The sequence below is a fragment of the Engystomops pustulosus genome, chromosome 4 (genome assembly GCF_040894005.1).
Source record: "Engystomops pustulosus chromosome 4, aEngPut4.maternal, whole genome shotgun sequence".
NCBI classification, from domain to species: Eukaryota; Metazoa; Chordata; class Amphibia; order Anura; family Leptodactylidae; genus Engystomops; species Engystomops pustulosus.
In genome coordinates this window covers 221,462,059-221,534,147 of record NC_092414.1, presented here as the reverse complement: position 1 = coordinate 221,534,147, position 72,089 = coordinate 221,462,059, and the positions used below count along the sequence as shown (strand labels likewise).

The 72,089-nt window shown below is 46.0% G+C and overlaps 2 protein-coding genes and 1 pseudogene across 2 annotated transcripts; 1 reads left to right on the top strand and 2 right to left on the bottom strand.

Moving 5' to 3' along the window:
- Positions 1–3,247: 3,247 nt before the first annotated feature.
- On the bottom strand, positions 3,248–4,186 carry LOC140128707 (olfactory receptor 10A7-like). Its single transcript, XM_072150404.1, has one exon. The coding sequence runs from the start codon at positions 4,184–4,186 to the stop codon at positions 3,248–3,250; it is 939 nt and encodes a 312-aa protein (XP_072006505.1).
- A 34,264-nt stretch (positions 4,187–38,450) lies between these two features.
- On the bottom strand, positions 38,451–49,429 carry LOC140128706 (olfactory receptor 6C74-like; annotated as a pseudogene).
- A 13,411-nt stretch (positions 49,430–62,840) lies between these two features.
- On the top strand, positions 62,841–63,779 carry LOC140128704 (olfactory receptor 10A7-like). The gene has a single exon (XM_072150403.1). It carries the CDS (start codon positions 62,841–62,843, stop codon positions 63,777–63,779), a length of 939 nt encoding a protein of 312 aa, XP_072006504.1.
- The last annotated feature ends 8,310 nt before the right edge of the window (positions 63,780–72,089 follow it).

The window sequence follows — 72,089 nt, the reverse complement described above, 5'->3', positions numbered from 1 at the left end:
AGATACGAGACTCTGTGATGTTTTTAGTGGCTTAATATCTTTGATCAATAGTTTGTCGCACATCCTCTGTCAGGTTATGTCACAGGGCAGACTACACTGGGGAGCTTTACAATTTATCACCTAAAACCTTGCCCAACTATCCATCTTTGGGGCATATTTGGGGCACGAGAGCCAGTGTATGATTACCCCGCCACTGCTTTTTCGCAGCAGCATACATCGGGGCAGGTGTCTGCACAGCATTTATTCTACACCAGGCCATATGAAGAGTCGCCGACAGCAGCAAGTGTGCCGACACAGGGACAGTAACACCCATGCCGGCCCCCTCTCACGCCCCCTTCACGTCCCACAGGAATGAATGTGGCGGAGAGGGCAAAATAATTGCAAGTGCTAGCAATAAGCCGTGGCCTTGATAAATATGTCCCTTTATGTTAAATGTTTCTTTTGTTGCACCAGAACCAATTCGATCCTTCCCAAAAATAGCGCTGCCACTACCTATACCTTACTTGTTAACCTATTTAATTAAGAATGCAATAGAGGCCCATCTACATATATTCCTCAAAATTGTATTACCGTATTTTTCGGACTATAAGGCGCACAAAAAATCCTTTGATTTTCTCAAAAACCAAACCAAAGGTGTGCCTTATAGTCCCGTGCACCTTATATATGAACTGTACTTACAGACAACAGGTTCCTTGAGCTGGGCACAGGTCTGCCACCGGCTGGTCATTCATCCTTATAATCAGGTGCACCTTATAGTCCGGTGCGCCTTATATATGAACCTAGACATTTTAGTAGGAATTTATTGATGGTGCGCCTTATACTCCGGTGCGCCTTATACTCCGGTGCGCCTTATAGTCCGAAAAATACTGTAACCCAAAATACAGATAAACCAATTAGCTGTACAATTCCTTGAACATAATACCAGTAGCAGTATCCATTTATTATTATCCCAAGTTCTTTATGACTACAAGTAGAGACTTTTTAAGTTTTAAAGATTTACAACACAGATCTGCAGTGCAGACATAAAAAATCCAGTCGTTAGACAAGCAGATAAATAAAATAATATGAATAATAGACGTGTGATACAGATACAGAAACAGCTATAAAATAAAAGGGTAAAACAAATAACCTTACTAATAGAACCTACCCGCAGAGGATTATCAAGTAGCCTTTCCAGGTGGCAAGGAATCCCCAAGAACGGACACAATGGTTTCTATGCCTTTACAATTTTAGCCCAGTGGGTTTTGGTCCTGCCCCCTGGCTTCTGATGTCATTAAAAAGGGGGCAGTTTGCACGCTAATGTGGCTGATCCCTCCTCTCAGTGAAGAAAATTTTTGCAATTGTTTTTTTTTAATAAAGCTTCAAAACTATTAATATCAAAATGTTATAATTACCACCAAACAACCGGAGATGTTTTATGTTGATGTTATATGACCTCAGGACATGTTCCCAGACGTTGGGGTTGGTCTTCTTTATAATATTGTTTAACAGGTGAAAAGTTTTTTTGCTGAGTAAAAAAAAATCTACGGCAGGAATCTCCTTAACTACCGACTGGGTTATGTAATGGCAGAGGGCAGAATGCTTTGGCTCACACGCCTGAATGATGCCTGCACCACTGGTTTTGGCAAAGCCATGGGGAAATGGCAGCAGCCATGCTTATACTTATCTGTGGAGGGCAAAAGACCACACACTGCTGGGAAGCTGTGGACTGGCATCCAGGAGCAGATAGAAGAGCGGTTGCTCCCACTGAACCTCAAATTAGACAGGGTCATGTGCTACAACCACCGAAACCTTACTGCAGCTTTTGGCTGAGCAAAGTTGATGCACATCCCATGCATTGCACACTTGCCGATCGTTGTGGTGCAAACAATCCAGGCAAACTACACAGACCCACTAGAGCTGCGGCATAAAGAGTGTGTCACGTGTGCATATTTTCAGTATTCACATCCTGTTACTTGCCCTTGGCCTGAAGCCCACTGCCTCATAGGTCATGTACCAACTCAGTGGTATTCAATTTTGCATATGATGGAAAGGGTCAGCAGTCGAAGTAGTGGCCAACAGCACTTCACCACCAACTGGGCCACAATGAGGGACATTCGTTCGGTGGTGCACTGCTTCCATTATGCCACCAATATAGTCAACACTAATAACACCAACATCAGGGCCACCGTCCTCATCTTCTGCCTGCTCTGCAAACCTCTTGGCCATGACAGAGAATATAATGGTGGTACCGGAGGAAAACGTGTCAGTCTAATCATACATGGCTCAAAGGGTGGATTGCTGGACCAAAAATGGTCAAATACTGCACCGTCCAGTCAGGGAATACTTTAGTAGCAGAAGGATAAGGAGTAGGAGGAGGAGGAGTTTTCCTCCTTACCTAGAGAAACTCACAGGCATCACTAGAGCTTGGTTGGCGGATGTAGATAAGAAGACACTAATCAGTGTCTCCTTGCCTCTGGGCAGCCTGACCCACATGAGCCACTATATGCTCCAGCGCCTGCACACTAACATCCAAGTTGTCCACATACATAACAGTGATGAATACTGGGTGGCCACCCTGCTGGATCCATGATCCAAGGATAGCATTGCAGCTTTTATTCCACCACTTAGGTCTAAGAGAGTAAGTGTAAGAAAAATGAATGAGTACGAGTGCACTTTGTTGCAGGCTCTACTGCTCCTCAACTTCCACCATCGGAAGTGACACATACTCACAGGAGGAGTACGCTCAACAAGCTCTCACTGCTCAGAGTCATAGCTGCAAAAAGATAGAGCCTGCTTTATCTTTGGCCGTATCGATGGCCGTGCGGCTTCTATTTTCTATAGAGAGGGGCGGGGCGAGCAGATTGAGCAAATCTACCAAATTTGATGCCAATCAAATGTTAAAAAAATCTTCATTTCACTGACTCACTGAATTTATATATAATAAACATAACAAATGCAATTGATTATAAACTTCACAGAGAAATAGGACACACCCATTTTTCTTAGCAAAATTTGAAAATGATCAGACCAGTGAATTTGCTACCAAAAATTGTTCTTAAGCCACAAAAAATTGCGCCAAAACAGATCAAACTTTTGTTCAATTCTTTAAGAAATGTGACCCCTTGATCATAGCAGAGACGCCCCTCTGTGCATTGACGTGGTGTCACCATTATTGGGGTTGTCCAGTTTTGGTTAATACATGTTTTAGTTTAGAAAAGTTATACAAGTCTTATGGAGGAGGAAAAAGGCAAAACTTGTGCCCCCATCACCTGACATTCCTATGCACACGGTCATGTAAAGCCTTCTTTATATCATTATTCTTGAGGCTGTAGATGATGGGGTTGATCAGAGGAGTGAACACAGTATAGAGCAGGGACAGGATCTTACTGATACTTAAGGTTTTCTCTGTTGTTGGCAAAACATAAACACCAAATATTGTCCCGTAGAATATGGAGACCACAATGAGGTGGGAGCTACAGGTGGAGAACGCTTTCTGTCTCCCGGTGCTCGATGGGATCCTTAAGATGGTGGCTATAATTTTGGTATATGAAAATATAATTAATATTAAAGGAATTACAATTATAATTATACCAAAAAGAGAGGCCTCCATTCGAACAATGTATGGATCTGAACAGGAAAGTTCTAGTATAGGAATGAAGTCACAGAAGAAGTGGTCAATAATGTTTGGTCCACAAAAGTTTAACATCAATGTTGATAAGGTGATGATAAAAAAAGTGCAAAAACCACCCAACCAGGCGCCGACAATCAATATCACACAACATCTACGAGTCATGATTGATGTGTATCGGAGAGGATTACAGATGGCCACATATCTGTCAAGAGACATCACTGCCAGGAGAAGACATTCAAATGATTCTAGAGAAGCAAAGAAATACAATTGAGTCATACAGTCGCTAAACGCTATGGTTCCTCTCTGATGGAGTAGAAAATGAAGCATCTTGGGGACAATAACTGAGGTCAATAAGATGTCAGTGGTGGACAGTTGTGAGATGAAGAAGTACATGGGAGTGTGGAGGTTCCTGCTGGTGGACACCAGGATAATAATCAAGAAATTCATCAAAATTGTAAAGCAGTAAATCAAAAGAAGGAGAATAAACATTACAATTCTTACATTGTGATTGGCTTCAAATCCTAATATGATGAATTCTGTGACAACCGTCGTATTGGTCTTCTCTAAGGTCATGTTCACTATCAAAGAACATACACGTTGTTATAGGTCCCTGAAGAGATAGAGTCATGTTCACATATGGGTTTTTGTCTCCATCTTAACTGCAGAGAAGAACATTCAAAAATGTAATAATGCAACTTGAGTATTGAAAATCCTAGGAGGACATCAGAATCTTCTTTGCTAGATACTTAGTGTAACACCACTCCATGCCTGTGGGTACAGGAGTAGGAGTCTGCTTTACCCTCCCGTCGATTTTCTGGCTTCTGCTTGCCATCTGGCCCATCTAACCTTCTGGTGGACACCTACTCCTGGATCAATAAGAGGGAAACGTGCTAAGTTTTTAGGCCAGTAGAACCTGTGTAACATTTTAAATCATTGTAAACCCAGTGTTCAAAGGCACCCAGCCCCACCAGGACATGTCCAAGCATTGGGTTTCTACTTTGCGGTTCCATGTTTCAGCTATATTCAAAGGCTCGGTATGTTTGTCCAAAGTCCAAACAAACGCTCTGACCAGCTTTAGTTTTGCATCCAGCACATTTTTGCCGATTTCTTGGAGATAGAGTGAAAGTTTTTGTGAAAGGGATTGTCTGTTTTTGGTCATTTTTCTAAATGGACTCAAGTAGTGTAAAAATAATATAGAAGTAAAACTTATCTCTGTCCTCACCTCTGATCGAGAAGGGTAGTCGCTGGAAGTCTCTGCTGAATACTCCCCACCCACTACCGCCTCATACCGGCCACATCCGCAGGCTACAGTGGGTATGCTCTGCGGGCCGCTGCATGAGAAAAGAGGTCGGTATTGAGAGGAGCCGCAGAACTGAACTAAAGGTTATGACAAAGTCTTATTTCTATGTAGTTTTTACAGGATATACTAAAAATGGAAAATGGGCACAGAAAATTAGTGACATGTAACTTACATGATCTTTACAATCTCTGCAGTGTAATGGTGGCCTTATAGGAACCATAAATGGTCTGATTGCTGGTTTCAGATGCTTGTGATTGGCTACGGGATCATTGCTGGGGTAAATCCTACAGACAATCTGTAACATGAGCAGTGACCCCAAGTGTATGTTTAGTTTCCTGGAGAGGATTTTGAGGTGGTATTCAGCTTAAAAAAAATCTATTTTTCAAAAATTTTACAAAAAAATAATTATCTGAAAGCCAAGGATGAGCCAGATTTTCCATAAAGATTAGACTAAATACAATGGCGCACATTAGTGTGGATCCACCTGTCAGAGTTTCAGTGGTGATTTAATTGGGGGGGGGGACTGCTTATGTATAAATTGATTGGGGGGGATTGTATATATGTAAGTGACTGTATGGATGGGGGGGGCTTTTATAATCTTCATACGGCTGGGAGTATTACCTACAAGCTTCTCTGATGCTTACATTCTGTACATATCATTCATACAGCAGCATGTATACATTGGATACGGAAAGTATTCAGAGCCTTTTAAAATTTTTACTCTTCATTTCATCGCAGCCAAGTGGCAAGATCAAAAAATGTCTTTATTTTCTCATTAATGTGCACTCTGCACCCCATCCACAGAAATGTAGATATTTTTGCTAATTTATTATTTAACAAGAAAAATTGAAATATCACATGGTAATAACTATTAAGACCATTTCCTTTGACATTGATATTTAACTCACATGCAGTCCATTTCTGTCTGATCGTCCTTCATATGGTTCTACTCATATATTAGATTAAATTGATTGGGCTTATTTAGTTAAGGCACAAACCTCCCAATATAAAACCTCACAGCTCACAGTGCATATTAGAGCACATGAGAATCATGAGGTCTAAGGAACTACCCAAGGAGCTCAGAGACAGAATTGTGGCAAGGCACAGATCCCGTGTCCCTGTTTGTTTACACAAGGAGGCTCCGCTCTGACAGCCGGAGGCTGTCGGGGCGGAGCTTCCATGCCCTGTAAACAAACAGGGACACAGTGTGGCACGGAGCACTGGGAGCCCTGGGAGCCCTGGAGCAGGTGAGTACATTGATATTTTTTCCCCAGCCTTGCATGTACATTTTTATCACAGTCAGACAACCCTTCAAACCTTCAAACAGCTTATAAAATTCAATTTATGTTTGAAATACATGTAAAAAATAGTGGTCACAGCAGCAGAAGGGTAATTATGAGGTTCTGCTGCAACTAAGGTGTGTATTAGGAGGTTCTGCAGCAGCTGAGATGTGAATTAGGAGGTTTTGCAACAGCTGTGGTATGCATTTGGAGGTTCTGCAGCAGGTGAGGTGTGTATTAGAAGCTTGTGCAGCAGTTGAGGTGTGTATTAGGAGGTTCTGCAGTAGGTGATGTGTGTATTAGGAGGTTCTGCAGCAGCTGAGGTGTGTATTAGAAGGTTCTGCAGCAGCTGAAGTGTGTATTAGGAGGTTCTGCAGCAGGTGAGGTGTGTATTAGGAGGATCTGCAGCAGGTGAGGTGTGTATTAGGAGGATCTGCAGCAGGTGACTTGTAATATGAATACACATGAAAGCACTTATCTCTCACACTGTATTGCGTGTATCTATATTGTAGTGCTATTATACCTCAGCCTGGCCATTACATAAAATAATAAAAATGTGAAAAATATGCACCAAAAGGGGCTGTTACTGCCGAGCCGGAGCTGATATCACATTCATTACTGACGTGCTCCGCGATTCTGCAGCAAGAACACAATGCTCCAAAAAATGGTGCCACTTCCCGAGCAGCAGGGGGCGCCGGATTAATGAAGAGTGAGCAGCAGTATTATTCTGCCGCCCTCTGGACTCCACAGACAAAATGCACATAGTATGGAATGCACTAGTTATGATAAATGTGGCAGATTATATTTGCTGGCAAACTGGACACGAAGGGAGAGATTTATCAGAACAGTCTGAGAACAAAGCTATTCTAGTTGCTCATAGCAGCCAATCAGAGCTCAGCTTTCATTATCCCACAGCAGTTTATACAATCAAAGCCGAGCTATGATTGGTTGTTATGAGCAACTCAAACTGTTTTGTTCTTAGACACTTCTGATAAATCTCCACTAAAGTGTGTAAAGTAGTCAGTGAAAGATGGTTTGGGAAGTGTCATGGTTTGGGGAATGTTTGACTTCTCATACGGCTACATAGCAGAGTGATTACAATATCAGAGGCTTCTTCTTCAATACTTGGTTCCTTCAATACATTAATCACTTAATCAACCTAGAAATCTCAATGTAGGACAATGCCCCTGTTACACAGCATAAGGGGTAAATCAGCTACTTGAATCAGAAAACACTGGAACAATGAAATGGCCACAGCCCAAAGTCACGATGTCTGGAAAATCCTTGTGACACGGTTCTGACCAAGAAACCCATAACAGATACAGAACTGTGGAAGAGACTAGAGGAGGAGCGGAGCAGATCCCAGCAGAGACGTGTGAGGGGCTAGTGAGGTCCTGTGACCGTGCTGAGGTCCTGTGCCCTCCCTACTGATTAGTGACTGGTGGGACCTTCAGAAATTGTCCCTATAATCTTTCTCTACATTCATTGCTGGTCTATATAATATATATAATGTAATATGATCGTGATATTTTTTTTTTTCAAAATAAAGGGTTTACTCTGGTAATTGTGTAAAACCCTGTTCTAGTGACCTGGCAACCCCTACTTCTAGTGACCTGGAGACCCCTAAATCTAGTGACCTGGGGACACCTACAGCTAGTGACCTGGAGACCCCTACATCTAGTGACCTGGAGACCCCTACTTCTAGTGACCTGCAGACCCCTAAATCTAGTGACCTGGGGACACCTACAGCTAGTGACCTGGAGACCCCTACATCTAGTGACCTGGAGACCCCTACTTCTAGTGACCTGGAGACCCCTAAATCTAGTGACCTGGGGACCCCTACATCTAGTGTCCTGGAGACGCCTGCATCTAGTGACCTGGAGACCCCTACTTCTAGTGACCTGGAGACCCCTAAATCTAGTGACCTGGGGACCCCTACATCTAGTGACCTGGAGACCCCTACATCTAGTGACCTAAAGACCCCTACATCTAGTGACCTGGAGACCCCTACATCTAGTGACCTGGAGACCCCAACTTCTAGTGACCTGGAGACCCCTACATCTAGTGACCTGGAGACCCCTACATCTAGTGACCTGGAGACCCCTACATCTTGTGACCTGGAGACCCCTACATCTAGTGACCTGGAGACCCCTACATCTAGTGACCTGGAGACCCCTACATCTAGTGACCTGGAGACCCCTAAATCTAGTAACCTGGAGACCCCTACATCTAGTGACCTGGAGACCCCTACATCTAGTGACCTGGAGACCCCTACATCTAGTGACCTGGAGACCCCTAAATCTAGTAACCTGGAGACCCCTACATCTAGTGACCTGGAGACCCCTACATCTAGTGACCTGAAGACCCCTACATCTAGTGACCTGGAGACCCCTACATCTAGTGACCTGGAGACCCCTACATCTAGTGACCTGGAGACCCCTACATCTAGAGACCTGGTGACCCCTATAAAAATCCTTCACTGTTGATTAGTGGTTATTACATTATTACTTAAAAAATCAAGTGATCATGAATTGTTCTCTACATTTGCTCTCCAGTGTTTATATATATATCACTTAATGATACAATAGTTATTGTATGACATTTATACGGCACATAATACATTAACTACTTAAGTTAAAATTGATATCAGCATAAACTTACAAATATCAGTCACATACTATACATTTACTATATATCACATTTCTATAGCACCTGCAATGTGTGTAACATATTAGACTGACAGCACAGGACTTACTGTACCGCACTTACTATACATGACACCTATATGATGCTGCTATCTAGTCCTCCCATACAGGACACATATAGTGACACCTACTACACCTGGAGGCTTCATGTCCTCATTCCCGGGGCCTCTCTCCTGTCCTGAGGAGTCAGGAATCTCCTCCCGGAGCAGAAAGTGTCAGTATTAGGATATTCCATGTAAGAAGGTCCATGGTGTCAGACACATGATACTGATCCAGAGCCCCGGCGCTGCCCATATATATACACACAGACTGATAGGTCTCATCACATCTCAGCAGCTTCTCTCATCTACATCTATTTCCAGACTTTTCTTCCCCAGACTCAGTGATGTCACTTCTGAAAACTTCCACAGGAAAAGTAACACTTTCTGTCTGATAAGTTTCATCCACATTCTGTAAGTTCTGACAACTTCTTCTGTATATGTATAATATATGTGTATAATATATGTGTATAATGTATGTGTATAATATATGTGTATAATATATGTGTATAATATATGTGTATAATATATGTGTATAATATATGTGTATAATGTATGTGTATACTGTATGTGTATAATGTATGTGTATAATATATGTGTATAATATATGTGTATAATGTATGTGTATAATATATGTATATACTGTATATGTATACTGTATATGTATAATATATGTGTATAATATATGTATATACTGTATATGTATACTGTATATGTATAATATATGTGTATAATATATGTGTATAATGTATGTGTATAATATATGTGTATAATATATGTGTATAATATATGTGTATACTGTATATGTATAATGTATGTGTATAATGTATGTGTATAATATATGTGTATAATGTATGTGTATAATGTATGTGTATAATATATGTGTATAATATATGTGTATAATATATGTGTATAATATATGTGTATAATGTATGTGTATAATGTATGTGTATAATATATGTGTATAATGTATGTGTATAATGTATGTGTATAATATGTGTATAATATATGTGTATAATATATGTGTATAATGTATGTGTATAATATGTGTATAATATGTGTATAATGTATGTGTATAATATGTGTATAATATGTGTATAATATATGTGTATACTGTATGTGTATAATATATGTGTATAATATATGTGTATAATATATGTGTATAATGTATGTGTATAATATGTGTATAATATATGTGTATAATATATGTGTATAATATGTGTATAATGTATGTGTATACTGTATGTGTATAATATATGTGTATAATATATGTGTATAATGTATGTGTATAATATATGTGTATAATATATGTGTATAATATATGTGTATAATGTATGTGTATAATATGTGTATAATATATGTGTATAATATATGTGTATAATATATGTGTATAATGTATGTGTATAATATGTGTATAATATATGTGTATAATATATGTGTATAATATATGTGTATAATATATGTGTATAATATATGTGTATAATTAGAGATGAGCGAACACTAAAATGCTCGGGTACTCGTTATTCGAGACGAACTTTTCCCGATGCTCGAGTGCTCGTCTCGAATAACGAGCCCCATTGAAGTCAATGGGAGACTCGAGCATTTTTCAAGGGGACCAAGGCTCTGCACAGGGAAGCTTGGCCAAACACCTGGGAACCTCAGAAAAGGATGGAAACACCACGGAAATGGACAGGAAACAGCAGGGGCAGCATGCATGGATGCCTCTGAGGCTGCCTAATCGCACCATTATGCCAAAATTATGGGCAACAGCATGGCCATGACAGCGTGACAGAATGAAGCTAGATAGCATCTAAAACATCCAATAATTGACCCTGACACTATAGGGGACGGCATGCAGAGGCAGCGGCAGCAGGCTAGAGAGTGGCATGGCGACATACCCTAATTGGACTCAGGCTTCAAACCAATGGGTGTCAGAGAGGAACCAAAGGAGGTGAGCAAGAAGCGCTCAAATAATATCGGTACATGATAAAAGTTTCCCAGTATATTTTGTGGATTACACAGCAGGGTGGCGACAAAGTTAACATGGAAGCCATGAAAACAACCCAAAATTCTGCCTGACACAGCTCGTTTGATAAGGGGACCATGTATGCTTACAGTTCATGCCAGTCGCTGCACTGGCTGCCAGTCTCCTTTCGAATACAGTTTAAAATAATAATAACCCTCATCCATAAAGCTCTGTATAATGCTGCACCCCCCTACCTCTCCTCTCTTATCTCAGTCTATCGCCCAACCCGTGCTCTTAGATCCGCCAGTGATCTTAGATTAACCTCTACCCTAGTGCGGACCTCCCACTCGCGTCTCCAAGACTTCTCTAGAGCTGCACCAATTCTATGGAATGCTCTGCCCCGGACTATCAGACTAATACCTAACCTCCAAAGTTTCAAACGTGCTCTTAAAACCCATTTCTTTAGGCAAGCCTATAACACTCATTAACTGCATGAAGTTTTAACTCTTCTACTAACCCGTCCTGTGTCGTCCTCCCATCTGTTATCCAGCAACCAACAGGCACCAGACTTCTCTGCAGTCCCATTCACCCTGGACCTGGTATATAAGATGACGGCTGAGTGGTTCAAGCGACAGCAATTCCATTTATTATATTTTTTTCTATTCCCTAAGAAGAATGGCTTGACCATTAAATATTCTTTTACCTCGTGTTACCCCATCATCTTCATAAACCGTAAGCTCTGGCGAGCAGGGACCTCACTCCTGTTGTTCCATACAAATGTTGTGCTCTGTTACATTACATTTGTATTTGTTTCCTATGATTTGTAAAGCGCTACAGAATATGATGACGCTATATAAATAAAGATTATTATTATTATTATTATTATGGAGGCAGTGAACTAGTAGTAGATTAAAGGTGCTGCAACTATGTTAGTTGGATCTTGGGATGGAGCTGGCGCTCTGCAGCCAGGCGAGCTTTCGCCAATCCAAGCCCCTGTCTCTAGGCTACTCCCCAAACAGCACTTCTAAGAACCTTTTGTATAAGATCAAGTGTAGTAGCGTTCTTATAAGTTTAGGATATGGCGGGTGAGGGGAATGTAAACAGATGCGCAAGAAGCGCTGAAATAATATCCCTAAATGGTAAAAGTTTGCAAGTATATTTTGTGGATTACACAGCAGGGTGGCGACAAAGTTAACAACTTTGATGTGGAATGCCCTGTAATAGCTCTTGGGCGGTGTGCCTTTTATCGCCTAGGCTCAGCAGTTTCAGCACCGCCTGCTGTCGCTTAGCGACGGCACTGCTGCTGTGCCTAGAGCTACCGACTGATGGCGCCATGCCCACGGATGGTAATTCGGAGGAGGAGGAGGTGGAGGAGGGGTGGGAGGAGGTATAGTAGGCCTTTGAGACCTGGACCGAGGTAGGCCCCGCAATTCTCTGCGTCGGCAGTATATGACCAGCCCCAGGGTCAGACTCGGTCCCAGCCTGCACCAAGTTAAGTGTAGTAGCGTTCTTATAAGTTTGGGATATGGCGGGTGAGGGGAATGTAAACAGATGCGCAAGAAGCGCATGATGCGCATGGAGCTGGCGCTCCGCTGCCAGGCGAGCTTTCGCCAATCCAAGCCCCTGTCTCTAGGCTACTCCCCAAACAGCACTTCTACGAACCTTTTGTATAAGATCAAGTGTAGTAGCGTTCTTATAAGTTTAGGATATGCCGGGTGAGGGGAATGTAAACAGATGCGCAAGAAGCGCTGAAATAATATCCCTAAATGGTAAAAGTTTGCCAGTATATTTTGTGGATAACACAGCAGGGTGGCGACAAAGTTAACAACTTTGATGTGGAATCCATGAAAACAACCCAAATTTCTGCCTGACACACCTCGTTTGATAAAGGGACGATGTATGGAGGCAGCTATATGGACGACTTTTGGAGGTAGCAATGGAGACAACGTGTGGAGGCTGCTATGGAGACAATTTAATTTGGATAGTGCCTGTATGTGGCAGTCCCAAACATTTTTCAAACCAGAGGAGCAGGTAGGTGGCCCTCCAGTAAAATGGAATAGATTGAGTGCCTGTATGTGGCAGTCCCAAAAATGTTTCAAACCAGAGGAGCAGGTAGGTGGCCCTGCAGTAAAATGAAATAGATTGAGTGCCTGTATGTGGCAGTCCCAAAAATTTTTCAAACCAGAGGAGCAGGTAGGTGGCCCTCCAGTAAAATGGAATAGATTGAGTGCCTGTATGTGGCAGTCCCAAACATTTTTCAAACCAGAGGAGAAGGTAGGTGGCCCTCCAGTAAAATGGAATAGATTGAGTGCCTGTATGTGGCAGTCCCAAAAATGTTTCAAACCAGAGGAGCAGGTAGGTGGCCCTGCAGTAAAATGGAATAGATTGAGTGCCTGTATGTGGCAGTCCCAAACATTTTTCAAACCAGAGGAGCAGGTAGGTGGCCCTCCAGTAAAATGGAATAGATTGAGTGCCTGTATGTGGCAGTCCCAAAAATGTTTCAAACCAGAGGAGCAGGTAGGTGGCCCTGCAGTAAAATGGAATAGATTGAGTGCCTGTATGTGGCAGTCCCAAACATTTTTCAAACCAGTGGAGCAGGTAGGTGGCCCTCCAGTAAAATGGAATAGATTGAGTGCCTGTATGTGGCAGTCCCAAACATTTTTCAAACCAGAGGAGCAGGTAGGTGGCCCTCCAGTAAAATGGAATAGATTGAGTGCCTGTATGTGGCAGTCCCAAAAATTTTTTAAAACAGAGGACCGGGTAGGTGGCCCTCCAGAAAAATGGAATAGATTGAGTGCCTGTATGTGGCACTCACAAAAATTGTTTCAAACAGAGGACCGGGTAGGTGGCCCTCCAGAAAAATTAAATGCATGAAGTACTATAGCAAGAGCCAGTTGGCCCTGTCAAAAAATAGCCATTTTCCTCTGCTTTACTGTACAAAGAGGAGGAGAAGGAGGAAAATGAGGAGGAGGAGGAGTGGATCAATTATTCAGGTTGAGCTTCCTTCACCTGGTGGAGATTGGAAATTCAGAGAAATCCAGCCTTTATTCATTTTAATAAGCGTCAGCCTGTCAGCGCTGTCAGTCGACAGGCGAGTACGCTTATCGGTGATGATGCCACCAGCTGCACTGAAAACCCGCTCGGACAAGACGCTAGCGGCAGGGCAGGCAAGAACCTCCAAGGCGTACAGCGCCAGTTCGTGCCACATGTCCAGCTTTGAAACTCAGTAGTTGTAGGGAGCTGTGTGATCATTTAGGACGATGGTATGGTCAGCTACGTACTCTCTCACCATCTTTCTGTAAAGATCAGCCCTACTCTGCCGAGACTGGGGACAGGTGACAGTGTCTTGCTGGGGTGACATAAAGCTGGCAAAAGCCTTGTAAAGCGTACCCCTGCCAGTGCTGGACAAGCTGCCTGCTCGCCTACTCTCCCTCGCTACTTGTCCCGCAGAACTACGCACTCTGCCGCTAGCGCTGTCAGAAGGGAAATACTGTTTCAGCTTGTGCACCAGGGCCTGCTGGTATTCATGCATTCTCACACTCCTTTCCTCTGCAGGGATGAGAGTGGGAAGATTTTGCTTGTACCGTGGGTCCAGGAGAGTGAACACCCAGTAATCGGTGCTGGAATAAATTCTTTGAACGCGAGGGTCACGGGATAGGCAGCCTAGCATGAAATCTGCCATATGCGCCAGAGTACCAACGCGTAAGAATTCACTCCCCTCACTGGCCTGACTGTCCATTTCCTCCTCCTCCAACTCCTCCAACTCCTCTTCTTCTGCCCATACACGCTGAACAGTGAAGGACTCAACAATGGTCCCCTCTTGTGTCTCGCCAACATTCTCCTCCTCTTCCTCCTCATCCTCCTCCACCTCCACCTCCTCCGATATGCGCTGAGAAACAGACCTGAGGGTGCTTTGGCTATCAACAAGGGAATATTCTTCCCCTGTCTCTTGTGACGAGCGCAAAGCTTCCGACTTCATGCTGATCAGAGAGTTTTTCAACAGGCCAAGCAGCGGGATGGTGAGGCTGATGATGGCGGCATCGCCACTGACCATCTGTGTTGACTCCTCAAAGTTACTCAGCACCTGACAGATATCAGACATCCACGTCCACTCCTCATTGTAGACTTGAGGAAGCTGACTGACCTGACTACCAGTTCTGGTGGAAGTTGACATCTGGCAGTCTACAATCGCTCTGCGCTGCTGGTAAACTCTGGATAACATGGTCAGTGTTGAATTCCACCTCGTGGGCACGTCGCACAACAGTCGGTGAGCGGGCAGTTGGAGGCGGCGCTGCGCTGCCCTGAGAGTGGCAGCATCTGGGCTGGACTTCCTGAAATGCGCACAGATGCGGCGCACCTTCGTGAGCAAATCAGACAGATTGGGGTATGTCTTGAGGAAACGCTGAACTATCAGATTTAACACATGGGCCAGGCATGGCACATGTGTCAGTCTGCCGAGTTGCAGAGCCGCCACCAGGTTACGGCCGTTGTCACACACAACCATTCCCGGCTTGAGGTTCAGCGGTGCCAGCCACAGATCAGTCTGCGCCGTGATGCCCTGTAATAGCTCTTGGGCGGTGTGCCTTTTGTCGCCTAGGCTCAGCAGTTTGAGCACCGCCTGCTGTCGCTTAGCGACGGCACTGCTGCTGTGCCTAGAGCTACCGACTGATGGCGCCGTGCCCACGGATGGTAGTTCGGAGGAGGAGGTGGAGGAGGGGTGGGAGGAGGAGGAGGCATAGTAGGCCTGAAACACCTGGACCGAGGTAGGCCCCGCAATCCTCGGCGTCGGCAGTATATGAGCAGCCCCAGGGTCAGACTCGGTCCCAGCCTCCACCAAGTTAACCCAATGTGCCGTCAGCGATATATAGTGGCCCTGCCCGGCAGCACTCGTCCACGTGTCCGTGGTCAGGTGGACCTTGTCAGAAACGGCGTTGGTCAGGGCACGGATGATGTTGTCTGACACGTGCTGGTGCAGGGCTGGGACGGCACATCGGAAAAAGTAGTGGCGGCTGGGGACCGAATACCGAGGGGCGGCCGCCGCCATGAGGTTGCGAAAGGCCTCGGTCTCTACTAGCCTATAGGGCAGCATCTCCAGGCTAAGCAATCTGGAGATGTGCACATTAAGGGCTTGGGCGTGCGGGTGGGTTGCACTATATTTGCGTTTCCGCTCCAGCGTCTGGGGTATGGAGAGCTGAACGCTGGTGGATGCTGTGGAGGATCGTGGAGGCGACGATGGGGTTTTTGTGGCAGGGTCCTGGGCAGGGGGCTGACTAGCAGCTGACACAGGGTAAGGAGCAGTGGTGTGCACGGCCGGAGGTGAACGGGCTTGTTGCCACTGAGTGGGGTGTTTAGCATTCATATGCCTGCGCATACTGGTGGTAGTTAAGCTAGTAGTGGTGGAACCCCTGCTGAGCCTGGTTTGGCAAATGTTGCACACCACAGTCCGTCGGTCATCCGGTGTTTCCTTAAAGAACCTCCAGACTTCTGAAGATCTAGCCCTCGCCGCAAGAGCCCTCGCCACGGGAGCTTCACTAGTTGACACATTTGGCGCTGATGCACCAGCTCTGGCCCTGCCTCTCCGTCTGGCCCCACCACTGCCTCTTCCAACCTGTTCTGGTCGAGGACTCTCCTCCGTCTCAGAAGCACTGTGTTCACCCGGCCTCTCAACCCAGCTTGGGTCTGTCACCTCATCATCCTCCGAGCCCTCAGTCTGCTCCCCCCTCGGACTTCCTGCCCTGACAACAACTTCCCCACTGTCTGACAACCGTGTCTCCTCATCGTCGGACACCTCTTTACACACTTCCACTACGTCAAGAAGGTCATCATCACCCAAAGACTGTGACTGGTGGAAAACCTGGGCATCGGAAAATTGCTCAGCAGCAACCGGACAAGTGGTTTGTGACTGTGGGAAGGGTCCAGAAAACAGTTCCTCAGAGTATGCCGGTTCAAATGGCAAATTTTCCTGGGAGGGGGCAGACTGGGGGGGAGGAGGCTGAGGTGCAGGAGCTGGAGGAGTGGCGATTTCGGTGACATGGGTGGACTGCGTGGAAGACTGACTGGTGGTGGACAAATTGCTCGAAGCATTGTCAGCAATCCACGACATCACCTGTTCGCACTGTTCTGGCCTCAACAGTGCTCTACCACGAGTCCCAGTAACTTCAGACATGAACGTAGGGAGTGTAGCTCTGCGGCGTTCCCCTGCTCCCTCATCAGCAGGTGGTGTCTCACCCCGCCCAGGACCACGGCCTCTGACCCCTGCAGTAGTTGGACGCCCACGTCCCCGCCCTCGTCCTCTACCCCTAGCCCTCGGGTTAAACATTTTTAAAATGAGAGTTATAACTTTTTTTTTTTTTTAACTTTTTTTGGTTTTTTTTTGTGTTTTTTGTTTTTTTTTGTGTTTTTTGTTTTTTTTTTGTGTTTTTTGTTTTTTTTTGAGTTTTTAAAACCAAACAATGCTATCCTATTGCTATGGCTATTTTCTAGCCAAGTATCAAAGCACACTACTATGCCAGATGAGATGACACTGAGTTAGTGCCTAATTGAAATCCAACCCCTACTAAATTTTCCCACTTCGGTCTTTGCTATGGATATGTGCGTCACTAAGCGCAGAACACAGCGGTCGCAAGTCTCACTACAAATTGCTCAGAATTGGCTAGTACATGCACTGCAGAAAGTACAGCCACCAGCAGATCAACCAGAAATCAAATATATAGAACGCTACTGTAGGCGTAAGTAAGCTCTTTGTATTCTCCTATGGCTATTTTCTAGCCAAGTATCAAAGCACACTACTATGCCAGATGAGATGACACTGAGTTAGTGCCTAATTGAAATCCAACCCCTACTAAATTTTCCCACTTCGGTCTTTGCTATGGATATGTGCGTCACTAAGCGCAGAACAAAGCGGTCGCAAGTCTCACTACAAATTGCTCAGAATTGGCTAGTACATGCACTGCAGAAAGTACAGCCACCAGCAGATCAACCAGAAATCAAATATATAGAACGCTACTGTAGGCGTAAGTAAGCTCTTTGTATTCTCCTATGGCTATTTTCTAGCCAAGTATCAAAGCACACTACTATGCCAGATGAGATGACACTGAGTTAGTGCCTAATTGAAATCCAACCCCTACTAAATTTTCCCACTTCGGTCTTTGCTATGGATATGTGCGTCACTAAGCGCAGAACACAGCGGTCGCAAGTCTCACTACAAATTGCTCAGAATTGGCTAGTACATGCACTGCAGAAAGTACAGCCACCAGCAGATCAACCAGAAATCAAATATATAGAACGCTACTGTAGGCGTAAGTAAGCTCTTTGTATTCTCCTATGGCTATTTTCTAGCCAAGTATCAAAGCACACTACTATGCCAGATGAGATGACACTGAGTTAGTGCCTAATTGAAATCCAACCCCTACTAAATTTTCCCACTTCGGTCTTTGCTATGGATATGTGCGTCACTAAGCGCAGAACACAGCGGTCGCAAGTCTCACTACAAATTGCTAAGAATTGGCTAGTACATGCACTGCAGAAAGTACAGCCACCAGCAGATCAACCAGAAATCAAATATATAGAACGCTACTGTAGGCGTAAGTAAGCTCTTTGTATTCTCCTATGGCTATTTTCTAGCCAAGTATCAAAGCACACTACTATGCCAGATGAGATGACACTGAGTTAGTGCCTAATTAAAATCCAACCCCTACTAAATTTTCCCACTTCGGTCTTTGCTATGGATATGTGCGTCACTAAGCGCAGAACACAGCGGTCGCAAGTCTCACTACAAATTGCTCAGAATTGGCTAGTACATGCACTGCAGAAAGTACAGCCACCAGCAGATCAACCAGAAATCAAATATATAGAACGCTACTGTATGCGTAAGTAAGCTCTTTGTATTCTCCTATGGCTATTTTCTAGCCAAGTATCAAAGCACACTACTATGCCAGATGAGATGACACTGAGTTAGTGCCTAATTGAAATCCAACCCCTACTAAATTTTCCCACTTCGGTCTTTGCTATGGATATGTGCGTCACTAAGCGCAGAACACAGCGGTCGCAAGTCTCACTACAAATTGCTCAGAATTGGCTAGTACATGCACTGCAGAAAGTACAGCCACCAGCAGATCAACCAGAAATCAAATATATAGAACGCTACTGTAGGCGTAAGTAAGCTCTTTGTATTCTCCTATGGCTATTTTCTAGCCAAGTATCAAAGCACACTACTATGCCAGATGAGATGACACTGAGTTAGTGCCTAATTGAAATCCAACCCCTACTAAATTTTCCCACTTCGGTCTTTGCTATGGATATGTGTGCCACTAAGAGCTAAACACAACGGTAGCAAGTCCCCCTGCTAATTCCTCACAAAATGGTACTAGATGCAAATTAAAATAAAAAAAGTAGAACGTTATTGTAGCCCTAAGAAGGGCTGTTGGGTTCTTTGAGAATCACTCCTGCCTAACAGTAAGCTAATAGAACACCCTAACGCTTTCCCTGACCAGCAGCAGCTCTCTCCCTAGCGGCATCCAGACACAGAATGATCCGAGCAGCGCGGGCAGCGGCTAGTCTATCCCAGGGTCACCTGATCTGGCCAGCCAACCACTGCTATCGACGTGTAAGGGTACCACGTCATGCTGGGTGGAGTGCAGAGTCTCCTGGCTTGTGATTGGCTCTGTTTCTGGCCGCCAAAAAGCAAAACGGCGGGAGCTGCCATTTTCTCGAGCGGGCGAAGTATTCGTCCGAGCAACGAGCAGTTTCGAGTACCCTAATGCTCGACCGAGCATCAAGCTCGGACGAGCATGTTCGCTCATCTCTATGTATAATATATGTGTATAATGTATGTGTATACTGTATGTGTATAATGTATGTGTATAATATATGTGTATAATATATGTGTATAATATATGTGTATAATATATGTGTATAATGTATGTGTATAATATATGTGTATAATGTAGGTGTATAATGTATGTGTATAATATATGTGTATAATGTATGTGTATAATGTATGTGTATAATATATGTGTATAATATATGTGTATAATGTATGTGTATAATATATGTGTATACTGTATGTGTATAATATGTGTATAATGTATGTGTATAATATATGTGTATAATATATGTAGAGATGGGCGAACTGTTAAAATTTGGTTCTTCCCGATTCGCCTAAGTTTTCGAAAAAATTTTATTCGACCCGAATCGAATCATGACAAATCACATTAAAAAACAGGTATTTCCTGGCTGCAGAGAGCCTGTAATGCATAGGGAGTGTGGTTTGGTCTTCAAACAATGCTGTGTTCTAGTATGACACGCACATGACAGCCGCGGCTCTTAGAATCGCTTCACTCTTCACTTCCATGTGCACTTACAGAGGCCAACTTCCCCAAATAAGTGAAGCGGGACCGCAGTCTGACAAGGTAACGTCTGTGCCAGCTCGAAAGGACCGAGCTGAGGGCCAAGATCCCACTATAACATCACAGAGTCACTCTTTTTACACTGACATCAGATGATTCCATAGATTATGACAGAACCTGTTCTGTTACACGTAGATACATACAGAAACCCGCAAAAGAGTGCAGAGGGTGTTGGCAGTAATTCTGCATTGACGTCACTCATCATTTTGCCCTTCTTTTCATCCGTCAGTGTCCGCTTTCAATCGATCAATAATCCATCAGTATTGCTAAAGCTAAAAACAAACAGGAGTTGATCCAGAATAGAGATGAGCAGTAAATGGGATACTTGCATGTCCTCTGTGTTCTGTATCCACTCCTGCTTTTGGCTATCAATCCTGAGGCTTTTCATTCCTTCTGACAGATGAAATGAAGGGGAAACTAAACATAGTGGCAACATCATAGAGTGGTGGAGGGTGAAGACAGCATTATTGAAATCACAAGGTGTTCCGGGGAGACAGCGGTCAGTAGGCTGCAGAGTGGCACAATGACAAATTATGGAGGTGGTGGAAACATGGTAGGCCACAGAGTGGTTCAATGATAAGAGTGTGGAGGTGGCGGCAGCAGCATCAGCAGCAGCAGGAGGCCACAGGTTGCAGCAACATGGTGGCAGCAACAGGGAAAGGTTCTTTGTCAGCAAGACTGAATAATCCACAGGAATGGCGCAACTTCACTTTAGAAGTGTCTTTATTATTGAGATAAATGAACAACGCGTTTCAGCGCTGGACCAGCGCCTCCACTAAGGGATTCGCCGACCCCAGCAACAGGCAGCTACGGCGAGTCAGAGGGACAAACCTCCTGCAGAGTTTAGCAGAGGTGTGGATGGAGGCACTGGTCCAGCGCCGAAACGCGTTGTTCATTTATCTCAATAATAAAGACACTTCTAAAGTGAAGTTGCGCCATTCCTGTTGATTATTCAGTCTTGCTGACAAAGAACCCTTCCAGACCGCGGGATTATTCTCTTGGACGCCTAATCCTCGTGGATCCTCTTCTCCACTGGCAGCACTCCACATTTATTGGACTATACGCTAGGCTACAAGATAGCCGCAAGGTGAGCAGTTTAAAATTGATCTCACATCATCCTACCTACTAACTCTACACTTGAGTCACAGCGCCCTGGTTCTTCCCTTCTATCTTTGATTCATAGAATCGGTCCATACCCTCTCCTCAGCAACAGGGAAAGCCACAGAGTGGCACAATGATATAGTGTGGAGGTGTCGTCAGCAGCAGCAGGAGCCCACAAAACCCACAGCAGAAGAGGCCACATTGTGGCACAATGATGAAGTTTGAAATGAATTTGAATTTGAAATATTCAATGTAAATTTCAATTTGTAGATTCGAGATGCCACATGCATAATACATTACAGTTTTCCTGAAAATATCAGTTCTTTGACAAAAAAAGAACTGCAAAGGTGGCACCAGCAGCAGCAGCAGCATGAGGTCAGGGGTATGGAGGTGACGGCAACATTGTAGGCCACAGAGTGGCACAATTATATAGTGTGGAGGTGGCATCAGCAGCAGCAACAGGAGGCCTCAAAGTGGCACAATGATAAGAGTGTGGAGGTGGCGGCAGCAGCAGGAGCCCACAGGTGGCAGCAACATGGTGGCAGAAACATGGAAAGCCACAGAGTGGCACAATGATATAGTGTGGAGGTGGCAACAGCAGCAGCAATAGGAGGCCACAAAGTGGCACAATGATAAGAGTGCAGAGATGGCGGCAGCAGCATCAGCCGCAGCAACAGGAGGCCACAAAGTGGCACAATGAAAAGAGTGTGGAGGTGGCAGCAGCAGAAGCAGCAGCAGGAGCCCACAGATGGCAGCAACAGGGAATGCCACAGAGTGGCACAATGATATAGTGTGAAGGTGGCATCAGCAGCAGCAGGAGCCTGCAGGGTGGCACAATGATTTACTGTGGAGGTGGCATCAGCAGCAGCATGAGCCCACAAAACCCACAGCAGAGGAGGCCACATTGTGGCACAATGATAAAGTTTGAAATGAATTTGAATTCGAAATATTCAATGTAAATTTTAATTTGTGTAATCGAGACGCCACATGCATAATACATTACAGTTTTCCTGAAAATATCAGGTCTTTGACAAAAAAGAACTGCAAAGGTGGCAGCAGCAGCAGCATGAGGTCAGAGGTGTGGAGGTGGCGGCAACATGGTAGGCCACAGAGTGGCACAATGATATAGTGTGGAGGTGTCATCAGCAGCAGCAACAGGAGACCTCTAAGTGGCACAATGATAAGAGTGTGGAGGTGGCGGCAGCAGAAGCAGGAGCCCTCAGGTGGCAGCAATATGGTGGCAGCAACAGGGAAAGCCACAGAGCGGCACAATGATATAGTGTGGAGGTGGCATCAGTAGTAGCAGGAGCCCGCAGAGTGGCACAATGATATATTGTGGAGGTGGCAGCAGCAGGAGCCTGCATGATGGCACAATGATATAGTGTGGAGGTGGCAGCAGCAGGAGCCTGCAGGTTGGCACAATGATATAGTGTGGAGGTGGCGGACAATTCCAGTCCCTGGTAATGATGGTAGGAGACAGATGGAGCAACTGGCAGCAGATGTGTGGCATCAGCATCAGTATAGTGGCAGAGGCAGGTAGTCAGAACCCCAACTCATTTCTCAATGTTTGGAGGAGGCGTCAAGGCTGATCTAATCTGATGCATTAGGCATTGGTGAGTTGAAATCCTGGCCGATCCAAGCCTGATTCATTTTGACAAAGGTCAGTCTCTCCATATTACTGTGGACAAACGGGTTCTCCTTGGGGTAACGATGGCATCCCCCGCACTGAACACCCGCTCTGATGCCGGGCAGGACAGTTTTTCTACTGCAATCTCCGCAGGTTGCAGCCACGCATCAAGTTTGGCTGCCCAGTAGTCCATGGGATCCTCTACCTGAGATGGTAAAGTGCTGTCCAAGTAGGCCACCACCCCCCAGCTCCCCAGAGCAGCCGTGGCAGTAGTACGTGATGACTGTCAGGAATCCCCAAGTCAGACCTGACAGTGGATGGAGAATGGCACACGTAGGCAGCGGCCAACTGTGTGCTCATTATTTCTCTATAGTATGCCAGTTGTTCCTCCCTCTCAGCAGCTGGCAAAAAGTCAACCATATTTCACCGGTAGCGAGGGTGCAAGAGGGTTGAGAGCCAAAAGTCATCCCTATGGCGGATGTTGACTATTCGGCTGTCACTAGTTAGGCAAAGCAGCATGCTGCGGGCCATCTGCGCAAGTGACTCTGAGGGACTCCAAGGCTCCATCTCCACTGTATACTGCCACGGTGCTTCTGGGTCATCTGCCTTGTCTTCTACCTTCTCTGGATGCTCCTGCTCTTCCTCTCCTGTCACCTGAGTAGAAAAACCACAAATTGCACCAGCCTCTGCTTGTGCTCCAATGTCCTCCTCCTCCGGTTCAGCCCTCACCGGACTCATGTGGCCATGAAATGTAGTCTCCACTTCTCCAGTGCCCTGACCAGACAGATTTTGCAGCATGAGTTCCAGGACATGAAGCAGTGGAATGACGTTATTCATCCCACAGTCCTGGCGACTGACAAATAACGTGGCCTCTTCAAAGGGCCTGAGAGAGTCTACAGCTTTCCAAAAGTAACTGGCAAGAAAGGTGTGGCTTCTGCCTAGCAACAGAGGAGACACTCAAAGAGAACAAGTATGGTTGTCAATGGGTGCTCCCGCAATCCATGTCACGGATCATGGGTACACCTGTGCTTCGCTGGCTGCCTGTCCCCGTCCCCCGGCACGCACTTACCTCTCCTGGCTCCTGTCTGTGCTCTGGGCGGGCCACATGCCTCCTGCCTCAAGGTCGCGCGCTCCCGCTGCTAGGATGCACGCTCTCTTCTCTGAACTTAAAGGGCCTGTGTTCTTCCCATTGGTGGTGGTCACTTCCGGGTTTCCTATATAACCCGGTGGCTCCCTTCACTCCCGGACGGATCTTCAAGTCTTCCCACAGAAGTGAAAGCCTCCTGTGTGTATCCCGAGGTCCCTTTCCTGTGTGTTTCCCGAGGTCCTGTTTCCTGTGCGTTTCCAGATGCCTCGTGTTACTGTGCATTTCCAGATGCCTCCTGTGGTCCATGTCCGGTGGTCCGTAGCCTGTGGTCTGTGTCCGGTGGTCCATATCCTGTGGTCCATGTCCTGTGGTCCATATCCTGTGGTCCATGACCGGTGGTCCTTAGCCTGTGGTCCGTGTCCTGTGGTCCGTATCCTGTGGTCCATTTCCTGTGGTCCGTGTCCGGTGGTCCGTAGACTGTGGTCCATGTCCGGTGGTCCATATCCTGTGGTCCTTATCCTGTGGTCCGTATCCTGTGGTCCATTCCAGTACTACTGTGCTCCTGCTGTGCCTTCCAGGGTTCCAGCCCAGCGGTGTCTTCACTCCGTGCCAGCGTTACCAGTGCTTCTATGCATTTCTGCTGTCATCTAAGGTTGTGACTTTTTCCTGCACCTCTTGCCTTGGCTACCAACCGCGGGTCTCATACCCTGTGGTGGTTCAGAGGGTCCACAGACTCTTCCCTCAGAGACTCTTCCCGCACCCCTGTGCATGACAATGGTCCAACCTTACAGGTTCTATAGGAGGGCTGCAACAGGGAGGAGGAGCTGTTTTGGGGAAAAAAATTGGCTAAAAGGTCGGTGGAGTGTTTAACATCATAGTGCTCCGGCCGTAAAAGTATGGCATGGAGCTGCTAATGCTGGTGAACCCTTTGATTTATGAAGGTAGTTCCTCCGCCGTCCACCAGGTGGCGCTGCTACGCTGAAAAGCATCTGAACGCGCCGGAATACACCAGCTCGGACCAAGTGACGGTAAGTGCTTCCCAAGCGACACATTTTCGGTTTTTAAATGCGGCGGTTTTTCCGAATAAGTCGGGTTTTCGTTCCATTTTTATAGGATAAAAATATGAAGGAGAAAGATGATGTTTGCACACTTGTTCCTTTTTGTCAACTAAAACAGTTCCATTGCTAAATTGGGATAATGAACCTCTCAATAACATCCGTACCAAGTCCTCCTCTTTTACGTATGGCCTTAGGTGGCCTTCATTTTTCTTCATGTTTTATGTGTCTGAACTGTGGCTTAGGTTGCTTCAGTGATGAGTTTGATTAAGATACACCCAGCTCTCTGGAGGCCAGCCCTATCCAGAATAAGTTACTGGAGTGACGGATGGCTGATTGAGTCAGCTCCTGGAGGTGTCTCCAGGAACTCCTTTATGTATCTGCCCATGCCCATCACACCATGATTATTACTAATTAGAGATGAGCGAACATACTCGTCCGAGCTTGATGCTCGTTCGAGCATTAGCGTACTCGAAACTGCTCGTTGCTCGGACGAGTATTTCGCCAGCTCGAGAAAATGGCATCTCCCGCCGTTTTGCTTTTTGGCGGCCAGAAACAGAGCCAATCACAAGCCAGGAGACTCTGCACTCCACCCAGCATGACGTGGTACCTTTACACGTCGATAGCAGTGGTTGGCTGGCCTGATCAGGTGACCCTGGAATAGAATAGCCCCTGCCCGCGCTGCTCGCGTCATTCTCGGTCTGGATGCTGCTAGGGAGAGAGCTGCTGCTGGTGAGGGAAAGCGTTAGGGTGTTATATTAGAATAGTGTTAGGCAGGAGTGATTCTACAAGAACCCAACAGCCCTTCTTAGGGCTAGAAAAACGTTTTATTTTCCTTTTTTTTGGTTTGCTTGTGGCTGGGCTTGCTGCCATTAGTAGTGCAGCTAGTACCATATTGTGAGGAATTTGCAGGGAGACTTGTGTTTAGCTCTTAGTGACACACATATCCACCTCAAACACCGAAGTGGGACAATTTATTAGGGGTTTGATTTGAATTAGGCACAGTCTGCTGATTTATTTTTTTTTTTACGTTTATTTCTTTTTAGAACTCAAAGTCATCAGGCACAGCACAAAATCCAGTTGTGTGCTGTCAGTGTAGGTTAGAAACTAGCCATAGCAATAGAATAGCATCGTTTTGTTTAAAAAAAAAAAAAAATTAAAGTTTACACTTTAATTTGGAAAATGTTTAACCCCAGGGCTAGGGGTAGAGGACGAGGGCGTGGACGTGGGCGTCCAACTACTGCAGGGGTCAGAGGCCGTGGTCCTGGGTGGGGTGAGACACCACCTGCTGATGAGGGAGCAGGGGAACGCCGCAGAGCTACACTCCCTAGGTTCATCATGTCTCAAGTTACTGGGACTCGTGGTAGAGCACTGTTGAGGCCAGAACAGTGCGAAGAGGTGATGTCGTGGATTGCGGATAATGCTTCTAGCCATTTGTCCACCAGTCAGTCTTCCACGCAGTCCACCCATGTCACCGAAATCAGCACTCCTCCAGCTCCTCCACCTCAGCCTCCTTCCCCCCAGTCTGCCCCCTCCCAGCAAAATTTGGCATTTGAACCGGCATACTCTGAGGAACTGTTTTCTGGACCCTTCCCACAGTCACAAACCACTTGTCCTATGCCCAGGTTTTCCACCGGTCGCAGTCTGTGGGTGATGATGACATTGTTGACGCAGTGGAAGAAGTTTGTAAAGAGGTGTCGGACGATGAGCAGACACGGTTGTTAGACAGTGGTGAAGTTGTTGTCAGGGCAGGAAGTCCGAGGGGGGAGCAGACAGAGGGATCGGAGGATGATGAGGTGACAGACCCAAGCTGGGTTGATAGGCCGGGTGAACACAGTGCTTCTGAGACGGAGGCGAGTCCTATAGCAGAAAAGGTTGGAAGAGGCAGTGGTGGGGCCAGACGGAGAGGCAGGGCCAGAGCTGGTGCTTCAGCGCCAAATGTTTCCCGTAGTCAAGCTCCAGTGGCGAGGGCTACATTTTCAGAAGTCTGGAGGTTCTTTAAAGAAACACCGGATGACCGACGGACTGTGGTGTGCAACCTTTGCCAAACCAGGATCAGCAGGGGTTTCACCACTACTAGCTTAACTACCACCAGTATGCGCAGGCATCTGAATGCTAAACACCCCACTCAATGGCACCAAGCCCGTTCACCTCCGGCCGGGCACACCACTGCTCCTTCCCCTGTGTCATCTGCTAGTCAGCCCCCTGCCCAGGACCCCGGCCCAAACACCTCCCGTGCGAAAACCCCATCTTTGCCTCCACAATCCTCCACAGCATCCACCAGCATTCAGCTCTCCATACCCCAGACGCTGGAGCGCAAAAGGAAATATAGTGCAACCCACCCACATGCCCAAGCCCTCAACGTCCACATCTCCAAACTGCTTAGCCTGGAGATGCTGCCCTATAGGCTGGTAGAGACCGAGGCCTTTCGAAACCTCATGACGGCGGCCGCCCCTCGGTATTCGGTCCCCAGCCGCCACTACTTTTCCCGATGTGCCGTCCCAGCCCTGCACAAGCACGTGACAGACAACATCATCCATGCCCTGACCAACGCCGTTTCTGACAAGGTCCACCTGACCACGGACACGTGGACGAGTGCTGCCGGGCAGGGCCACTATATATCGCTGACAGCACATTGGGTTAACTTGGTGGAGGCTGGGACTGAGTCTGACCCTGGGGCTGGTCATATACTGCCGACGCCGAGGATTACGGGGCCTACCTCGATCCAGGTCTCAAAGGCCTACTATGCCTCCTCCTCCTCCCACCCCTCCTCCACCTCCTCCTCCGAATTACCATCCATGGGCATGGCGCCATCAGTCGTAGCTCTAGGCACAGCAGCAGTGCCGTCGCTAAGCGACAGCAGGCGGTGCTCAAACTGCTGAGCCTAGGTGATAAAAGGCACACCGCCCAAGAGCTATTACAGGGCATCACGGCGCAGACTGATCTGTGGCTGGCACCGCTGAACCTGAAGCCAGGCATGGTTGTGTGTGACAACGGCCGTAACCTGGTGGCAGCTCTGCAACTCGGCAGACTGACACATGTGCCATGCCTGGCCCATGTGTTAAATCTGATAGTTCAGCGTTTCCTCAAGACATACCCCAATCTGTCTGATTTGCTCACGAAGGTGCGCCGCATCTGTGCGCATTTCAGGAAGTCAAGCACAGATGCTGCCACTCTCAGGGCAGCACAGCGCCGCCTCCAACTGCCCGCTCACCGACTGTTGTGCGACGTGCCCACGAGGTGGAATTAAACATTAACCATGTTATCCAGAGTTTACCAGCAGCGCAATGCGATTGTAGACTGCCAGATGTCAACTTCCACCAGAACTGGTAGTCAGGTCAGTCAGCTTCCTCAAGTCTACAATGAGGAGTGGACGTGGATGTTTGATATCTGTCAGGTGCTGAGTAACTTTGAGGAGTCAACACAGATGGTCAGTGGCGATGCCGCCATCATCAGCCTCACTACCCCGCTGCTTGGCCTGTTGAAAAACTCTCTGGTCAGCATGAAGTCGGAAGCTTTGCGCTCGTCACAAGAGACGGGGGAAGAAGATTCCCTTGTTGATAGCCAAAGCACCCTTAGGTCTGTTTCTCAGCGCATATCGGAGGAGGTGGAGGAGGATGAGGAGGAGGAGAATGTTGGCGAGACAGAAGAGGGGACCATTGTTCAGTCCTTCACTGTTCAGCGTCTATGGGCAGAAGAAGAGGAGTTGGAGGAGGAGGAAATGGACAGTCAGGCCAGTGAGGGGAGTGAATTCTTGCGCGTTGGGACTCTGGCGCATATGGCAGATTTCATGCTAGGCTGCCTATCCCGTGACCCTTGCGTTCAAAGAATTTATTCCAGCACCGATTACTGGGTATTCACTCTCCTGGACCCACGGTACAAGCTAAATCTTTCCACTCTCATCCCTGGAGAGGAAAGGAGTGTGAGAATGCATGAATACCAGCAGGCCCTGGTGCACAAGCTGAAACAGTATTTCCCTTCTGACAGCGCTAGCTGCAGAGGGCGTACTTCTGCGGGACAAGTAGCGAGGGAGAGTAGGCGAGCAGGCAGCTTGTCCAGCACTGGCAGGGGTACGCTTTACAAGGCCTTTGCCAGTTTTATGTCACCCCAGCAAGACACTGTCACCTGTCCCCAGTCTCGGCAGAGTAGGGCTGATCTTTACAGAAAGATGGTGAGGGAGTACGTAGCTGACCATACCATCGTCCTAAATGATCGCACAGCTCCCTACAACTACTGGGTTTCAAAGCTGGACATGTGGCACGAACTGACGCTGTACGCATTGGAGGTTCTTGCCTGCCCTGCCGCTAGCGTGTTGTTCGAGCGGGTTTACACGCCTGTCGACCGAACGCACTGACAGGCTGACGCTTATCAAGTTGAATAAAGCATGGATTTCTCAGAATTTCCATTCTCCACCAGGTGAAAGAAGCTCAACCTGAATAATGTATGCACTCCTCCTCCTCATTGTCCTCCTTCTCCTCCTCTTTGTACACTAAAGCAGAATTTTGAAAACTTTTTTGGACTGCCACATACAGGCACTATCCAAATTAAATTGTCTCCATAGCAGCCTCCACACGTCGTCTTTATAGCTGCCTCCACACGTTGTCTCCATTGCTACCTCCACACGTCATCTCCATAGCTGCCTCCAAAAGTCGTCCATATAGCTGCCTCCATACATGATCCCCTTATCAAACGAGCTGTGTCAGGCAGAATTTTGGGTTGTTTTCATGGCTTCCACATCAAACTTGTTAACTTTGTCGCCACCCTGCTGTGTAATCCACAAAATATACTGGCAAACTTTTATCATTTACCGATATTATTTCAGCGCTTCTTGCGCATCTGTTTACATTCCCCTCACCCGCCATAACCCAAACTTATAAGAACGCTACTACACTTGATCTTATACAAAAGGTTCTTAGAAGTGCTGTTTGGGGAGTAGCCTAGAGACAGGGGCTTGGATTGGCGAAAGCTCGCCTGGCAGCGGAGCGCCAGCTCCATCCCAAGATCCAACTAACATAGTTTTAACTGCAGCACCTTTAATCTACTACTAGTTCACTGCCTCCATACATCGTCCCCTTATCAAACAAGCTGTGTCAGGCAGAATTTTCAGGTGTTTCACCAGATACATAGTGGAACTCGGCCCATCTGTCGCCGCTATGCTGGAGACCTGAAGTTGCAATCATAGCAGCGCAATATGGATGCCTCATACTGTCGCTCTTAATCATGGAACCATTTCCGAAAAAACAATAAAAATAGAACCACTATGCTATTCCATTATTCCTAGGTGAAATATTCAAACGACCCGGCCTGCTTTGAAAATTATAATTTTTTCAAAGTAAACGCTTCTGGCCCCCAGGCCCATTTTGGGTGGGGAGGAGCCGAGAGACAGGGGCTTGGACAGGCGAAAGCTCGCCTGGCAGCGGACCTCCAGCTCCATCCCAAGATTAGGCAGCCTCAGAGGCATCCATGCATGCTGCCCCTGCTGTTTCCTGTCCATTTTGACTCCACAATCCTCCACAGCGTCCACCAATGTCTCCATGCGCAACTTTCAACTCTCTATACCCCAGACGCTGGAGCACGAGAGGATATGCAGCACATCATCCCCTTATCAAACGAGCTGTGTCAGGCAGAATTTTCAGGTGTTTCACCAGATACATAGTGGAACTCGGCCCATCTGTCGCCATGCTGGAGACCTGAAGTTTCAATCATAGAAGCAATATGGATGCCCCAGTAGTCACTCTTAATCATGGAAGTCATCTCCATGGCTGCCTTTACATGTCGTCCCTTTATCAAACGAGCTGTGTCAGGCTCATTTTTCGGGTGTTTCACCAGATACGTTATGGAACTTGGTCACTATGTCGCCACCATGCTGTGTTATCGACTAAATATACCGTCAACCTTTTGTTCACATAGGAAATCATTTCAGCGCTTCTTGGTCACCTCCTTTGGTGAAACCTGAGTCCATTTAGGGTATGTTGCCATGACATTCTCTAGCCTGCCACTGCTGCCGCTGCCTCTGCATGCCATCCCCTATAGTATCAGGGTCAATTATTGTATGTTTTAGATGCTATCTAGCCTCATTCGGTCACTCTGTCATGGCCATGCTGTTGCCCATAATTTTGGCATAATGGTGCGATTAAGCAGCCTCAGAGGCATCCATGCATGCTGCCCCTGCTGTTTCCTGTCCATTTCCGTGGTGTTTCCATCCTTTTCTGAGGTTCCCAGGTGTTTGGCCAAGCTTCCCTGTGCAGAGCCTTGGTCCCCTTGAAAAATGCTCGAGTCTCCCATTGACTTCAATGGGTCTCGTTATTCGAGACTAGCACTCGAGCATCGGGAAAAGTTTGTCTCGAATAACGAGTACCCGAGCATTTTAGTGCTCGCTCATCTCTATTACTAATCCTTTTCTATTCTATGTATCCGACCTCTGCTACATTACTTGACCTCTCTAGCCGCCATCTTGGTTTTGACCAGGTTCTCTCTGAATGTCTGTATCTGTCATTTTTCTCTCAGTGTCATGTATCTTCAAGTGTGTCCCTGATTTCCCTGTCTCTGCTTAGTTTTATTGCCTTGATGCATTAATGTGTGCTAGTGTGACCACTTGTCTATCTCAGATTTCCTGTTTGCTGTCCTCTCCACCATCCATCAGCTGCCAAATGGTGCAAGTTGTTCTTGACACCTTGTAGGATCTCTCAGGGTCTGTTATTTAGGTTCTTGATAGCAGGATTACCCCTAGCAGAGTGGTTTATCTGCTTTAGGCAGTTGGTAGCCTGTAGGGTGAGGTTTCCACAACTTAAGCACAATTCACAAGGCACAAGAGACCAGTGTTAGACACAGAGATTGGGGGTAGGTGGGAAGAGAAATGTAGCCTTGAATACCCTGTTTGACATAATGAGAATAATCAAAGATGTTTTAAGTTTCATATCATAGTATTATAGTTTATATGGTTGAGAAAAGACACTTGTCCATCAAGTTCAACCAAAGAAAGGAAGGAATTGGATGAGGAAGGAATTTAAGGAAAACTATTTTATATAACATAACCATCAATGTTATTTAGGTGTAAAAATTCATCTAGACCCTTCTTGAAGCTCTTTGCTGTCCCTGCTGTGACCAGCGCCTGAGCTCGGCTATTCCACAGATTGACAGCTCTCATAGTAAAAAAGCCTCTGGTGATCAAACCGTGTTTTCTCCAAACAGAGACAGTGGAATAAACAACTTCTGGACATGTTCCCAGAGGTTTGGATTGCTCTTCTTTATAATTATGTTGAAATTCAAGCTGTGCTAAATTTTTTTGTTGTCCTGAATTAAAATAAAAATGGGGCAGGAATGTAACATCTCGTTAACTGCCCACAGGGTTAATGTAGTGGCAGCTGTGCCTGAGGCTGGAGACACTTTTGCTCACATTCGTCCCAAACCTAGGATTTCAGTCCGTGCAGTGCCAGAACCTGGTTGTGTGTCATTGTTTAAGAACTTCTCCGAGAAATAAATTAAAAATGATCAGACCAGTGAAACTGCTGCCAAAATTTAGAAAAAGTGATCTTAAGCCAAAAGAATTGTGCAAATGCCTACCCCATGATCATATTGGACACAACCCTCTCACCCTCTCTCTACTTTATGATGTGGTGTCATTGTTATTTGGACTGTCCAATTACAGTAAATAAATGTTCTTGTTTAAATGAAAAATATACAATTTTCTGAAATATGTTCTAAATACAGAAGAGCAGAAAAAATGCAGAACTGGTGTCCACATCACCTGACATTCCTATGCACACGGTCATGTAAAGCCTTCTTTATATCATTGTTCTTGAGGCTGTAGATGATGGGGTTGATCATAGGAGTGAACACAGTATAGAGCAGGGACAGGATCTTACTGATACTTAAGTTTTTGTCTTTTGTTGGCAAAACATAAACACCGAATATGGTCCAGTAGAATATGGAGACCACAATGAGGTGGGAGCTACAGGTGGAGAAGGCTTTCTGTCTCCCGGTGCTCGATGGGATCCTTAAGATGGTGGCTATAATTTTGGTATATGAAAATATAATTAATACTAAAGGGATAAAAATGATAATTATGCTAAAAAGAGAAATTTCCATTTGAACAATGTGTGGATCTGAACAGGAAAGTTCTAGTATAGGAATGAAGTCACAGAAGAAGTGGTCAATAATGTTTGGTCCACAAAAGTTTAACATCGATGTTGATAAGATGATGGTAAAAATAATGCAAAAACCACCCAACCAGGAGGTGATGGCCAATATCACACAACATATAAAGGTCATGATAGAGGAGTAGCGGAGGGGGTTACAGATGGCCACATATCTGTCATAGGACATCACTCCCAGGAGAAGACATTCAGATGCTTCCAGAGAAGCAAAGAAATACAATTGAGTCATACAGTCACTAAACGCTATGGTTCCTCTCTGATGGAGTAGTACATGAAACATCTTGGGGACAATAACTGAGGTCAATAAGATGTCACTGATGGACAGTTGTGAGATGAAGAAGTACATGGGCCTGTGGAGGCTCCTGCTGGTGGACACCAGGGCGATGATCAAGAAATTCATCAAAATTGTAAAACAGTAAATCAAAAGAAGGAGAATAAACCTTAAAATTCTCATATTATTACCAGCTTGAAATCCCAACATGATAAATTCTGTGACAACCGTCTTATTGATATCATCTAAGGGCATGTTCACAATGGAAGAACATACATGAAGCTTAAGGTCCCTGTAGAGATAGAGTCCAGTTCACATTTTTTCTACATTGTATTTGCACAGTAGGACATTCAAAATTATAATAGTGAAAATTCAACTTGAGTAATGAAAATACTACAAGAACACCAGAATCTTCTTTTCTAGATAGTTTGTGTGATGCCGCTCCATACCTGCAGACACGGCCTTAGGAGTCTGCTCTCCCTCACCCTTTCAGGGTCTTGCTTCTAGTTGGTATCTGGCCCCATTAGCCTTCTGGCTACAACCTTCTTCTGGATCATTAGTTGTACATTTGCTAAGTTTTCCGGACATTCATCGCGGACATTCGACATTTCCAATAATTTTACACCCGTTTTTTTAAGGCACCCACACCCATTGGGGCTTGCCCAAGCATTGGGTTTCTAATTTGTCTCTGCTTTCGCTATAATCTAATTTTCAGAATTTTTGACCTTGACTTTGTTTTGACGCTTAGATTGTGCTCTCCAGTTTCAGTTTGTTTGTGTATCCTATTTCTGCTGCTGAATTGACCTGACTGGATCAGCCGGCGCCGTTCTTTGGCCTGTTCCATTGATTCTCTCTGAATTTTGCCTTCCATGACCTACAGGTTAAACCTTACATTCTGCCAGAACACTTCCTTCTGTCTATGTCGATTCCTTACCTGACCTCTGTAGCCTTTACTAGGATCTTCTGATCCACGGGTCGGCTGCTATCCATATTCTACTTTTAGCCCAGTTCCACCTGTAGTAAGAAGCCTTGTTGGGGGAATGACTGGTCATCTCCTTCCCTAAAGCTTTAGTCTTGTGTCAAGCACATTTTTGGGAGGTTTTGTCAGATTTTGGTCATTGGTACTACATATGCATACAATCTCAAAGCCCATGAGATCCATGTTTTTGTAGCATTTGAAAAGGGATTAGAAATCTAAATTAGTTTAAAATATATGTTATTGACTAGAGGAGGAGGGGCTTTTATTCACTGACTCTGGCCGAAAATACAGTATTTACTAGAAACTTCTCTGGTAATTAAGTTCTGTTGAATGCATTTATAAGATGTGTCAATTATACAATAACATGTATATACCAATGATAATTGACAGAGATTAGACATAACAAGTTCACTGGAGATCAAAATTAGGGAACAGCACTTATTCACTCTCGACTCAACTCCTGTAACTTCCTACTAATCGGTCTTCCATGCAGTAAACTCTCTCCTCTACAATCTATTCTTAATGCAGCAGCCAGGCTGGTCTTTCAGACGAACACTACACGGATGCCTCCAGTTTGTGCCAATCACTGCACTGGCTGCCTGTATAATAATCTTTATTTATATAGCTCCATCAAAATCTCCTTCCGTATTCACTTTAAAATAATAACCCTCATCCACAAAGCTCTGCACAATGCTGCACCTCCATATCTCTCTTATCTCATCTCAGTCTATCGCCCTTCCCGTGCTTTTCCATCTGCCAGCGATATTAGATTCATCTCTACCTTAATGCGAGCCTCTCATGCATGTCTCCAGGACTTCTCCCGAGTTGCTCCAATTCTCAGACTAATACCCACCCTCCAAAGCTTCAAACATGCTCTCAAAACCCATCTGTTTAGGCAAATCTATCACATCACTAACTGCATGAAACGTCGCCTCTCCCTTTACTAATCCATCCTATGTCCTATCTCCCGTCTGTCATCCGGCAAACAGCAGATATATACCAAGCTCCAGGCTTCTCTGTAGTCACTTTCAACTTGGACCCTGTATAAAAGATGCGGCTGATGACTGGTTCAAATAGCAGAATTTTAAATTATTTATTAAATTATTTTAAATTGTTACCTTATAAAGAATGGCTGGACCATTATACAAGCTCTACAAGCTCATCCTCATAGACTGTAAGCTCTTGTGTCACCCCCTCATCCTCATAGACTGTAAGCTCTTGTGTCACCCCTCATCCTCATAGACTGTAAGCTCTTGTGTCACCCCCTCATCTTCATAGACTGTAAGCTCTTGTGTCCTCTCCTCATCCTCATAGACTGTAAGCTCTTGTGTCCTCCCCTTATCCCCATAGACTGTAAGCTCTTGTGTCCTCCCCTCATCCTCATAGACTGTAAGCTCTTGTGTCGCCCCTCATCCTCATAGACTGTAAGCTCTTGTGTCACCCCCTCATCCTCACAGACTGTAAGCTCTTGTGTCCCCCCCTCATCCTCATAGACTGTAAGCTCTTGTGTCACCCCTCATCCTCACAGACTGTAAGCTCTTGTGTCCCCCCCTCATCCTCATAGACTGTAAGCTCTTGTGTCACCCCCTCATCCTCAAAGACTGTAAGCTCTTGTGTCATCCCTCATCCTCATAGACTGCAAGCTCTTGTGTCTCCCCCTCATCCTCATAGACTGTAAGCTCTAGTGTCACCCCCTCATCCTCATAGGCTGTAAGCTCTTGTGTCCCCCCTCATCCTCATAGACTGTAAGCTCCTGTGTCACCCCCTCATCCTCATAGACTGTAAGCTCTTGTGTCACCCTCTCATCCTCATAGACTGTAAGCTCCTTTGTCACCCCTCATCCTCATAGACTGTAAGCTCTTTTGTCACCCCCTCATCCTCATAGACTGTAAGCTCTTGTGTCCCCCCTCATCCTCATAGACTGTAAGCTCTTGTGTCACCTCCTCATCCTCATAGACTGTAAGCTCTTGTGTCACCTCCTCATCCTCATAGACTGTAAGCTCTTGTGTCACCCCCTCATCCTCATAGACTGTAAGCTCTTGTGTCCCCTTCATCATCATAGAATGTAAGCTCTTGTGTCACCCCTCATCCTCATAGACTGTAAGCTCTTGTGTCCCCCCTCATCCTCATAGACTGTAAGCTCTTGTGTCACCTCCTCATCCTCATAGACTGTAAGCTCTTGTGTCACCTCCTCATCCTCATAGACTGTAAGCTCTTGTGTCACCCTCTCATCCTCATAGACTGTAAGCTCTTGTGTCCCCTTCATCATCATAGACTGTAAGCTCTTGTGTCACCTCCTCATCCTCATAGACTGTAAGCTCTTGTGTCACCTCCTCATCCTCATAGACTGCAAGCTCTTGTGTCTCCCCCTCATCCTCATAGACTGTAAGCTCTTGTGTCACCCTCTCATCCTCATAGACTGTAAGCTCTTGTGTCCCCTTCATCATCATAGAATGTAAGCTCTTGTGTCACCCCTCATCCTCATAGACTGTAAGCTCTTGTGTCCTCCCCTCATCCTCACAGACTGTAAGCTCTTGTGTCACCCCCTCATCCTCATAGACTGTAAGCTCTTGTGTCACCCCCTCATCCTCATAGACTGTAAGCTCTTGTGTCACCCCTCATCCTCATAGACTGTAAGCTCCTGTGTCACCTCCTCATCCCCATAGACTGTAAGCTCTTGTGTCACCCCTTCATCCTCATAGACTGTAAGCTCTTGTGTCTCCCCCTCATCCTCATAGACTGTAAGCTCTTGTGTCCCCCCTCATCCTCGTAGACTGTAAGCTCTTGTGTCACCCCCTCATCCTCATAGACTGTAAGCTCTTGTGTCACCCCTCATCCTCATAGACTGTAAGCTCTTGTATCCCCCCTCATCCTCATAGACTGTAAGCTCTTGTGTCACCCCCTCATCCTCATAGTTTGTAAGCTCTTGTGTCACCCCCTCATCCTCATAGTTTGTAAGCTCTTGTGATCAGGGTCCTCCCTCCTATTGTTCCACATGACTGTTTGTACTCTGTAATGTAATACAGTTGTATATGTCCCCTATTATTTGCAAAGCTACGGAATTTGATGGCGCTAAATAAATAAAGATTATTATTATTACTTTGTAAATTATCAGTAATTTAAACTCAATTCACCAACTGTATATATTCTAATGCACAGAATAAATTGTAAATGAGACTAATTAAAAATAGAAAACACTTTCCCATCCCTGCAAGGTATTGGTGCTAATTTAAGACCTGGTGCTAATTTCTTTAATTTTCTGTCAAACCCTGTGTAACTGAAACAAAACTTTTCAGTTTTCACTGACTTTGCAAATATGTTGTCCGGTTCCAGAGTGACTGAAACCCTTCGGCACCAGGTTGTCCAGATGAAGGTCAAAACCGGTGACCCGGTCAGCCATGGCAAGGGAAGTTGTACGTTCTATGTCTGTGACTTCTAAGAACATTGGGGCAGATTTACTTACCCGGTCCATTCGCGATCCAGCGACGCCTTCTCTGCGGTGGATTCGGGACCGGCCGGGATTCACGAAGGTAGTTCCACTGACGTCCACCAGGTGGCGCTGCTGCGCTGAAGTCCGCCGAGGCCCGCCAGAATGCACTGAAGTTCACCGGCCTATACCTGGTGAAGGTAAGCACGAGTCCCGCAACACTTTTTTATTTTTAAATGCGGTGGTTTTTCCGAATCCGTTGGGTTTTTGTTCGGCCACGCCCCCCCCATTTCCGTCGCGTGCATGCCAGCGCCGATGCCCCACAATCCGATCGCGTGCGCCAAAATCCCGGGGCAATTCAGGGAAAATCGGAAATATTCGGGTAACACGTTGGGAAAATGCGAATCGGGCCCTTAGTAAATGACCCCCATTGTATCTTTACAACAACATTAACTCTTTTAAGTCCCCCAAGAAGTCTGGTTGAATTTGCAAGGAAAGTGCAAGAGAGAACAGGATAATGCGGAGAATCTGAAAAGTCAGTGAAAGGAGGTGGAGGAAGTGCTATGGTTTGGGGAATGTTTTCCTGCAGCAAGAGTGGCTCCTCTCACACAGCTAAAAGGCAGAGCGCATGCAAGTGTACAGAAAACAGTGAAACAATGAAATTGCCGCAGCCCAGAGTCCAAGAACAGACCTAGAACTGTGGAAGAGACTAGAAGAAGAGCGGAACAGATACCAGCAGAGGCGTGTGAGAGACTAGTGATGTCCTGTGGCCGGTGCTGAGGTCTTGTGCTCTCCATACCGATAGGTGACTGGTGGAACCTTCAGAAAATGTCATCATAATCTTTTTTTGTGCTACAGTCATTGATTTTTTTTAATGATGATCTATAAGCTTTTTATAAAATAAAGGTTTTATGCTGATACTTTGGTAATTATGCAAAACCCTGTTCTAGTGACCTGGTGACCCCTTACAAAAAAATCCATCAAACACTCAACAATGGATATTATATTATTTCTGAGAAAATCAAGTGATCAGTCATTGTTCTCTGATTTTTTTATCTTCAGTGTTTATGTCACTTGTGAATGATACAATACTTATTTTTGGACATTTATATGTTCTTAATACATTAAATACTTAAAAATACATAGTACATTAATGCATTAAATACGGCTAAAAACTAAGTTAAAATGACACCAGTATAAACTAACACCCTGCATAACACATCTACTGTATAACACATTCCTATAGTACTTACAGCACAGGACTTACAGTATTTTTCGGACTATAAGGCGCACCATCAATAAATGCCTGCTAAAATGTCTAGATTCATATATAAGGCGCACTGGACTATAAGGCGCACCTGATTATAAGGATGTGTGACCAGCAGGTGGCAGACCTGTGCACAATTCAAGGCAGCTGTTGTCTGTAAGTACGGTTCATATATAAGGCGCACTGGATTATAAGGCACAACTTTGATTTCTGAGAAAATCAAAGGATTATTTGTGTGCCTTATAGTTTTAAAAATACGGTACTGTACCGCACTTACTATACATGACACCTATATGATGCTGCTATCCAGTCCCCCCATACAGGACACATATAGTGACACCTACTACACCTGGAGGCTTCATGTCCTCATTCCCGGGGCCTCTCTCCTGTCCTGAGGAGTCAGGAATATCATCACAGAGCAGAAAGTGTCAGTATTAGGATATTCCATGTAAGAAGGTCCATGGTGTCAGACACATGATACTGATCCAGAGCCCCGGCGCTGCCCATATATATACACACAGACTGATAGGTCTCATCACATCTCAGCAGCTTCTCTCATCTACATCTATTTCCAGACTTTTCTTCCCCAGACTCAGTGATGTCACTTCTGAAAAGTTCCACAGGAAAAGTAACACTTTCTGTCTGATAAGTTTCATCCACATTCTGTAAGTTCTGACCTCATTCCCTATATATGTATAATATATGTTTATAATGTATGTGTATAATGTATGTGTATAATATATGTAGAGATGGGCGAATTTGTTAAAATTCGGTTAGTCCCGATTCGCCAAATTTTTGGAAAAAATGTGATTCGGTCCAAATCGAATCATGACGAATCCTGTTAAAAAACAGGTATTTGCTGGCTGCAGAGGGCCTGTAGGGTGTTGTAGAACGTTGTGCCATGCTTAAATATGCATAGGGTTTGGCCTTGAAACAATGCTGTGTTTTAGTATGACACGCACATGACAGCCGCAGCTCTTAGAATCGCTTCACTCTTCACTTCCATGTGCACTTACAGAGGCCAACTTCCCCAAATAAGTGAAGCGGGAACGCAGCCTGACAAGGTAACGTCTGTGCCAGCTCGAAAGGACCGAGCTGAGGGCCAAGATCCCACTATAACACCACAGAGTGCACTCTTCTTACACTGACATCAGATGATTCCATAGATTATGACAGAACCTGTTCTGTTAAACGCGGATACATGTAGAAACCCCCCAAAAGAGTGCAGAGGGTGTCGGCAGTAATTTTGGATTGACGTCACTGATCATTTTGCCCTTCTTTTCACGTGTCAGTGTCCGCTGTCAATCGGTCAATAATCTATCAGGATTGCTAAAGCCAAAAACAAACAGTAGTTAATCCAAAATATGATCCAGAGATGAGCAACAAATGGGATACTTGCATGCCCCCTGTGTTCTGTATCCACTCGTGCTTTTGGCTATCAATCCTGAAGCTTTTCATCCTTCTGGCAAATGAAATGAAGGGGAAAACCAAACACTGGCAACGCCATAGAAAGATGGAGTGTGAAAACAGCATTATGGAAATCACAGGGTGTTCCAGGGAGACAGCGGTCAGTTGGCAGCAGCATGAGTAGCCTGCAGAGTGGCACAATGACAAATTATGGAGATGGCGGAAACATGGTATGGTACAAAGTGGCACAATGATAAGAGTGTGGAGGTGGCGGCAGCAGCATCAGCAGCAGCAACAGGAGGCCACAGGTGGCAGCCACATGGAAAGCCACAGAGTGGTCCAATGACAGAGTGTGGAGGTGGCGGCAGCAGCAGCATCAGCAGCGGCAACCGGAGGCCACAAAAAGGCACAATGATAAGAGTGTGGAGGTGGTGGCAGAAGCAGGAGCCCACAGGTGGCAGCACCATGATGGCAGCTACATGGAAAGCCACATAGTGGTCCAATGAGTGTGGAGGTGGCAGCATCAGGAGAAGCAACAGGAGGCCACAAAGTGGCACAAGGATAAGAGTGTGGAGGTGGCGGAAGCAGAAGGAGCCCACAGGTGTCAGCAACATGCTGACAGCAACAGGGAAAGCCACAGGGTGGCACAATGATATAGTGTGGAGGTGGCATCAGTAGCAGCAGATTGGAGACGCCACATCTTTTATACATTACAGTTTTCCTGAAAAAATCAGGCCTTTGACAAAAAATAAGTCCAAAGATGGCACCAGCAGCATGAGGTCAGAGGTGTGGAGGTGGCAGCAACATGGTAGGCCACAGAGTTGCACAATGATATAGTGTAGAGGTGGCATCAGTAGCAGCAGATTGGAGATAATACATCCATTATTCATTACAGTTTTTCTAAAAAAATCAGGCCTTTGACTAAAAAGAACTCCAAAGGTGGCACCAGCAGCATGAGGTCAGAGGTGTGGAGTTGGAGGCAACATGTTAGGCAACAGAGTGGCACAATGATAGAGTCTGGGGGTGGCATCAGTAGCAGCAGCAGTAGGGGGTGGCATCAGTAGCAGCAGCAGTAGGAGCCCGCAGAGTGGCACAATGATAGAGTCTGGAGGTGGCATCAGTAGCAGCAGCAGGAGCCCGCAGAGTGTAACAATCATATAGTGTGAAGGTGGCATCAGAAGCAGCAGGATCCCGCAGGGTGGCACAATGATATAGTGTGGAGGCGGCGTCAGCAGCAGCAGGAGCCTGCAAGGTGGCACAATTATATAGTGTGGAGGTGGCATCAGCAGCAGCAGCAGGAGCACGCAGGGTGGCACAATGATATAGTGTGGAGGTGGTATCATCATCAGCAGCAGCAGGAGCACGCAGGGTGGCACAATGATATAGTGTGGAGGTGGCATTTGCAGCAGCAGGAGCCTGCAGAGTGGCACCATGATATAGTGTGGAGGTGGCATTTGCAGCAGCAGGAACCTGCAGAGTGGCACCATGATATAGTGTGGAGGTGGTGGACAATTGCAGTCCCTGGTAAAGATGGTAGGAGGCAGATGATGCAACTGGCAGCAGATGTGTGGCATCAGGCGGGTGGCAGCATCAGAATAGTGGCTGAGGCAGGTAGTTAGAACCCATGGAGGAAGCGTCATGGCTGATCTAATCTGATGCATTAGGCATTGGTGAGTTGAAATCCTGGCCGATCCAAGCCTGATTCATCTTGACAAAGGTCAGTCTCTCCACATTACAAGCGGGACAATCGTGTTCTCCTTGGGGTAACGATGGCCTCCGCCACACTGAACACCCGCTCTGATGCCGGGCAGGACAGCTTCTCTACTGCTAACTCCGCAGGTTGCGGCCACGCATCAAGTTTGGCTGCCCAGTAGTCCATGGGATCCTCTACACGAGGTGGTAAAGTGCTGACCAAGTAGGCCACCACCTGCTGGTGCAGGTTCTGCTCCATATCCTGCTGCTGCTGCTGGTGGTGGCTACCCTCCTCACTAGGTGGGTGAAAGAAGTTACTCAAGACTTAAGCTGCTGCTGATGGAGCTGCTACTGCTCCTACCTCCCCCCCAGCTCCCCACAGCAGCCGTGGCAGTAGTACGGGAGCGATGACTGCCAGGAATCACCCGGTCAGACCTGACAGAGGATGGACAATGTCGCACATAAGCAGCGGCCAACTCTGTGCACAGTATTTCTCTATAGTATGCCAGTTGTTTCTCCCTCTCAGCAGCTGGAAAAAAGTCACCCATATTTGCCCGGTAGCGAGGGTCCAAGAGGGTGGAGAGCCAAAAGTCATCCCTATGGCGGATGTTGACTATTCGGCTGTCACTAGTTAGGCAAAGCAGCATGCTGCGGGCCATCTGCGCAAGTGACTCTGAGGGACTCCCGGCCTTCTTCTCCACAGTATACTGCCACGGTGCTTCTGGGTCATCTACCTCATCTTCTACCTCCACTGGATGCTCTTGCTCCTCCTCTCTTTTACTTCCACTCACCTGAGTGGAATAACCACTGATTTCACCATATTCCGCTTTTGCTCCAATGTCCTCGTCCTCATCCTCCTCCAGTTCAGCCCCCGTCGGACTCATGTGGACATGAGATTTAGTCTCATCTTTTCCAGTGCCCTGACCAGACAGATTTTGCAGCATGAGTTCCAGGACACGAAGCAGTGGAATGACGTTATTTATCCCGCAGTCCTGGCGACTGACAAATCACGTGGCCTCTTCAAACGGCAGGTGTCACGCATGAGCTGCCAATGGCTGACATCAAAGTTACACAGGGGAGTACTACGGTCCGCCTGCATCATCAAAAAATCATTAATTGCTTTTCTCTGTTCATACAGGCGGTCTAACATATGGAGGGTGGAATTCCAACAGGTGGAAACATCGCATATCAGACTATGTTGGGGTAGGCCGTTCTGGCGCTGCAACTCGAGGAGGGTGTGCTTGGCTTTGTAAGAATGGCTGAAGTGCGTGCACAGTGTTCTGGCCATTTTTAGAATGTCTTGCAGATGGCTGGAAGACTTCAGGAACTTGTTGACTACCAGATTGAACACATGCGCCATGCAGGGCGCATGGACCATCCCTCCTTGGTGCAGCCGGACACCATGTTCCTTCCATGGTCTGTCACCATGGTTCCGATTTTTAGTTGTCATGGGGAAAGCCACACATTGATTTCTTGTTGCATGACAGGGAGCAGTTCCTGCCATGTGTGACTTCGTTTGGCTAGGCAAACCAGATGTGGAACAGCGTGACACCGCTGTGCCCTGCACATGTGGTATGATGGAGTAGCACTTGTGGAGGCTGAGGTGGTGGTGGAGAAGGAGGAGGAGGAGGCGGACACTGGCGCAGGAGCAGCAGTTTGACAACGTGGAGGAGAAAGTGTTGTCTCTTGTGTAAGTTGTTGGTGTGGCTGGGAGGGAAGCACATTCACCCAGTGGGCTGTAAAGGACATATACTGGCCCTGACCATAATTACAGCTCCACACGTCCCCGCTGGCGTGCACCTTGGAAGAAACTGATAAGCTCAAGGACTGGCCCACCTTCTGTTGTACATAATGGTGAAGGGCTGGCAGTGCCTTTTTGGAAAAAAAATTGCAGCTTGGAACTATCCACCTCGGTTCGGCACAAGCCATTAGTTCTCTGAAGGGTGCAGATTCCACGACTTGGAAAGGGAGAGACTGCAGTACCAACAGCTTTGACAAGAGCACAGTCAGCTTCTGCACCTTAGGATGGCTGGATGCATAGAGTTGTCTCTTTGTAATCGCCTCGCTCAACGACTGCTGGCGCCATGCGCAGCGAGAAGCAGGAGCATATGGACCTGGAGATGATGTCAAAGACAAACCGCTCCCTTCGGCAGAGGTGCTGGAGCCTTGCCTTGCTGAAACAGCATGTGTGGCACTAGGTGCTGCTGCTGTTGCTTCGCAAGCAGTATGGACCACATCTGACATCCTTTTCTCCCAGGCCATTGGATGGTGACACTTTATGTGTTGGCGCAGGGCCATGGTGCCAAGGTTAGATTCCTGGCACGCTTCACTTTCTGCCCGCAGATACAACATATACACACGCTCGGCTCCTCTGGTGTCTTTACAAAAAATTTCCACACCGCTGAGGTGGTAATTTTACCGCCAACACTCTGCACTGAGCAACCACTACTGCCGCTGCCTCGCTGAGCCCATGTGCCACTGCTTACTTCGACCTGCGATTAAGGATTTGTACCCCGCGGATGTTTGGCTTCAGTTCTCACACTGCCACAGTAGCAACTTGCTGCCTGACGCACAAGCTGAAACTCTCTTTGCCTGACGATGATGAATCCCCTGCTACACCCAGCTCTCAAGTGCGATTGGCTACATCATCAATTTGCGTTTCCCGGTCACTGCTACTCTCCTCACCGATGTCAGTATGCACAGCCTGCCTACTGCAGGAAGCAGCTGAAGTCTACCCCACCTCTTCACTGCCAAGCCGCTGCTGACTGTCCTCAAACACTTCGTCCTCGCTGAATAGTGGCGCTGAGCCCAGACCACCTAGTAGCTCTCTGGCTGTGGGAAAGGAACAGGACAGAGGATGGTTGAGGACAGCTGACCTGCTCCTGGGCCATGCCAACTAATTGTTGTATCCACAGACTCTTGGCTGGGGTTGTCAGATGTTATATTTGAGGAATTGGATGACCTAGTCAACCATCCAACAACCTTTGGGTTGTTGATCAACACACTGCCACTAGATGACACCTGCAGTTCTGGTCTCACAGAGTCACCCCTGCTGCGACATCCCCTTACTGTGCTGCCACCTCTGCCTGCTCCACCTGCCACCTTTCTGTCTGACATAGTGGTTTATAAACTACGTGGATTTCACACGTAGATCTGGCTGTAAACTATAGCCCAAAAAGATATGGCAATGTGCGTTATACAGATACCCCACAACTGTGAGAGGTCCACAAATCACTACAGCAGCTGCATAAAGAAATCGCTACTGCAGATGCATGAAAGTCAAACAGATTTCTTCCTATTCGATTTTGTCACTAAATAGAACTGCTATTTGGGGTATACAGATCCCCCTTAAAGAACAACCAGGGATTGCAGCAAGAATTGTTGCTACACAGGACAGTAGCAGCAGCATCAAGCTACAGGCAGCACATGAAGTGTGAAGTGCGAGCTGCCTGCCGGTCACTGATTGGCTTACAAGTCTGTAGATGTCATGGAGGGTGTTCCTTTCTCTGCCCCACGTAAAACGTTGTTCGCCCATTTAGCTGAAAAAAGAGGGGGAAAAAAAACTTTGTTCCTGCGAATCAGCGTAAACTTCGGCTTCGTGGCGAATCAAATTTTTTTTGTGAAATTCGTATCGAATTCCACTTCATTAGAATCGATTCGCCCATCTCTATCTGAGACCTTTGTGGGTTTTTCCTTACATTAAACGACAACAATTTGGTTCACATCTAAACACAGGATTCAGATGATGACTAAGAATTGCCTTGACATCTATGATTTGTTATAGCAAAAAGCTTGGAAATATTAGCATGACAACACTATATGTTATATATAAACATAAAGGAAAAAGATTATTGCACATCTCAAAAGCCCCAGCTGATACATTTCAGAAATGAGCAGATCTGTCATAGTTTGGGTTCAACTAGTCTGTTTGAAACTTAAGAAAAGTTTGGTTTGTGTATCCGCACTTGGCCCTGAACCCAAACCCCTTTGAAATCATCGAGGAAAATCAACAGGGATATAATTCCAAAACTGGCTGCCACATGGAGATAGTAAGGAGAAGATTTATACAAAATAGGTAATAAAAGGGCAGACAAAATGAATCTGATGGTAGATGTCCTTTAAGATGTTTAAAAAATGTATATAAATTGTGTGGCAGCAGAGTAAACCCACCCCATGTTCATAGCAGAGACCCCCCCCTTCTCACGCTGTCTCTATACCCCGACATGGTGTCATTGTTATTGGGGTTTTCTAGTTCCGGAAAATAAATATTTTTGTTTAAAAAAAAAAAGTTATACAATTTTTAGAATACTTTCTGTACACAAGTGTTATGGAGCAGAAAAAATACAAAACTTGTGCCCCCATCACCTGACATTCCTATGCACACGGTCATGTAAAGCCTTCTTTATATCATTATCCTTGAGGCTGTAGATGATGGGGTTGATCAGAGTGAACACATTTACTAAGGGCCCGATTCGCGTTTTCCCGACGTGTTACCCGAATATTTCCGATTTGCGACGATTTTCCCTGTATTGCCCCGGGATTTTGGCACACGCGATCGGATTGTGGCGCATCGGCGCTGGCATGCACGCGACGGAAATCGGGGGGCGTGGCCGAACGGATTTGAAAAAACTGCCGCATTTAAAAAAAAAAAAGTGTCGCGTGACTCGCGCTTACCTTCACCAGGTATAGGCTGGTGAACTTCAGGGCATTTCGGCGGGCCTTGTGGAACTTCAGCGCAGCAGCGCCACCTGGTGGACGTTGGAGGAACTGCCTTAGTGAATCCCGGCCGGACCCGAATCCACCACAGAGAACGCGCCACTGGTTTGCGAATGGACCGGGTAAGTAAATCTGCCCCAGTATATAGCAGGGAGAGGATCTTACTGATACTTAAAGGGGTTGTCCGAGTTTTGATAAAAAAATATATGTGGCCGGGAGCGGGCTGACTAAAACAATAAAGCTGTACTTACCTCCCGGTGCCCTCCCGTATCTAGCGCTGCTGTCGCTCCGGTCCGGGCGCCATGTAAACAAACATGGCCGCCGGAGCAGCGCTGCATTCAGCTTCCGGCCGGACCCGACAACCTTCCGGCCCCCATACACAATGCTGTGTATAGGGACGGATAGGCGTACCCGGCCACGGCCGGCCGGAAGCTGAATGCAGCGCTGCTCCGGCGGCCATGTTTGTTTACATGGCGCCCGGACCGGAGCGACAGCAGCGCTGGATACGGGAGGGCACCGGAAGGTAAGTACAGCTTTTTTGTTTTAGGCAGCCCGCTCCCGGCCACATATAGTTTTTTTTTTTTAAACTCGGGCAACCCCTTTAAGGTTTTGTCTTTTGTTGGCAAAACATAAACACCGAATAGAGACCAGAAGAATATGGAGACCACAATGAGGTGGGAGCTACAGGTGGAGAAGGCTTTCTGTCTCCCGGTGCTGGATGGGATCCTTAAGTTGGTGGCTATAATTTTGGTATAAGAAAATTTAAATAATACTAAAGGGATAAAAATGATAATTATGCTAAAAAGAGAATTTTCCGTTAGACCAATGGAAGAGATTTATCATTAGTCCTATGTAGCTTCTTGGCTTATAATTGTCACAATTTTTTGTGCAAACATTGTTTTTGCCTTTTTTTAGCGAGAAAAGTCACGCAATGGTGGAAAAAAATACACCATAGAATGTGCGCCACCGTGCAACACCACATTTATCAACTGAGAACACAAATTTTATTGCAAAACTACACCACACAGGAGGTGCTGTATGTGGCTCCATTGCTACTACAGGGGGGAGATTTATCTCAAACTTGCACAATTTTGAAGTTTTTGTTCAATTTCGAAGTTTTTGCTCAATTTTATGTTTGAGGTATCTGAGAATATCCTGTGCAAAAACATTGCAAAAAGGCAGAAATTGAGCAGATTTTAAACTTTCGAGCGACTGGTGCAGTCTATTCGCGTAGAGCACACACAGTTGATAGTCACATCAGAAGGCATTTAAAGGGAACCTGTCACCAGGAGACCCATTTTTAGCACTCCCCCAGTCCCCACAGAGCATAGTACATACACTGCCAAAGTGTTTTTGTATAAAAAATTGGTTTTACAGAAAAAAAGATATGTTATATTGTACCTTTCATTAGCATGTGCTGTGTGACAAGGCAGTTGCCCAATTGGAGGGTCTGGAAAGGAGCAGTTCCCCCCCCACCCTTGGGAAACATGTGACCTTTTCAAATATATGAATAACTCCCCACACTCGGGATTGGCTGTAGAGGAGCAGGGGGCGTCGCTAAGCCCAGTGATGGGTGTTTTCATATATTTGAAAAGGTCACATGGAGTAGCTGTTCCCCAAGGGTGGGGGGAAACTGCTCCTTTCCAGCCCCTCCTATTGGGCAACTGCCTAGTCACACAGCAGATGCTAATGAAAGGTACAATATAACATATATTTTTTTCTGTAAAACCAATTTTTAATACAAAAACACTTTGGCAGTGTATGTACTATGCTCTGTGGGGACTGGGATAGTGCTAAAAATGGCTCTCCTGGTGACAGGTTCCCTTTAATACTCCACATAGACCAGACTATAAATCCAACGGTTGGAAACCTGCCGGTCTAACATATAGACATCTGCACAAAATCCTGCCTCATGATAAATCTTTCCCAATGTGTAGATCTGAACAGGAAAGTTCTAGTATAGGAATGAAGTCACAGAAGAAGTGGTCAATAATGTTTGGTCCACAAAAGTTTAACATCAATGTTGATAAGGTGATGATAAAAATAATGCAAAATCACCCAACCAGGAGGTGATGGCCAATATCTCACAACATCTACCTGTCATGATGGAGGTGTATCGGAGGTAGTTACAGATGGCCACATATCTGTCATAGGACATCACTGCCAGGAGAAGACATTCAGATGCTTCCAGATAAGCAAAGAAATACAATTGAGTCATACAGTCACTAAACGCAATGGTTCCTCTCTGATGGAGTAGAACATGAAACATCTTGGGGACAATAACTGAGGTCAATAAGATGTCACTGATGGACAGTTGTGAGATGAAGAAGTACATGGGAGCAGGCCCGGCGCTAGCACCTGGCTAACCAGGGCAAGTGCCGGGGCCCCGGGGTACTGGAGGGGCCCACTCGGGCCCCCGGGTCAGAAGGACATCTGCCCCGCTGCCCAGGAGGTTCCTTCCCCCTCTCATCACGATCTGTTTCCTCCGGACACAGATCGCGATGAGTACATTTGCACTCACTGCTTTCCCCGGCAGGAGCTGCAGAGGCTGAAGAACCTGTGATGACATCATGGTCACATGACCTGCCGAGGAAAGCAGTGACAACACAGACCTGCATCTGTGAGGTGAGGGGGGAGAGACATAACAGGGGCCAGGGAAGGGGGAGAACATGGGGGGCTGTGTGTATACAGGAGGAGGAGGGGGTGGGGCAGTGTGTATACAGGAGAAGGGGGGGCAGTGTGTATAAAGGAGGAGGGGGGCAGTGTGTATACAGGAGGAGGGGGGCAGTGTGTATACAGGGGGGGCAGTGTGTATACAGGAGGAGGGGGGGCAGTATGTATACAGGGGTGGGGGGATCAGTGTGTATACAGGAGGAGGGGGGTCAGTGTGTATACAAAGGGAGGGGGGACAGTGTGTATACAGGTAGAGGGGGGGGCAGTGTGTATACAGGGGTAGGGAGGGCAGTGTGTATACAGGAGGAAGGGGACAGTGTGTATACAGGGGGCGGGGGGACAATGTGTATACAGGGGTAGGGGGGGCAGTGTGTATACAGGGGTAGGGGGGGCAGTGTGTATACAGGAGGAGGGGGGCAGAGTGTATACTGGAGTAGGGGGGTCAGTGTGTATACAGGGGGGAGTGTGTATACAGGGGGAGAGGGTCAGTGTGTATACAGGAGGAGGGGGGTCAGTGTGTATACAGGGGGAGGGGGGCAGTGTGTATACAGGGGGGGACAGTGTGTATACAGGAGGAGGGGGGCAGTGTGTATACAGGAGGAGGAGGTCAGTGTTTATACAGGGGGAGGGGGCAGTGTGTATACAGAGGTAGGGGGGGCAGTGTGTATACAGGGGTAGGGGGCGGCAGTGTGTATACAGGAGGAGGGGGGTCAGTGTGTATACAGGGGGAGGGGGCAGTGTGTATACAGGGGTAGGGGGGGCAGTGTGTATACAGGAGGAGGGGGGTCAGTGTGTATACAGGGGGAGGGGGCAGTGTGTATACAGGGGTAGGGGGGGCAGTGTGTATACAGGAGGAGGGCGGCAGTGTGTATACAGGGGGAGGGGCAGTGTGTATACAGGGGGAGGGGGCAGTGTGTATACAGGGGTAGGGGGGGCAGTGTGTATACAGGAGGAGGGGGCAGTGTGTATACAGGAGGAGGGGGGTCAGTGTGTATACAGGAGGAGGGGGGTCAGTGTGTATACAGGGGGAGGGGGGCAGTGTGTATACAGGGGGAGGGAGGCAGTGTCTATACAGGAGGAGGGGGGCAGTGTCTATACAGGGGAGAAGGGGGGGGCAGTGTGTATACAGGAGGGGGGGATGTGTACATGGGGATGAGGGACCGTGTGTCCACGCGGCGGAGGGGGGGGGCAGTGTGACTACAGGAGGGGCTAGACTACACTAGAGCTCTGTCGCCCAGGGGCCCACTAAAACCTGGATGGGAGTGTGGAGGTTCCTGCTGGTGGACACCAGGACGATGATCAAGAAATTCATCAAAATTGTAAAACAGTAAATCAAAAGAAGGAGAATACACATTATAATTCTTACATTGTGAACGGCTTCAAATCCTGAATTCTGTGATAACCTTCATATTGTTCTTCTCTTCTTTCATGTTCAAAATACATGAAATGGCTACTGGTGCCTGTCGAGATCAAATCCAGTTCTCATGTGTTTTTTTCCCTCCGGTTTAACTGCACAGAAGACATTCACAAATATAATGCAGAAAACTCGACTTGAGTAATGAAAAATAATTTGGAGTTGATCAACTTCTACTCCAAAGTACTTCATACTCCCTCTATTTTGCCCAACGTGAAGTTCTGAGTAGATTAACTTTCTCTCCCACTAATTTATTACAAATAAACGATCTGGGTGTTAGCCCTGCAAATCCAAAAAACATAGCTGCCGGCAACGGTAAAAAGCTGACCGTGCATGAGTGCCACATTCTTGGCTTCAATCGTCGCTCCCTGTGTAACAGCCGAGGCTATAAAGCATCTGATCATTCGTTACAATGTGACAGTGGCACATTATAATTAGAGATGGGCACATTTTTCAAAAATTCTAATTTTACGACAAAAATTTGTTTTGACCAAAATCAAATCATAACAAATTTAATTAAAAACAGGTATTTCCTGGCTATAGAAAGCCTGTAGGGTGTGGTCTTCAAACAATGCTGTGTTTTAGTATGACACTCTGAGAATCGCTTCACTCTTCACTTTTATATGCACTTACAGAGGCCAACTTCACCAAATAAGGGAAGCGGGAATGCAGCCTGACAAGGTAACTTCTGTGCCAGCTCGAAAGGACTGAGCTGAGGGCCAAGATCCCACTATAAGAGTGTGTCACGGGTTCCCGCCGCATGTGCATCGGCTCTGCCAGATTTAAAGGGCCAGCGTGCCGCTAATTTGCGCTGGCCAGATGCCATTCTCTATAAATTACCAGCCTCTTCCTGTCTTCCCTCGCAGATTTATGTGCCTCATTGCCTCCCTAGCACAGTGGTTCTCAACCTTTCTAAAAGAATATATCTACTATAATACTGCCCCCTATCTACTATAATATAACTACTATAATACTGCCCCCTATGTAGAAGAGTATAACTGCTATAATACTGCCCCCTATGTACAGGGATATAACTACTGTAATACTGCCCCCTATGTACAAGAATATAACTACTATAATACTGCCCCCTGTGTACAAGAATATAACTACTATAATACTGCCACCTAGTTCTAGTTCCCCCTACCTCCTGCCCCCAGTTATAGCCCTCCCGTGCTGCCCGCAGTCAGTTCTATTCCCCTCATCCTGCCTCCAGTTCTAGCCCTCCCCTCCTGCCGCCAGTTCTAGCCCTCCCCTCCTGCCGCCAGTTCTAGCCCTCTCCTCCTGCCCCCAGTTCTAGCCCTCCTCTGCTGCCCCCAGTTCTGGTCCCCCCCCTCCTGACCCCAGTTCTGCGTCTATCCCTGCCCTCCATATATGACGGCAAGGCCAAGTTATGCAGGAGCTTCATTACTCAGTGCTCTCTACATATCAAACTGATGCCTACGCAGTTCACCACAGAGTGGGCTAAGGTGGTTTTTGTGATCAGCCGTCTTTCCCGAAAAGCCCTGGAATGGGCAACTCCCCTCTGGGACAGGAACGATCCAGTCATAGCTACTCCCCCCACGTTCCTAGCTGAGTTCCGGTCTGTCTTCGAGGAACCTGCCCGCGCGTCTTCAGCTGAGTCCACACTACTGAACCTGCATCAAGGGGATTCATCCGTTGGTGACTATGTGGTTTGGTTCCTTATTCTGGCCTCTGAGTTAGCCTGGAACGAAGCAGCCCTGATTGCCACCTTTACAAAGGGACTTTCGGAACAAGTTAAAGATGCGCTATCTGCTTCTGACTTGCCATCTACGCTGAGTGGTCTCATCTCAGGAGCATTCCAGACAAAGACAGGAGTATCTCTGCCTTTATTGTGCACGTCCAGAACACTTTCTTGAGGCTTGTTTAGTCCGTCCACAGCGCCCGGAGAAATGCCCGCACCTAGAGTTCTTGGAAGAAGCATCCCTAGGTGAGAGCAAGGTTTCCTCTCGTCTGAATGTCCCGGTTCTTCTCATTTTTGGAGCAAGTAACCCAGTACGAATTTCAGCCTCCCTGGCACTGCAGGGAATTTTGTGGATGCTGCCTTGGTCTTCCAGCATCACTTTTCTGTGGTTCACTTAGAGAAGCCGTTGTTTTTTTCTTCTGTCAGTGGACAGATTCTCCATGGCCCGTTCCACTACTGTATGGAGCCTCTGTCTCTGCAAATTGGGGTGTTGCACAAGGAGAGACCCCCGGTCTATGTCTTCAGAGCTTTCGGGTCTTCTGTGGTTACAGCAACATGCTTGACTGGCAGACTAGGGAAATCCTTCATTAGGGATCAGAATGCCACTCTCGGTGTCTCATCCAGTTCCCGCCATGTCATCTCCGGACTCCTCCAAGCAGTTGACTGGTCTTCCCGCTTCATTTAAGGACTTTGCGGATATTTTCTCAGAAGCAAGCAGAGATTCTGCTACTACACCGTCCCTATGACTGCCCCATTGACCTGCTTCCAGGTACATCTCCTCCACCAGGTCGGATATACCCGTTATCTGTGCCTGAAACTGCTGCTCTGTTGGCCTACATCAAGGAGAATTTGCAGAAGGGATTCATTGCAACTCTTCTTCCCCCTGCCGGTGCTGGATTCTTTTTTGTGGCCAAGAAGGATGGTTCCCTCCGCCCTTGCATCGACTACCGCAGCCTCAATAAAGTCACGGTGAAAAACCATTACCCGTTGCCTCTCAGCACTGAACTTTTTGATCGAATTCGGGGTGCCAAGGTTTTCACCAAACTGGATCTGAGGAGGGCATATAACCTCATCCGCATCCGTGAAGGCAATGACTGGAAGATGCCCTTCAATACTCGCGACAGACATTTTGAGTATCTTGCAATGCCCTTTGGACTCTGCAATGCACCAGCAGTGTTACAGGAATTTTTCAACGATATCTTTCGGAACTTGCTCTACACTTGTGTCGTTGTCTACTTGGACGATATTCTGTTGTTTTCTCCTGACCTGCAGTCTCATCAGGTCCACGTCCAGCAAGTTCTTAGGCGCCTAAGGGCCAATCACTTGTATGCTAAGCTCTAGAAATGCCAGTTTCATTAAAGTAGCCTTCCATTCTTGGGATACATCATTTCTGACAAAGGACTTCAGATGGATCCTGCCAAGCTATTAACCGTGCTTCAGTGACCTTGCCCAGTGGGACTATGTGCCATACAGAGATTTCTGGGCTTCGCCAATTATTACCGGCAATTTAATCCACATTATTCCTCTCTTGTATCTCCAATTGTGGTGCTGACCAAGAAGAATGCCAATCCTAGACTCTGGCCTCCAGCGGCTGAAGAGGCTTTCTCTAAGCTGAAGTCTCACCTGGTCCGATACTGAGAGACCATTCCTGCTAGAGGTCAATGCCTCATCCATTAGTGCTGTAGCTGTTCTCACCCAGAAAGGGCCTAAAGGTCAAACCCTTACCTACGTCTTATTATCTAAAACCATCTCCGCCAAAGAGAGGAATTATTATTCAATTGGTGATCGGGAACTTCTGGCCATAAAGCTAGCATTGGAGGAATGGCACTATCTTCTGGAAGGAGCTCATAATCCGCGCTGTATCTACACTGACCACAAGAATCTCTTGTACCCCCGACCACCCAGCATCTCAATCCTCGACATGCTCATTGGTCCCTCTTCTTTTTCTGGTTCAACTTTTTGATTCACTTCCATCCAGCTGAGAAGAACGTCAAAGCTGATGCCCTCTCTTGTGCCTCTGATGTTGGGGAAGAACCGGCACCTTGTCACATCATTCCTCCGGAACTTCTGGTTGTTGCTGCTCCTGTGGACCTACAGCAGCTTCCTCCTGGCGAGATCTATGTCCAACCAGCTCCTCGGAAGAGGATACTAACTTAGGTACATGTGGCTGGGCACCCTGGGGTGCAGAGGTCTATTGCTCTCATATCTCGTTACTATTGGTGGCCAGATCTGGTCAAGGACATTAGAGATTTTGTTCCTGCACTTCCTCTGCCCATAACAAGTCTTCAGGTCTAAAGCCAGCAGGACTTCTGCTGCCGATACCTAGATGCCTGTGGACTTTATTACGGATCTCCCATCTTCCTCCAGTAATACAGTTATCTGGGTGGTAACGGATAGGTTCTCCAAGATATCCCACTTTGTGCCTCTGCCTGGTCTGCTCCACATCTTGCCAGCTTGTTCTTGCTTCACATCTTTAGGCATAAAGGGCTTCCTCAACACATTGGGGCTTCCTCAACACATTGTGTCGCAAAATCAATCACTCACATGCACCGGGAATAGGTTGGTGAACTCCGGCTGACCTTAGCGGAACTCAGCGTAGCAGCAACACCTGGTGTACATCGGGCACACGACCTTAGTGAGTCACCGGAAGACCCGAATCCTCATCAGAGAACGTGCCACTGGATCGAGACAGGACTGGGTAAGTAAATATGCCCCATTGTCTTGAACCGAGGGGTCCAGTTTGTTTCCAAGTTCTGGAATTCCATGTGCAGCCAACTGCAAGTTAAGCTGGACTACTCTTCTGCCTATCATCTGCAGTCTAATGGACAAGTGGAGAGGGTCAACCAGACTCTGGGCTGCTATCTACAGCACTTTATCTCTGCTCATCAGGACGATTGGCCTACCCTCTTACCTTGGGCAGAATTGAACTCTCTGGACTCTGAATCTGCCGGTTCTGTTCCCTTCTTTTTTGTATTCGGACGACATCCACGCCCACCTCTCCCTCTGTCATTGCCTTCTGATGTTTCTGCCGTGGAGAAATTGCTTAAGGACCTCAGATCTATCAGGGAGCAAACACGGCAATCTCTACTTCGGGCATCTGCCCGCACCAAGACCCAGGCCGACGAGAGATACAGGTCTCCACCAGTCTTATCCCAGGGTGATAAAGTGTGACTGTCTTCAAGATATGTCCGGCTGAAGATTCCCAGATACTAGCTTGGTCCTCGCTATCTGGGTCCATTTGAAGTGGTGAAACGCATCAACACTGTGGCATATAAGCTGTGCCTTCCTACCACCATGCGCATCTCAAACTCCTTCCATGTCTCCCTTCTGAAGCCTGTCATCCTGAACTGCTTTTCCTGGCAAGTACCTCCACCAGCTCCTGAGGTGGACTCCTCTAATCTCAGTCCTCGTATCACCTCCGTGCCCGAGATATACTGCAGGTCCTATGTCAGGAAATGTATGGAGAAATGGTGCAGAATTGTTATTGTATGTACTTACAGAATATAAGTTAAAATTGAAAGCATACAGTGTCAAACACCTCGCCCGACCCAGATTTCGCCTCTTCGGGCTTCTTCTGGGGCATAATTTATTTTAAATAAATTTTAATAAATTTGAATATTTAAACCTTGTCTATCCTCACATAAAAAATGGAAAGAAAAGACGCATGATGCCCCGGAAGAAGCCTGAAGAAGCGAAACCTGGGTCTGGCGCGGTGTTTGACGCTATATACTTTTATTGAAACGCGCAATTTTAACTTATATTATGTAAGTATATACAAAAAAAATTATTTTTTTATCCTAGAAGTCTGCACTATTTCTCCATACATTTCCTGACAAGTATATCTTGGGTACGGAGATGATACGAGGACTGCAATTAGATCCAGTGGAAGGAAGCGGAGAGAGGAGCAGCGAACCTGGGAGATCTTCCATTTTTAACGTGTGGACAGGTGGTGAGACCACTTATTGTGACTGAATAATTACTTTTGAGGAGTTGAGCACTGACATTAACTGATTGTGTGTTCACAATATAGCTTTTGGACTCCTCTAATGTCTATGAGGTGAGAGAATTCCTGGGCATGTGTCACAGTGTATGGGAATAGTCCCTTGGGACTAAAATCAGTGGACTCCCTGGACCACCGCAGGGAATAAAGATGGTAGCCGCAACCCGGGAGCGGAGTCTAAGTGGACTCCTGGTCTTTGCCAGAGCCCGCTGCAAAGCAGGATGGTCTTGCCACCAGGTTGCTCCACGGGTGCAACTAGGCCCGCGGTGGCAGCCAAGGTAGGGATACAGGGCAGGCTGGACAACGGGAAGGCAGGACCATGGGAAGGCAGGACCACGGGAAGGCAGGACCACAGGAAGGCAGGACCACGGGAAGGCAGGACCATGGAATGGACGGTTGGCAGGACCTCGGATGGACGGCTGGCAGGACCCCAGATGGACGGTTGGCAGGACTTCGGATGGACGGCTGACAGGACCTTGGATGGAAGGCTGGAAGGACCTCGGATAAACGAATGGCAGGATCTCAGAAGACCACTAGGATACTGGACCGCCACAGGATAACCGGACGGCCACAGGATTACAGGACCACCACAGGACTGGAACACGGGAACACCACAGGAACACGGGAACACAACAGGAACACGGGAACACAACAGAAACACGGGAACACCAAAGGAACATGGAGGCATCTGGAAATGCTCAGGAAACATGGAGGAGTCTGGAAACGGTCAGGAAGGCTTTCTCTTCAGTAGAATGACCTGAAGATCTGGCAGGGGATGCTGGGAGTCGCCAGGCTACATAGCTGAGCCAGGAATGCCAGCACCAATAAGGTGGATGCTGGCCCTTTAAATTCTTAGAGAGTAGGTGCGCGCGCACCCTAGCAGCAGGAGCAAGCAACCTGCAGCCTTGATGGGACTGCGATGGAGCCATAAAGAGCTGGGACAGGTAAGTACTGACCTGGGGGGAGCGGGGCAGCGGCAGCAGCAGACAGCGAAGCACGGGTGCACCTGCGTTTCGCAACATGGATCGCGGGGGTACCCGTGCCATGACTCCAGACCGGGACCGGACAGCCCATGGGTGCAACCGCGATCCGGGGTCACACGTGACACCATGAAGAGGGAAGCGGTTCTTTCTTTTTGACTGGAAGGGGTTCAGGCCGGAGGAGAGGTCTTGAGCAAGAAGACAACAAATTAGACTATTCTGTTCTTCAGAGATTCCTTCATGCCAAGAAGAGGGTGAGGCCGAAGGGGGGGGGGGGGGTACTGTCACGGATGCCCCTGCAATCCTTGACTTGGGTCGCAGGCTCACTCGTGTACCTCTGTGCAGGCCGCTGCTTTGGCCAGTTGCCATTCTCTTTATATTCCCAGCCTCTTCCTGTCTTAGAAAAAACTCTCTAGCAATTCTCCTGCATTCCTGTGTCTCCTGTGTTACTGTGTGTTCCTGTGTATCCTGCCTTCCTGCTCCCATGTGTTCCTGCTCCTGAGTTCCTGTGTCCTGTGTCCCTATCTGCCTGGACCTCCCTTTGCTGACCCCGGATTTAACATGACATTGCATCTCTGCCACCTGCCCTGACCTTGTGCCTGGACCTGACCCCAAGACTGTCTTCCATTAAGGTACCTCAACCTTGGCTGCAACCGTGGGCTAGTCAGAATAAATTCTCGATGTTTGGGAGAGGCATCACGGCTGATCTAATTTGATGCATAAGGCATTGGTGTATTGAAATCCTGGCCAATCCAAGCCTGATTCATCTTGACAAAGGTCAATCTCTCCACATTACGGGTGGACAAAGGGGTTCTCCTTAGGGTAAGGATGGTCCCGCCACACTGAACACCCGCTCTGATGCCACACTACTGCTTCAGCTTCTTTACTGTAAACTCCGCAAGTTGCGGCCACACATCAAGTTCTGCCACGTAGTGCAGGGGATCCTCTACCTCAGGTGGTAAAGTGCTGTCCAAGTAGGCCACCACCTGCTGGTGCAGGGTTTGCTTCATGTCCTGCTGCTGGTGGCGGCTGCCCCCCTCACTAGATTGGTGAAGGAAGCTGCTCACTAAGGACTCCAGACTTAGGCTGCTGCCGATGGAGCTACAACTGCTCCTTTCCCCCAGTTCCCCACAGCAGGATGGACAAGGGCGCACATAGGCAGCGGCCAACTGTCTGCACAGTAATCCTCTATAGTACGCCAGTTGTTCCTCCCTCTCAACAGCTGTAAAAAAGGCACCCATTTTGGACCAGTAGCAAGGGTCCAAGAGGGTGGAGAGCCAAAAGTCATCCATATCCTGGATGTTGACTATTCGGCTGTCACTAGTTAGGCAAAGCAGCATGCTGCAGGCTATCTGCGCAAGTGACTCTGAGGGACTCCCAGCCTCCATCTCCACTCTATACTGCCACGGTGCTTCTAGGTCATCTCCATCGTCTTCTATCCCTCTAGATGCTCCTGCTCCTTTTCTCCTGTCACCTGAGTAGAAAAACCACTAATTTTGCAAGACTCTGCTTGTTCTCCAATGTCCTCCTCCTCCAGTTCAGCCCACACCGGACTCATGTGGCCATAAGATGTAGTTGACACTTATCCAGTGCCCTGACCAGACAGATTTTGCAGCATGAGTTCCAGGACATGAAGCAGTGGAATGACGTTATTCATCCTGCAGTCCTGGCGACTAACAAATAATGCGGCCTCTTCAAAAGGCCTGAGCAAACGGCAGGTGTCACACAGTGTGACTGGGGAGTACTCCGTTCGGCTTGCATCATCAGAAAATCATTAATGGCTTTTCTCTGTTCATACAGGTGGTCTAACATATGGAGGCTGGAATATCTTAAACATATATTATACACATATATTATACATATACAGAAGAAGTTGTCAGAGCTTACAGAATGTGGATGAAACTTATCAGACAGAAAGTGTTACTTTTCCTGTGGAACTTTTCAGAAGTGACATCACTGAGTCTGGGGAAGAAAAGTCTAGAAATAGATGTAGATGAGAGAAGCTGCTGAGATGTGATGAGACCTATCAGTCTGTGTATATATGTATGTGTGTATATATAGGGGCAGCGCCGGGGCTCTGGATCAGTATCATGTGTCTGACACCATGGACCTTCTTACATGGAATATCCTAATACTGACACTTTCTGCTCCGGGATGAGATTCCTGACTCCTCAGGACAGGAGAGAGGCCCCGGGAATGAGGACATGAAGCCTCCAGGTGTAGTAGGTGTCACTATATGTGTCCTGTATAGACTAGATAGAGGCATCATATAGGTGTTATGTATAGTAAGTGAGGGACAGTAAGTCCTGAGCTGTAAGTACTATATGAATGGGTTATACAGTAGATGTGTTATGCAGGGTGTGACTACTATCTGTAAGTTTACACTGATGACATTTTTAACTTAGTTTTAAGCATTTGCTGTATTATGTAGCTTATGTGTATTGTATTATTATTATATATACTAATGATATATACACTGGAGATCACATTCGGAGAACAATGTCTGATCCCTTGATTTTCCCATAAATAATGTAATCTCCATCTTTCAATATTTGATGGACTTTTTGTAAGGGGTCACCAGGTCACTAGAACAGGGTTTTACAAAATAACCAAAATATCAACAGAAACCTTTATTTTGTAAAAAAAAAAATGATGGTCATCATGAGAGAACAGCAATAACTGCAGCACAAAGAAAGGAGATTTTCGGAAGGTTCCACCAGTCACTAATCAGTAGGGAGTGCAGAGATATTAATCAGTAGGGAGTGCACTGGCCAGAGGACATCAGTAGTCTCTCCATGGTTCTGCTGGGATCCGCTCCACTCTTCCCCCAGTCTCTTTCACTGTTCTGTGAAAGGTTTTCCAAAGGTTTTCTCTTGGGTTTAGATCAGGACTCTGAGCGGGGGCCATTTCATTTGTTTTAATGCTTTCTGTTTCAAGGTTCTTCTCTATCCTCTTTGCTGTTTAACAGGGGGCATTGTATGTAATGAAAATTGCTGCTGATTAAGTGTTGGAGTATACCTGGGAAAGGGAGTGGGTTCGCACAGAGCTATGTATGCGCCCTCTTCCGTGTAGTGGGATAGATTGACAAAAGACAAAAAAGGACTACGAGCGCTCTCCTAGTGCATTAAACGATGTAAAACTTAGAAAGAATTCTTTCTTTATAGTTGGACTCTCACCTGATATAATTGGTCAAGAAGCATGTATAATCAATCTTTCGAGAATCCTGGCAGCTCTTCCACAATCAGGTCCCGTCTTCTGTGTTCCAGGGTCACCGGTGGACGGTATCCAAGATGAAGGAAATTACTGCTGGTATTCCAATCTTGTTGGAAACATAAATCTTACATTGAGTTGTTCAGTATAAATACATGTACACCGGAAAGTTTTCCGGTGTACATGTATTTATACTGAACAACACAATGTAAGATTTATGTTTTTTGCCTGAAGAAGGTTCTAGTACAGAACCGAAACGCGTCGCGATTTTTATTCATGTTTTATTCATTTTTATGAAATAAAGCACGAAATTAATTTTAAGATCGGAACTCCGAGATATCCTTTTTTTGGGCGCTATAACCAACAAGCTTGGAATACCAGCAGTAATTTCCTTCATCATGCTGATTAAGTGTAGAACACAAGGAAGGAGCAATGTGTTGCAGAAGAAGGATCTGATATACACTTGTATGCACTCTGCCATGTAGCTGTTTGTGAAGTATAACTCTCACTGCATTAAACATTCCCCAAACCATGACACTTCCTCCACCAACTTTCACTTCTTTACACACTTTCTTCTCTGTCCCCTCAACAAGCTCCTTAGCATAAGTGAGTCCAACTTTTAATCCCTTTCTCTAAAAATAGATTTGGTCACTAAAGAGTGGGATTTCAGTCCAAATGCCCTTAAACATGGAGACACTGTATGATGGGAGGGATACTTACCCTGTTCAGAGCTTAGCTTGTAAATATTCCAGACACAGTGTTAAAATGATTACCCATGAAAATTCTCTGCATTATCCTGTCCTCTCTTGTATCTGTCTTTCAGGGCCAACCAGCCTTCTTCAATAAATTTGTGATTTTGTAAATACAAAATATTATACAAATTACAAATTTGGAACTACCAAGTTCTTTGGCTATGGCTGAAAGGGTCACACCTTTGGCATTCATCTAGACAACCTATGCCAGGGGGTTTCATTCACTTTGGATCAGCACAATATTTTTGCAAAGTCCATAAGAACTGGAAAGTTAGGTGCCGGTTTGTCAGATAATTAACCCCTTATCAACGAGGCTTGTATTCAGCTAATTGATAAGGCTTGATTATTAGAATGTGTGACATGCTTCACGATGATTGGTCATAACGTCAGAAAGCTTTAACATTTGCAGGTGATTTTAAGAATGTTTTCTCGTGACACATTGGGGCATATTTACTTACCCGGTCCAGTCGCGATCCAGCGGTGCGTTCTCCGATGAGGATTTGGGTCTGGCGGGATTCACTAAGGTTCATGCGCCCGATATCCACCAGGTGTCGCTGCTGCGCCGAGGTCCGCCGGAGTTCACCTTCTTCGTCCCGGTGCATGTGAGTGCTGATCTTGCAACACAAAGTCTTTTTTAAATAGTTTTTTCCAAATCCGTCAGGTTGTCCGACGGCCACGTCCCCACGTCTCGTGAAAGCCAGCGCCTATGCGCCAAAATCCAATCACGTGCGACAAAATCCCGGAGCAATTCATCGCAAATTGGAAATCGTTGGAAAACCCAACGAAAGTGCACAATTCGGACCCTTACTAAATGAGTTCCATTGATCTTCATGTTAGTTGTAAAAGTTTAAGAAGTTTTACATTTCGTTCTTTATAAAAATTAAAATTTGGCAAAAGTTTGGAAAAATTCTTCACTTTTAAAGTTTTAAATGTTCTGCTTTTCAGGCAGATCATCAGACCACCCAAACAGCTGGAATACACACATTTCTGAATTGTATGTTCTTCTATTGTGAACATGCCCTTAGATAATATCAATATGACGGCTGTCACTGAATTTATCATGTTGGGATTTCAAGCTGGTAAGAATGTAAAAATTGTATTGTTTATTCTCCTTCTTTTAATTTTCTGTTTTACAATTTTGATTAATTTCTTGATCATCGCCCTGGTGTCCACCAGCAGGAACCTCCACACTCCCATGTACTTCTTCATCTCACAGCTGTCCATCAGTGACATCTTATTGACCTCAGTTATTGTCCCCAAGATGCTTCATGTTCTACTCCATCAGAGAGGAACCATTGCGTTTAGTGACTGTATGACTCAATTGTATTTCTTTGCTTCTCTGGAAGCATCTGAATGTCTTCTCCTGGGAGTGATGTCCTATGACAGATATGTGGCCATCTGTAACCCCCTCCGGTATAACTCAATCATGACCCATAGATGGTGTGTGATATTGGCCGTTACCTCCTGGTTGGTTGGCTTTTGCATTATTTTTACCATCATCTTATCAACATTTATGTTAAACTTTTGTGGACCAAACATTATTGATCACTTCTTCTGTGACTTCATTCCTATACTAGAACTTTCCTGTTCAGATCCATACATTGTTCGGATGGAAGTCTCTTTATTGGGCTTACTTTTAATTTTAATCCCATTAATAATAGTTATATTTTCATATACCAAAATTATAATCACCATCTTAAGGATCCCATCGAGCACCGGGAGACAGAAAGCCTTCTCCACCTGTAGCTCGCACCTCATTGTGGTCTCCATATTCTTCTGGTCTCTATTCAGTGTTTATGTTTTGCCAACAACTGACAAAACTTTAAGTATCAGTAAGATCCTGTCCCTGCTCTATACTGTGTTCACTCCTCTGATCAACCCCATCATCTACAGCCTCAAGAATAATGATATAAAGAAGGCTTTACATGACTGTGTGCATAGGAATGTCAGGTGATGGGGGCACAAAGTTTTGTATTTTTTCTGCTCCATAAGACTTGTGTACAGAAAGTATTTTAAAAATTGAATAACTGTTTTTTTTTTAACAAAAACATTTATTTACCGGACAGCGTGAGAGGGGCGTCTCTGCTATGATCCTGGGTTGGGCATTTAATTAAGAATTGAATAAAAGTTTACTCTGCTGCGACACAATTTATAATAATTTTTTTTAATTCTTAAAGGACAACTACCATCAGATTCATTGCCCCAAACTTACTTGCTCGAGGGGATGACCTTTTTTTTATCAGTGTACTTGTTAAAAACATTTCATTAAAATATTCCAATGACCCGGAGTCGCTCCTAGCTACGCCACTGAGTTCCTCTCAGCTCCCCCGTACCTATATATGCATGCTCCTTACATGTTCAGTACAGCCTTGGTCCTCCTTTTATAATGGAAGAAAAACCTACAATGGTCACAGAAATAACTTGAATCAGACAAAGATAACTCATGACACAGATGTGGACAGAAATGGTGGCTCTCCTGAAAAAAAATTAAATATAGAGACATTTTAAATTGTGGTGTCCCCTAATTATCATCACAGACAGAGATGTTTTTTTTTTTTTTTATTCGATTAGCCGAGTTTGCCGAATTTTCAGACGAAATTCGATTCGACCAGATTCGAATCATGGTGAATCACATTAAAAAACAGGCATTTCCTTGCTGCAGAGAGCCTGTATGGTGGTGTAGAACATTGTGCCATGCTTAAATATGCATATGGAGCATGGTTTGGTCTTCAAACAATGCTGTGTTTTAGTATGACACGCACATGACAGCCGCCACTCTTAGAATCGCTTCACTCTTCACTTCCATGTGCACTTACAGGGGCCAACTTCACCAAACAAACGAAGCGGGAACACAACCTGACAAGGCAATGTCTGTGCTAGCTTAAAGGACCGAGCTGAGGGCCAAGATCTCACTAAAACATCACAGAGTGCACTCTTTTTACACTGACATCAGATGATTCCCTAGATTACTACAGAACCTGTTCTGTTAAACGCGGATACATGTGGAAAACCCCCCAAAAGAGTGCAGAGGGTGCTGGCAGTAATTCTGCATTGACGTCGCTGATCATTTTTCCCTTCATTTCATCCGTCAGTGTCCGCTTTCAATAGGTCAATAATCCGTCAGTATTGCTAAAGCCAAAAACAAACAGGAGTGGATCCAAAACAGAGATGAGCAGTAAATGGGATATTTGCATGTCCTCTGTGTTCTGTATCCACTCCTGCTTTTAGATATCAATCCTGAGGCTTTTCATTCCTTCTGGCAGATGAAATAAAGGGGAAAACCAAACATAGTGGCAACGTCATAGAGTGCTGGAGGGTGAAAACAGCATTATGGAAATCACAAGGTGTTCCAGGGAGACAGCGGTCAGTTGGCAGCAGCATGAGTAGGCTGCAGAGTGGCACATTGACAAGTTATGCAAGTGGCAGCAACATGGTAGGCCACAGAGTGGCACATTGACAAAGTGTGGAGGTGGCAGCAGCAGCATCATGAGGTTAGAGAGTGGAACAATGGCAAATTCTGGTGGTGGCAGCAACATGGTCGGCCACAGTGTGGCATAATGACAGAGTGTGGAGGTGGTGGCAGCAGCAGGAGATCTGAGAGTGGCACGATGACAAATCCTGGAGGTGGCAGTATGGTAGGCCACAGAGTGACACAACAACAAAGTGTGGAGGTGGCAGCAGCAGCAGCAGGTGGTCAGAGAGTGGCACAATCATAGAATGTGCAGGTGGGCACCGGCAGCATCATGAGGCCAGAGAGTGGCACAATGACATATTCTGGAGGTGGCAGCAACATGGTAGGCCACATTGTGCCACAATGACAGAGTGTGGAGGTGCAGCAGCAGCAGGAGGTCAGAAAGTGGTACAATGAGTGTGGAGGTGGCAACTATGTGGATTTGACACGGATTTCTTGATATCAACTAATGCAGGGGTCCCCAAACTTTTTACGTAGGGGGCCGTTCACTGTCCCCCTCAGACCGTTGGAGGGCCAGACTAAGGTTTAAAAATAAATATCAGTACATGTGACCGCATCCATAATACACTGGCCCCCCCCTCAATTAATTATTTAATATACTGCACCCCCTTAAGAACTATTTTAAATATTGGCCCAATTAATGAATTAATTGGGACAATTAATTATTAAATATACTGGGACCCCTCTCCATTAATTATTGAATATGCCTCCCCCCATTAATTACTAGACTGCCCCTCATAATTAATTATTTCCTATACCCCCACCATTAATTATTTCCTATGCTGCCCCCCACCATTAATTATTTCCTATGCTGCCCCCACCATTAATTATTTCCTATACTGCCCCTCACCATTAATTATTTCCTATACTGCCCCCACCATTAATTATTTCCTATGCTGCCCCTCATAATTAATTATTTCCCATACTGCCTCCCACCATTAATTATTTCCTATGCTGCCCCTCATAATTATTTCCTATACTGCCCCTCATAATTAATTATTTCCTATACTGCCCCTCATAATTAATTATTTCATATGCTTCCCCCCCAACCATTAATTTTTTCCTATACTGCCCCTCATAATTAATTATTTCCTAAGCTGCCCCTCATAATTAATTATTTCCTATGCTGCCCCCAACCATTAATTATTTCCTATACTGCCCCTCATAATTAATTATTTCCTAAGCTGCCCCTCATAACTAACCATTGGCCCCCGGCCACCACAATCTTTTTACTGCCCTTTTTAATTAAAAATAAAAACCCTGTACTCACCTAAGTCTCCCGCGGCACGTTTTCTAATTTCTTGTCGCGTCCAGGCAGGAAAGGGTGCGCGGCCGCGTGATGACGTCATCGCGCGGCCGTGCATCTAATTTCAAAGAGCGATGTGCGCCGGGGTTGTATTCCGGCCACATCGCTCCAGTAATAGTGCTCGAGCGCCCGTTTCCGGCCGCATCGAGCACTATACAGTGACGGGCAGGAGCTTCCTGTCCGGATGGACGGAGGCTCCTGCCCGACTGTCGCAGGCCACGGGGGCCCGGCGCTGGCGCGGCAAGCGTCGGGGGCCGGATCGAAAGCGGGCCATAGTTTGGGGAACCCTGAACTAAAGCAACAAAAAAGAATTGAAATTTGGGGAATACAGAACCCAAAAAACTGACACCCTGGACTTTGAGCAAAAATCTTTCAATTAACTATGTGGATTATTGTGTCCTATTGTATCTGGCCTTTCATATGTTTTATGGCCCAAGGCATCAGAGGATTTTCACCAGCGCCTGGATTTATTTCTATGTTTATAAATGCCCTCCTAGGAATTTACACTGTCCGTGTTTTTTCTTATTTGTTTTTATATGCCCTTTTTTAATGTTTTTTTAATTGTATGTTTTGATGTATTCAATAGGAATTTAATAAAGATGTGACACTATTTTGAATAAGCTTACATGTGTGCTCTCTTATCGATGTCTAAAAGGGAATTGTTTAACTATGTGGATTTGACACGGATTACTTGATTTCAACTTTAGCAACAAAAAAAAAAAAAAAAATTAAATTTGGGAAATACAGAACCCCAAAAACTGACACCCTGGACTTTGAGAAAAAAATCACTCCATCAGCTACTGAGTACAAGCAGCTAGACGCTAGAGACATTACATGCAGTGTGAAATGATGTGATTGCAAATGGCCATCTGTTTTTTAGGGCTGTGACATCACATAAGCCTGCCGGTCGCTGATTAGCTTACAGGTCTGCACATGTGATCGAGGGTGTTCCTTTCTTCTTCCCAGAGTTCTCTGTCCCATGTAACATTTTGTTCTCAAAGTTTTTCTGAAATTCTAAATAAACTCCACTTTCTTAGAATCGATTTGCCCATCTCTCCTATAAACCCTTTTTTTTTTAAAAAATGTGGCCTCTTCTTAGATTTCTATTTTGAAATCTTACGTTATGTTCACTAGATCCCTTGTAGATATGTAGATAAAGAAGCAATATTCGCTTGAGAAGGAAAAAAGCAGGAACATAAAGAGCAAGAGGGGGAAGAGTTTTCCGTACAGCAGGATGACACCCAGAGAAACCCATGCACATCACTGGATATTGACTGGGGCGATGCAGAAGATGAGGCTCCTCCCACTAAGGACAACATGTCTTGTCCTCTGGGCAGCCTGACTTACATACCTTAATACATGCTGTGGTCACAAGTGCTGATTACTGGGTGGTAACCCTGCTGGATCTACGCTAAAATGATGGTGTAGCATCCTTCATCATTCCACCTCTAAAGCGTAGGAGATAAATGAGGGAATGTGCACTTTGGTGGAGGCACGACTGGTGCAGTTTCCATCTGCCATTGAGATCTGGCAGGGCAAAGCCTAGAAGGAAGAATTTCCAAAGCATCAGAGGCATCAGCACAAACTGGGGCGGGAGAATTAGTATGGCCACAATATGGAACAACATGTTCAATTCTTCTCAACTTCTACCATCATTGGATACAACATGTCCTTCCATGAGGAGGACTGTGACTCGCATGCTGGAAAATTATCTGTCCACAAGTCCACATGTTCAGCACAGCTGGAATGTCATCACTGACTGCTGAGGAAATTCTGCTGTGTGGGATGTGTGAAAAATTGCTCATAAGGAAGCTCAGATTCTGGATCTAAATGAGGAAGTTTCAAGGCTGCGGGCAATTGACAACATGGAGCGATGTTTGCTGCTACTGGAGCACAAACTCTCTGGGGAAGATGGGTGTGGGGAGGGAAGTATGGAGGTGCAGAGTGAGGGGGCAGCTAGTTGGGTAACATGTAGAAGGCGGGGAAGAGGGAAGAGTTGTAGGGAGTATAGTCCTGATCTGGTGCACCCCAATAAGTTTGCCAGGCTGGTGGATGAGGGGGATATCAGCTCTGGGGTAGCAATGCTGCAGCAAGATATGGTCTCTAGCAACCAGGGGACTGTCTGCTCCAGCAAGAAGGTTAATGGGAGCACAGGCAAGGTCAGACAGGTGCTGGTAGTGGGAGATTCTATTATTAGGGGAACACACAGGGCAATCTGTCACAAAGACCGTGCATACCGAACAGTGTGTTGTTTGCCGGGTGCTCGGGTTCGGCATGATGCGGATCGGGTTGACAGATTACTGGGAGGGGCTGGTGAGGACCCAGCGGTCATGGTCCACATTGGCACTAATGACAAAGTAACAGGTAGGTGGAAGGTCCTTAAAAATGATTTCAGGGATTTAGGCCATAAGCTCAGGGCAAGGACCTCAAAGGTAGTTTTCTCCGAAATACTACCTGTACAACGCGCCAGGGGAACCAAATCAGTCCCTATAATCCACGACAAATCATATGCGCCTCTCTAACTATACAACTCAGAAAACACCAAAAAGAACCAGAGCTGCAGAAACACTTTTTTGATAAAATTAATATCCTTTATTGAAACTAAATACAAATATTATACATATGTGTCCCTCAAAGGGGAAAATCCAATACAGTGTATAGGGGACACAAGTAGCCCCAGATGAAAATAGGGCAGCACAGAAGACCAGTGGCCACCTTTATTAGCCCAGGGTCAGAAAAATATGTCAACAATATTAACAATAGTCAGTCAAAAGGTAAGACCAGTAGGGGTAAAGTGGCAGTAATGCAGTGAAAAGAATAATAAATAAACCGGAGGTACCTTCCAGCATCTAAAAATTCATTTTCCTATACCACACTTACCTGCAAACATGATGAAGGACTGACGCTGGGCAATCAAAAGGAGGCCAGAGGTACACCCCGATGCACGTTTCGCACTGATGCTTCATCTTTTTGGTATTTTCTGTGCCACACACCACACCAGAAAGGCAGCGGGAGATCATGGAGGTAGATAAGGGGCTCAGAAGTTGGTGGGCTTTTGGTTCATGGAGAACTGGGCTGACTTTGCTGTTGGCTGCAGGCTCTACAGTAGGGATGGGCTGCACCTCAATGGGAAGGGTGCAGGTGTTTGGGGGGAAAAAATGGCTAGAAGGTTGGAGGAGTGTTTAAACTAGAGACCTGGGGGAGGGCAACTGCACTTGTGCAGGGCAAATAGACAGTGTACATAGAGAGCTGGGAAGAGTCATAGTCCATGGGAGAGGAAGGGGGGCTGGAATGAGATTGGGGAATAAGAACAAAAGGAATACGGACAGGGAAAACCATATAAAGTGCATGTACACAAATGCCAGAAGCCTCACAAACAAAATGGAGGAACTGGAACTCTTGATGTTGGAGGGAAATCTGATATAGATATCAGCGAAACATGGCTGGACAGTAGCTATGACTGGGCTATTACCAAAGATAGTTATAGTCTTTTTAGAAAGGATTGTATAAATAAAAAAGGGTGAGGGGTTTGTTTATATGTGAAATCTTGCCTCAAGCCTGTCCTGCGAGATGACATCGGTGCCGCAAATGCAAATGTGGAGTTCCTATGGGTGGAGATAAGGGGAGGGAAAAAGAATAATAAAATATTACTAGGGGTTTGTTATAAGGCTCCAAATATAACGAAGGCAGCAGAGGAAATGCTGATAAGTGAAATGGATGCGGCTTCAAAGCGCAGGGAAGGACTAATGCATTGAATAGAAATAGCAAAAAATAATAGTAGCAAAAATAGTAAAAAAAAGTACTAGCAGTAAATAGTAAAAAATAATAGTAGCAACAACTAGTATATCCAGGACAGTCAGTAACCACGAGTTATTTGTAAGGTAAAAAGCTTACTCACAGTCCCGATTATATCTCATCGTTCCAGTAGTAGTGCATGGTCCAAAAACCTTAGAACACATTGCTGGATTATCCAACAAGATTGTATTGAATGACATCTCTTCTCCAACAGTTATTGCAGCAAAAATTTTGCAAGATATAAGTATTAGTTCATACAACAAACATAATTTTGTTTATGCTTTTTTATTGCAAATTTATTGAAATGTATTTATTTATTTTTAAAGAAAGCCAATGTGGTAACTAGTCTAGTAAGGAGAGCAATAAGCAAGAAAGATAAGGCATTTAAGGTGCTAAAAAACGAAGGTAGCGATGAGTCATTACAGAATTATAGCGAGAGAAATACATCCGGTAAAAAACAGATAAATTCCCGCAAAAATAGACACTGAGAGAAATATTGCCATGTAAAGCAAAACTAATCCCAAATTATTGTTCAAGTATATAAATGATACGAAACTAAAAACGGAGTGTGGGCCCTCTGAGGAGTAATGATCATGATGGAAGGAGATGATGAAAGGGCCAATCTACTGAATGTCACCTTCTCGACTGTCTTTACCCAGGAAAATCACCTGGTGTAAGACACGATAACGAATTATGTAAATTCTCTTTTGAATGTGAAAAATTTGACAAAGGAAGAGGAGCTGCGCCGGCTCAAAACCACCAAGATAGATAAATCACCAGCCAGATGGCATACACCCCCCGGTTCTACATGAACTATGTACCGTGATAGAGAGACCGTTATTTTTAATATTTGAAGATTCCTTGAGGACTGGTTCTGTTCCACCCGACTGGTGCAAAGCAAATGTGGTACCAATATACAAAAAAGGATCAAAAAGCAATCCTGGAAACTACAGACCTGTGAGTCTAACTTCTGTTGTGGGAAAAATATTTGAGGGGTTTGTTAGAGATGCTATCCTGGAGTATCTCACTGTGCATAACCTTGTAACCCAGCATCAGCATGTGTTTATGAGAGATATGTCCTGTCAGACTAACCACAGTTTGTACGAGGTAGTATATTTCAGACTGGACCTGGAGGACGGAGGATGTGGATGTGGATGTTGTATATCTGGACTTTTCAAAGGCATTTGACTCTGTGCCGCATAAAAGGTTGGTACATAAAATGAGACTGCTGGGAATAGGAGAAAATCTGTGTATTTGGCTTAGTGATAGAAAACAGAGTTGTCATTAATGGCACATTCTCAGATTGGGTTGATGCTACCAGTGGAGGACACAGGGGTCAGTATTGGGGCCACTTCTTTTAAATATTTTTATTAATGATCTTGTAGTGGGTTTACACAGTCAAGTTTCAATATTTGCAGATAATACTAAGCTGTGTAAAGTAATAAATACTGAGGTAGATAGTTTAGCATTAAAGAGGGATTTGTGGAAGCTTGAGGAGTGGGCAGAGAAATGGTTGATGAGGTTTAATGTAGATAAATGTAAAGTTATGCACTTTTTCTATGGAATCAAAAAGGATAATTATGTTGTAAACAGTCAATTACTTGGTAAAACTGGGGGTCAAAAATACTTGTATTGGGGGTATTGTTGGATGGTAAACTTAATTTTAGTAACCAGAGCCAGGCAGCTGCTGC

Bases quoted from the DNA above. Each gene is read 5' to 3' on its own strand.
- LOC140128704 (XM_072150403.1), top strand. From the start codon at position 62,841: ATGCCCTTAGATAATATCAATATGACGGCTGTCACTGAATTTATCATG.
- LOC140128707 (XM_072150404.1), bottom strand. From the start codon at position 4,186: ATGACCTTAGAGAAGACCAATACGACGGTTGTCACAGAATTCATCATA.